Source organism: Pelophylax lessonae (genome assembly GCF_965119305.1).
Source record: "Pelophylax lessonae genome assembly, chromosome: 8".
NCBI lineage: Eukaryota > Metazoa > Chordata > Amphibia > Anura > Ranidae > Pelophylax > Pelophylax lessonae.
The window spans coordinates 214,606,383-214,678,471 of record NC_138775.1 but is presented as its reverse complement, the minus strand read 5'-3'; the positions used below and the strand labels follow the sequence as shown (position 1 = coordinate 214,678,471).

The window sequence follows — 72,089 nt, the reverse complement described above, 5'->3', positions numbered from 1 at the left end:
GGAAGTGGCATCATTTTAAACCTGTCATTGTTTAAACTAGGATAAGACTGTATGATACAATAAAAACTGTTCTGTAAGCAATACCCTATTTTCTGGCAGTGCCCCTCCTAGAATAGACTAGACTCTGGATCCGCCCCTGCCCACACCAGATTTTAAAGGGGCCTGGTGGCAATGGCACTGGTGTGGCTAGAGATCAGGAACACTGTTACTGGCTTACACTCGTCTGGTGACACTGGAACTGGTGTAGTGTGAAAATAATATAGTGCCTGTGGTTACTTGGAGAAATAATGACCTGTACTGTAGCTGGTGTCAGTAAATCATGATCCAAAGTGGAACAGTAATCCATTGTTGGTGTCAGTGGGAGGCATAGTGCCTCAAAGGTCAGTAAAAGGCAAGCAAAGGCCACTTTGGACCCTTATGCTGCAGTTCGGGGATCACTGCCCTAGACAAAAAGGGTATTTAACCCTTACAGTGTGAAGGTGGCCTCACTACAAGTGTAACTTTTCCTTCCTGCTTTAAAGCATCAAAGCTTGATATTTGCATAGAAGATACACAAGAGGATGATATGAAATATTAGTTTCATTTTTATTGAATCTGGTAATAACAATTTATTACTGAACTAACATATATTAACATATATGTTAATGGTTTATATTAAACATTTTAAATAGATTTTTTTCCCTAGTGGGGCACCTCTAAAGCTTTACCCTACAGTGGTGAAGTCCCAAGTTTATGGATATAGAGACTGGTGTAAATTCTAAGAAAAAATAATAATTACCAGGTAAATGTAATATGTAAATGAGGACAATAAAAGGGGCAACAACTGACAGCAGCCTAGACATTTTTTTCTTCAATTTCAATTTTAACCACTGGAAGGCATAGTTGTACTGTCAGTTGGCACCTAGCTCCCTCTTTACAGAGCCAGATAATTCAATTGCAATACTGATTAACTGCCACTAGAGGTCACTGTTATGCACATGTTAGGTTTCTATAATAAAAATTAGGTTTTTTTTTTCTATTTCTGCCACAAAATATTTTCTATTTTGCAGTTTATGTACACTGGTCTTAAAATATTTCAAAATAATTTGAAATGTTTCATGATAAACATGTTATGATCTGGAATTAGGATATATAATAGGCAAAGGCAGAACTGATCAAGAGGAGAGCCCTGTTACCTTTATAGGTTTCCCTGTCCATCCATTTGCACATTGATTCTAAAGCTAAAGAAAAATACTTTTTATGTTAATAAAAATGAAGTTATAATAATATAAATAAATATATATATAAATAATAAAAAAAAAAATATTTTATTTTTTAGCTATAGAAGAACAAAAGGAGAACAACTTATAAAGAAACTCCAAGCAAAAAAAATACAAAAATAAACACTGCTACTGCCAATTCAGTTTACCATAATATACTGTAAGTCTATATAATTTATTACAGTCAGATGTAACAAGCCTTCCACACTCATTATGACAAGGACTGCTGCACAGAATTACATCACATAGTGCTCAAATCCTGGAAACCTTCAGACATAAGGGGTCATTATCATGAGGGGTCATAATGAGTGAGGACTACAAGCCACCCAACCTGTCCCTTGGTCGCGCTGCCCGACTTCAGGTATTCTTTATATACATCTTGGGAGCCACTGTCAATCATCGCTGCAGGAGAAGAGAGGCGTGGCTTTGGTTCTCTTGCGCTGCCTGTGTGCGCAGTGCTGGGATTGACTGAATGTAAGCTTGGAGTTTAGAATGGAAATGCATACAAAGTGGAGACTCTGGTGAGATTCCATAGGGTCTTGTCAGGCACAGGGGGCAGCCACATACCTTACGTCAGACAGCGCATCCAGGGGACAGTATGAGAAGCACAGAGAAAAATTAAAGAAAAAAAAAACCACACACAAGAGCATAAAATTTCTGCTATCAGTATCTCATTTTACAAAAATAAATTGTCTTTAAAGAGGTAGTAAACTGCAGCATTTAAAGGAAAAAAATACCCTGCAAGGCAATAGCATATTGTGCTACTTTGCATCATATACTAGCATATAATGATATACTTACTTTAGAACAAAGCCCTCCAGCGGTGTGCTGTCACCGCTGGCAGGGCTTCCATCTTTACCTGCTCTTCCTTTCAGGTTCGCGGACTCCAGCTGTATGAGTTGCCAGAGCTGCAGTGATGTCAATCGCGCGCGGAGGCCCTCGACTCGGCACAGATCTCTGAAGGTCCAGCATGGTATAGCAGACCTTCAGAGCTCATGCCCCGACGTCACCGGCTGTATCCAGTGTGAATATCTCCTAAACACCACAAATTTAGGAGATATTTACTGTACCTACAAGTAAGCCTTATTAAATGCTTACCTGTAGGTACAAGTACAAAAAATTAGCTTACTACCCCTTTAACCACTTCCCGCCCGCCCTATTACAGATTGACGGCGGGAATGTGGTTGTGTTATCCTGACCGGACGTCATATGACGGCGGCTGGATAACACAGCTCTGGGCGCCCCCCGGGGGCGCGCAGAGCGGCGATCGGTGATGCGAGGTGTCAGCCTGACATCCTGCATCTCCGATCTCGGTAAAGAGCCTCTGACGGAGGCTCTTTACCATGTGATCAGCCGTGTCCAATCACGGCTGGTCACATAGTAAACAGGAACAACCATTGATCGGCTTTCCTTAGTTCGTGCCTGACAGGCACAAGTAAAGGAGCGCCGATCGGCGGCTCCCCTGACAGGGGGGGGTCGGCACTGGTAATCAGATCATTGATTACCAGTGCAGACCCTCAGGGGGGGGGATGCCACTAGATCCACCAGGGATGCCCACTATGACCCCAGGGATGCCCACTATGACCCCAGGGATGCCCACTATGGCCACCAGGGATGGCAATCAGGGCTCAGGGAGCCCCCCATTGCCCTCCCCATCAGTGCTGCCCACCAGTGCCCTCCCTATCAGTGCTGCCCACAAGTGCCCACCATTGCCATCCTTTAGTGTCGCCCACCAGTGCCCATTATTGCCCACCGGTGCCGCCTATCAGTGCCCATTAGTGCCCATCAGTGCCGCCCATGAGTGCCGATCAGTGCCGCCCATCAGTGCCCATCAGTGCCCACCAGTGCCGCCTATCAGTGCCCATTAGTGCCCGTCAGTGCCACCTATCAGTGCCTGTCAGTGCCACCTATCAGTGTCCATCAATGCCGCCTATCAGTGCCCAGCAGTGCCGCCTATCAGTGCCCAATAATGCTGCATATCAGTGCTACCTATCAGTGGCACATATCAGTGCCTATCAGTGCCGCATATCAGTGCCGCCTATCAGTGCCGCCTATCAGTGCCACCCCATCAGTGCCACCCCATCAGTGCCACCCCATCAGTGCCTCCTCATCAGTGCCTGTCAGTGCAGTCTCATCAGTGCTCATCAGTGCAGGAAAAAACTTATTTATTTACAAAATTGTATAACATAAACAAAAAAACTTTTTTTTTTTTTCAAACTTTTCGGTCTTTTTTTATTTGTTTAGCAAAAAGTAAAAATCGCACAGGTGATTAAATACCACCAAAAGAAAGCTCTATTTGTGGGGGGAAAATGACATAAATTTGGTTTAGGTACAGTGTTGCATGACCACGCAATTGTCATTCAAAATGCAACAGCGCTAAAAGGGGAAAATTGGCTTGGGCGGGAAGGGAGGGAAGTGCCCTGTATTAAAGTGGTTAATATCACTTTAAAGTCCATTAAAAATCTATGTTCATTTAAGAATACCTTGTACACAGGTGACAGTGCACTGCAGAATGAACATTTTTCAAGGGGTTTATTATGATAATTCTCTTTTTTTCTCACCAATAACCCTGATGCAGGGCTCCTCTGCCTGCTTTTTCCAACAGTCTCCAGTTGGGGCTACATGAGCACACCCTACAACTTGTAAGGTCAGCTGCTGTGACCAAGAATGAATATGTAGTAATATGTGAAGGCACACTACTGGGATTTGAACACTTATTTGTACAGAGCAGTGAAAGGAAAGTAATCATTCAGAGAGATCACTGGCTCTGGTTTAGCAGCTCACATTGAACAGGGCAACCCTCCAGTGGGTCCCCAGGTCACTTAAAACAAAGAAACAAAGAAGGAACACCAGACCAAACAGAAATCAGCATGGCTTTAAAGGTCCACACCTAAAACAGCCAACACATTCTGGGGACCAAAACACTCCCCCTTCATCATGGCTTAGGATCTAGCCAGAACGTGGACTCAATGCTAGAGATTTATACTCTATATATCTGTATGGTTAACCACTTGCCGACCGCCGCCCGACTATATACGGCGGCGGTCAGCCCCTCCCAGGCAAAGGGATGTACCGGTACGTCACTAGCCTGGGAGCAAATAGGGGGCAAACGCGCGCCGCTGGAGGCGCGCTCCCACCCCCGCTTGTACCCGACTAAGCCGGCGCGTGTGAATGGCGGACCCGATGTCCGCCGGTCACTCGCGATCGTCGGGTAGAGAGGGAGAAAGGCAGGCGGCTAATGTAAACAAAGCCGCCTGTCATTCTCCCCTGTGTAAAAGCACAGATCACTCGGTCCTGCTATGTAAGACCGTTGATCTGTGCTGTTACACACACAGCCACATCCAATGACAGTAAGAAACACGCCCCTAGGGACACACTTAACCCCTCCCTCTCCAATAAAGTTAACCCCTTCACTGCCAGTGTAATTTTTACAGTAACAGTGCATATGTATAGCACTGATTACTGTAGTAATGTCACTGGTACCCCCAAAAGTGTCAAAAATGTCAGTCAAGGGTCCGATCTGTCCGCCGCAATGTCGCAGTACTGCAAAAAAAATCGCAGATCACCGCCATTACAAAAATGACAAAAATCTTTCCCTAAGTTAGTAAACGCAATAACTTTAGTGCAAACCAAACAAAATACGCTTATTGTGATTTTTTTACCAAACATATGTAGCAGAAAACAAATTGGTCAAAAATGTAAAAAAATTTTGATTTTTACATTTTTTTGGGGGGGAATTTCATATAAAAAATGTGAAAAATATTGTTATTTTTGCAAAATTGTCTCTCTTTTTTTATTTTTTTATCTTTGTTTATAGCGCATGATCAAAAAAATCGCACAGGTGATCAAATACCACCAAAAGAAAGCTCTGTTTGTGAGAAAAAAAGGACGTCAAATTAATTTGGGTACAGTGTCGCACGACCGCGCAATTGTCCGTTAAAGTCACGCAGTGCCGAATCGCAAAATACCCCCTGGTCAGGAAGGGGGTAAAATCTTCCGGGGGGTTAAGTGGTTAAGGTTAAGCTGTATGGAGCTAACTGAATAAGTCATCAATAGTGATCGTGCTACTCCAATAATGTAGTCATCACGTGAGCCATCACCATTGTAAGAAAAGCACTCTTACTAGACTGAAATGACCCCCACTACGCAGTCTGATTGACCTGTTATAAGTACTTTCACCAGGAGCATGCTGTTCGCACCCATTGGTTCCATTAAGTCAGGCTGGCTTTCTCTCCAAGATTAGTAAGGAAAATGGTGGCCATACGTATAATCGAATATCCACATGGAATCAAAGCAAGGAAAGCCAAATGGTGTAATCGCCAAAACATGATACACATTCTACTCACATGATAAAAAGTCACAATTTCAAGCTTTACAGCAAATGTTCAAACTCCAAAGAAGCGTGGCAGTGTCGCGTGCAAAGGTTTCGCCCAACGAGCATTTTATCCCATAGGACATCATCTGGGGCATCCGAACCTTGCATTCTCCCACGCTTATTTATAATCTATTCAACAAGGGATTTCAACCTACGCACGGGACACTGCCACGCTTCCTTGAAGTTGGAATCTTTGCTGTACAGCTTGAAATTGTGACTTTTTATGCACTTAACCTTTTTTATCATGTGAGTAGAATGTGTATCATATGTTTACATTAAAGTTTTAAGGCATTTTACACTATGTGGCTTTCCTTGCTTTGATTCCATGTGGATATTCGATTATACATATGGTCACCATTGTCCTTCCTAATCCTGGAGAGAAAGCCAGCTTGACTTATTGGAACCAAAGGGTGTGAAATGAATGCTCCCGGCGGAAGTATTTATAACAGGTGAATCAGACTCTATATAGTAGTGAGGTCATTTCAGTCTAATAGGAGTGCATCTCTCACACATGGTGAAGGCTCACGTAGTGACTACATTAATGGAGTAGCATGATCTCTGCACAATATCAGTGATTTTTTCTTCAAGACATACATTTGGATTGGATTTGGATTATTTCATACATTCTATTTACCTTTGCTAAATTCCATTTTAATATTGACTTTTGTTTTTAGCAATTTATTTTCACTATGTTAGCGTGGGGTGGCAACATTTATGATACATATGTTTATTTAGTTTGTAATACTATTGGTTGCCTGCAGCTGTGTATATTATCACTAGTTACACCAGCGGGTTTTCTATTTTTGTTTGTTTTAGTCATCAGTAGTGTCTCTGCAGGAAGTAATATCCTTTACTTTTTAGTCTGACACTCCTTCTGTGGTTCTGTGGTTGACCATTGGCAGGCCAACAGCAAACAAGTGTCTAAGAAAAAAAAGGCAGAAATCCTCATTGATATACTTGTTCTAAGCCAATCACTCAAAGTATTGAGACCAAAGAATCATTAGGACAACCAAGCAGCAGTTTTTTTTTTTTTTTCAGAAAGAAGGATCAGTAATGGCAGACTAAATATGTTTCCCATAACAGCCATATAAGAGACATATACAGTATTGTGTGCCGTTGCTGGACTCCTTTTTAAAAACCTAGTTACCTGACTATGCCTTTCTTCAGTAATTAAGTCACAGTCCCATGCATATCTTTCTAGTAATCTCTATTGTTCATAATATGGAAGGGAGTTAGGGTCCTTTCACACGTTGCGCTGCTGACGAGGTCCGTGCTCTGCTCAGCGGGGGATGGATCCGCCGATCCCCGCTGAGCAGATGGATGACAGCTCCGTCTCCGCTCACTGTGTGGAGAGGGAGGTGTCAGATCCCCGCTGTTCTCTATGGGGGAATCGGATGAGAATAGACCGCCTGTCCGTTCTCATCCGATCCCATCCGATCCCCTGGACGGATGGGAAATAGTGTTTCAATCCGTCTGGATTTCACAGACAGGATCGGAATCGGATAGCAGCGGGTATCAGTGGAGATGTCACCTCTGACATCCGCTGCTCCATAGGGATGCATGGAGCATCCAATCAGGTCCGCCTAAAAAGCTAACAGGCGGATCTTATCGGATCGTTCGTGTGAAAGGGGCCTAAAGCCTCGTACCCACGCAACGAATTTCCGCCGACCGGTCGTCCGTCTTTTGTCCAGAGTCGTGTCTGTTGGTTGGAATGTGCTCTAGACTGCACACGAATTTTCCCGTACGACAGAATTCTACTTCAGAAGTGATGTCATGTGTTGGATTGCTTTCTTTGTGTTCTTTCATCTCTGAGCAGTCTGCCTAGTCTTGCTCATAAGATTTTTCCCCATCGAAATCTGTACTAATGAGACGAAAATCGGACGTGTTTTGATGGTCGACAAAAATTATATAGCCTGCACACCAGGATTTTTTCAGCCGAAAAGTCGGAGTCGGGTTGTCAGAAGCATCATACTAACAAGCCGAAAATCGGCAGATCGGTCGTCGGACGAAAATTCCCGGCTGAATTTAGACTCGTGTGTACGGGGCTTAAGACAGCGAACACCATTTGTACTTCCAGTCCTAATGGTGTCTAGTGGAAATTAGAGAATCTTTCTGGAATCCTAATTAGCAGTCAGGCAGGTAATGAAATGATGTGCCTCCCATTTCTCAACTGCCCTAAATATGAACACTTTGCTGATCCCAGCACCCACCTGGCCCACATTTAGTATAAAGGGGACCCTAATGCTGGCCATACACTATACGAAAAATCATTCAAACTCATTATCGAAAAAACAAACACTCGGCCATGGGAGCAGACATTCGTCTCATCGTGTTATGACCGAATTTTGATCGATAAATCGTTCAATGGACATAAATGAATCAGTTTTTTGTTAATTTTGTCACATATGCCTAATGCAAACAGTTCGGGCGAGAAACACATTATCTTTTCATTTTATCGTTCCTTCTACAGAATTTTCCAAACTGTTCCTTCGATTTTTCAGCTCTCAAAAGTTAAAACTGATTTTCTTTTTGTGTCCATTAACTGTACGAAAAACGAACAAACGGACAAAATGACAGATTTTTGAACAATTTTTTGGCTAGTGTATGGTCAGCATAAGTTCCAGGGTGCTTGTAAAACTGCACAAAAAAAAAAAAGTTTTTCCTTTAGTTAATGTAGAACTATAGGCAAAACTTCTCTATTACTTTTCTGGGGACAACCCAAATTTTTTTCTTTTTCTATTTACTTTCACTTTCAATGACAAATAGAGAGGGTGAATCTTAAAGAGGAAGTAAACTCTTTTTTTTTCCTCTGCAAAGTAAATGCATAATGTGGTAGTATGCATCGCATACTAGCACATTATGCGACACTTACCTGCAACGAAGCCCGCGTTGTCCCTGCTGCCAGCCGCATCTATCTTCACCAGGTCTGCGGACTCCAGCTGTATTACTGGCCAGGGCCCCGTGACGTCACTCCTGCACATATGTGCGGGAGCCCCCAGTCACGGCACAGGGCTCTGAAGAAACGGCACGGGTGTAAATATCTCCTAAACGGTGCACGTTTAGGAGATATTTACGGCACCCATAGGTAAGCCTTACTATAGGCTTACCTATAGGTGCTGTAAATGCAGGTTTACCTATAGGTAAAGTCATCAAAGTGGTTTAAAACCACTTTAACAAGGACACAGGCAGAAATAAAAACTGATGTGTTCTAATTTATCTCCCCTCTATCCAAAACTAAAAAAAAAGTTTTTTCTTAAGTTATACATTAGGATATCAATAGCTTAGTTTTACTTTATATATAAATAGCTTTGAATAAATCAGCTGAATGAAAATCATAAGGATTTTATTATTTTATTTTATTATTATCCAGTTGCCGACTGCGCTATAGTCGAATGACGGCTACAGTGCGGTTGTCCAGTTCTTGTCATCATATAACTGCCTCCTGTGATCTCGCCCGTCGTGCACCCGCTGCTGGGTGCGAGCGGCGTGCTCTATCTTAACAGTATGCTCTGGAAACTGTCGAACACAGATTGAGGTAAAAAGCCAATCAGCGGCTCTTTACCTTGTGATCATCTGTATCCAATCACAGCTGATCACAATTGTGACGGAACCGACCCACATTGTGCTTGAATGCTTCCGTCAGTACACCGCTTCCTCCAGTCTTTAACATAGATATCAGAAATTATAGCCACATAACATACAAGACTAACCGAAAAATAGCTTGTATGAGATCTAGAACTGTTTATTGAATAAACTCACACAGAATATATACCCCACCAGGTCAGGTGCCTGATTACATTATCGTATGCAATTGAAATTGTGTACAAAAATATAATTAACATGTCCAAACAACAACCAACAAAAACAGTATACTACTTCCCCACTAGCAACTAATAGCTGACAGTGATTTAATTAACTTGAGCTAATTAACTAGTCACTGCCCCACCCAAAGTGACTCCTGTCACATTGATGTCAACAGAAGCTGGTGCCCGATTCACTGCTTCACCGCACTTCTCACGCTGTCAGCCTGTGGAGAAGAGGAGAACAGAGCCGATAAACAGCTTCTGCCAATCTGTGCCCACCGTTGCCAATCAGTGCCCTCCACTGCAGACAATCAGTGACCACCACTGCTGCCAATCAGTGCCCACTACTGCTGCCAATCAGTGCCCACCACTGCTGCCAATCAGTGCCCACCAGTGTCTCCTCTTCAATGTCACCTATCAGTGCCGCCTACTAGTGCCCATCAGTGCTGCCTGCTCTGCCCATCAGTGTCACCTACCAGTGCCCATCAGTGTCACCTGCCAGTGACCATCAGTCCCACCTATCAGTGCTGCCTATCAATGCCACCCCATCAGTGCCACCTATCAGTGCAGTCTCATCAGTGCCTCTTCATCAGTGCTCACCAGTGCCGCCTCATCAGTGCCCATCAGTGCAGCCTATCAGTGCCCATCAATGCTGCCTCATCAGTGAAGGAGAAAAATTACTTGTTTACAAAAGTGTATAACAAACTATGAAAAGGCCTTTTTTTTTTCGGTCTTTGTTTATTTAGCAAAAAAATAAAAAAGCCATCAGTGATTAAATACCACCAAAATAAAAAAATGACAAATCACAAATATACAAACTGATCTCAAATAGGAAAATGTTTGCTGTTGTCTGATTACCACCAGGTCTGGTTACTGACAATGTTACTTGCATCACATCAAATTGATTTCTCCACTTTGATTTTAGATTTAATAATTCTATTTCAATTTTTTTTAATTATTGACCCCCACCATTTGGTTCCCATATCACCTCAGAGTATGGATACCCCCAATAACCAACCTCAGGGGTAGAACGTCTACCTTCAAGGACAGCCCTGTAGTTTGGTACGTTCTATTGGATTATTGGATGCTGAGAAATTAACACTGGCAGATTTTGGCATGAGGTTTCAGCATAATTAGCAAGCTAAAAAGACATTTCTGCACATGTCCTGATTACAAGCCTTAAGGGGCATGTAAACCCTAACAATGAACTTCTGATTTTTGCTCCCATTTGGTCTGGTAAATATAACATTGAAAGCATTTTGTTATATCTGGCCTATAGGGGCAACAAAAATACCTACTGGTTCTGCCATAAATCTAGGGAGCTGTTAACTATTTGTGCACTTAAACATGCCTACCAATTCCTGAAGCATGTACTGGTCTGTATGAGGTTTAAGACCATGTACCTGCACCAGGTACTGAAAGGGAAGGTCTAAATGGGGTGTAATGTTCTGGTACCTCTGGTACCCTTGTTTCCATATTTCTCCTCTGCTAACTGCGTCCCATCTTGTGTAACAAGAGACGCATATACCTTTAAGACCGGATGACATCATTGCCGAGCGCCGCTATGAGCGGCTATTTCAATCGCCGGCTTGCTCTCACTCATGGCTCGTTCAACCGCCATGGTTGGAGCGTCCCGCTCTCTGAAGTCAGCATACCAGATCTACACGTTCCTGTATCTCGCTACCTGAACCTGTTTTCGGATCCTGTGTCTCGCCACTCGATCACCCCTGGCATGCTGTTTTCACCTTCACCACATGTTCACCGCACCTACTCCTGTGAAGTCGGAGCTGCTGACATTTTCCCTTGATGAACTGAAGCCGGAACCTCGCTGGTGATCCGTATCTCGCTACGGGATCACCTCTCTCTAATGGACACTGTTACTACTAACCTATCTAAGTGATAAGTACCCCGCAGGGGATTCTTAATAACCAATCTCCTACTGTCATCTACTGCAATTACCAAGACTATCTGTATCTATCTATTCACTATCATCTGCATAGACTGTTAGCTCTTGGGACTACCTTCAACTATCCTTGCACTAGGTTACTCTGTCTAAGTATACTCCATCTGTGTCCTCTTACCATCTGCACTATACTTGACATCAGAACCTATCTGCTTTACCATCACCTGCAACTCTCCTAATACTACTTCTAGTGCTCACCATACAATAGCCTGTCACTCATCTATACATCCTCATATATTCTATCCCTCCATTAAACATCTAATTAAGTATATATATGGTATAACAGGCTGTGCACGGTGATGAAGTCCTGAGAGTTGGATATGTTTGTTCAACAGAATCTCTACAAGGCTACTGAGTGTAATAATTCTGCAGCTGTAAATCCATCCACTAACAAAAACGCATGAACGTTACATGGGGTAATTTCTGGAAGGGGGAATGAGCTGAGATCTAAAAGGGTAATATGTGATAGCCATACTCCTGACTGATAAATTGCCACCCTAGTGTATTTCAATAAGGTTGACTCAGATGGAGAGTATATGTAACAGAAGAGTTTTTTAAAAAAAATGTGTCCTGAGGTTTATGCATGTCTGTAAGACCCCAGTTTATGGCATAGTAATCATAAAATATTTTGTGGGTACAAGGACAGAGGCAAATGTGCAGTATATTATGTAGGTGAGCTCAGACTGTAATCACACCCCTTTGGGCCCCTTTCACCCTTGTGCGACTTGTGTGATTTTGCCGCAATTATTTTACGCAGTTTTGCTGCTGGACTTGAAGCAATGCTTATGTCTATGGACCTCAAAACGCATCAAAGTCAGACCAAAGTAGTGCAGGGACTACTTCGAAGTTGTTGCAACTTAAAGTCGCACAGATATGAACGGTATTCATTGAAATCATGGAGTATGACTTGTCATGCAACTTTGCAGTCCCAAGTTGCAGGAAAAGTGGCACAAGTGTGAAAGGGGCCTTAGGCTATAACCAATATTCACAGCTATGTATCCCCACCCATGTATAGCTGTGCACGCCACACATCATGGCAATCAATTTTGTGTCCCACACATCATGGCAATCAATGTTGTATCCCACACATCATGGCAATCAATGTTGTATCCCACGCATCATGGCAATCAATGTTGTATCCCACACATCATGGCAATCAATGTTGTATCCCACACATCATGCCAATCAATGTTGTGTCCCACATAGCATGGCAATCATTGTTGTATCCCACACACCAAGGCAATCAATGTTGTGTCCCACACACCATGGCAATCAATGTTGTATGCCACACATCATGGCAATCAATGTTGTGTCTCACACAGCATGGCAATCATTGTTGTATCCCACACACCAAGGCAATCAATGTTGTGTCCCACACACCATAGCAATCAATGTTGTGTCCCACACATCATGGCAATCAATGTTGTATTCCGCACATCATGGCAATCAATGTTGTGTCCCACACATCATGGCAATCAATGTTGTGTCCCACACATCATGGCAATCAATGTTGTGTCCCACACACCATAGCAATCAATGTTGTGTCCCATACATCATGGCAAACAATGTTGTGTCCCACACACCATGGCAATCAATGTTGTGCCCCACACATCATGGCAATCAATGTTGTGTCCCACACACCATGGCAATCAATGTTGTGTCCCATACATCATGGCAATCAATGTTGTGTCCCACACACCATGGCAATCAATGTTGTGTCCCATACATCATGGCAATCAATGTTGTGTCCCACACATCATGGCAATCAATGTTGTGTCCCACACATCATGGCAATCAGTGTTGTGTCCCACACATCATGGCAATCAATGTTGTGTCTCACACCTTATGGCAATCAGTGTTGTGTCCCACACATCATGGCAATCAATGTTGTGTCTCACACCTTATGGCAATCAGTGTTGTGTCCCACACATCATGGCAATCAATGTTGTGTCTCACACATCATGGCAATCAATGTTGTGTCCCACACATCATGGCAATCAATGTTGTGTCTCACACATCATGGCAATCAATGTTGTGTCTCACACATCATGGCAATCAAAAAGGTTAAAATAAGCTCCCAGCTGAGTTCACATGAGCTTGTTTTGATTTTTTTCAGCATTCTGCAAGGCAGGGCGTGTCTTCATTATTGTGAATTTACTTAGAAGCAGGTGTGTCTGTTTATTTCATGTTGCAATGCCCTTGATGATGACTGGCAAGTTACTGTAAATCACACAGGGAGTGAATCAAACAATATAACGTTTGGAACAGATTTCTGCTGTCCTACATCTAATTCAAATAAAGTCCTACATCAAATTCAAATAAGCTGTGCAGCATTTTCATTCTCTGTTCAGTTGTGTGTCAAATTCACAAAGTTCTTATTTGTGACACTTTACTGATTTGTTGCTATGACTGTTCACTAAAAAAATACAGCCAAATTAGCCTGAACATGCTATATTATAGGACTGCCTCCCCTTACTGACATTGGATGGAGCCTGATGGATAATTCTATGAAACCAGTTCCCCATCAGGTCCACCTTCCTTGTGACTGACAACGGATCACAGTAGGCAGAAACCACACCTGCTAGAGGATTTATGAGGTCAGATTTTAACAAGCAGATGTCTGCACCATAGCAACCAATGTCGCTGTGCGGCCCAGCCACCTGAGTCCTAGCAACCAACGATGCTTAACCACACAGAGTGATTGGTTGCGAGAGTGCTGGTGGACGGGCCAAAGCCTCATTGCTTGTCCAGCCACCTGCATCCTAGCATCTAATGATGCTGTGTGGACCAGCCATTTGCAACCTAGCAACCAAAGATGCATAGCTACAAAGTGTGATTGGTTGCAAGGGTGGTGCGGGCCATGCTGTATCAGAATTCTAGCAACTAAAGGGGGGAAAGTGAAAAAGGAATGGGTACAGCCTCTGGCATTTGTACTGCCTTTTGAATGTTTGGGAGGGAAGGCGGCAAAAACAGGTGGCAATTAACCTGGGCATGCTCTTGCCAGATGGCCAGGATTATGTGGGTACATGGCACTGAAAGGTATCACAGATTCAAGAAATTGAAGTCAGCACACTCATAACTAGGAGAAGCCTTGAGCTGAATCACATGTTTGCGCTACAATAATGCGTATTACCACAATGCTCATTAAATTTGTTAAGGCATTGCTATTGCCATTTTTTTTTAAAAGCAGTTGTAAACCACTGGGTGCTTTTTTTTTAAAATTTTTTAATTTTTTTTAGACCTACAAGGTAAAGGCATAATGTGCTAGTATGCTTCGCAGACAAAGACAAAGCATTTCAGCGATGCAATGTCTTTGCTGGAGGCCGCTTCCATCTTCATCCATCTGACTTCTGGGTCCACTGATTCTGGCTGTGTGACTGGCCAGAGCCGCAATTACGTCACTCCAGAACATGCGTGGGGGAGTAGTCATTTATAGCACATGATTCTGAAGGAATGGCTTGGGTGGCTGTTCCTTCAGAGCGCATATACGCTAATGACATCCTTGGCTGCATACTGTATATAGTAAATATCTCCTAAACGGATAAGGGCAAGGATAATGGCATGCACTGTGGTCTCAAAGCATCTTTCATCTATGTTTAATCATACAGTTTATATTTGTTTTATATGTTATATAACTAATTATGGCTATCTATATTGCAGCATTTGATGTCAATTTTTGCTCTCTCTATGTGCGCTATAAGCTCCTGAAGAAGCGGTGAAATTGTTTCCCGTAAAACATGTTGAGCGTCCAGCTTTCAAATGATATCAACCATCAGATATGACTTTGAGGTCTTTTTTTTTTTTTCTTTATTTGCACGACGAGAGTGTGTGGGTCTTCGGGCCCTGCCTTAAGTCTTGGGAGGGGGTGGATATGGCCTTTTGGCTTAGTTCGCCCTCTCCTATGGGGTCTCCCTTCGGGGGAGCCCTACTTAGTACTCGGTGGGGGCTGTTTCGGCAGTCCCCCTGAAGAACGGGGTCTGTCTGGTTTCGGCCAGATAGACCATGAGTACCTTGTGTCCCTGTCAGGAGTCTTGCGCCCCGGGGGACTGAGGTTTCGGGTCCTACCTCTTCGGAGGGAAGACCATTCGATTTCGCACACCCTGTGCTTTTTTGTGTTCTCACTTTGTGTGTGTGCACTTTTTTATGCACCGGGTGGAGTCTTTTGAGTGTGTTGCACACGCTACGGGCTTTAAAAAAAAAAAAAAAAAAAAAAATATGACTTTGAGGTCATCCTATATTATAATTTATACTGAGCAAATAAGACACAAAAAATGTTCTTCCTGCTGTTTTTTGCTGATGTTTTAGAATTTAATATATTTTGAATAAAAACCCTTTTTAAAGAAAGCATGTGTAAAGCTCTTATACGGTACCATAAAAGTCCATCCACGCCGCGTCCCCCCCCCCCCCCCCCACCAATTTAACACAACTAGAGGATGTTTAAATGAAATGGAATCAGTATACAGAGGTTTACTTTTTCTGAGAGATAATAAAGGAACACTCTAACCACCATGACCACTTCATTGATTTGAAGTGGTCATGGTGGTAGGAGTCAAACACTGCACATGCTGGGATACATACAATTATGCTTTACTGCTAACTGGCACTGCTGGAGGTTACTGCTGATGGTTACTGCTGGCTGGTACTGCTGGCGGGTACTGTTGGCAGGTATTGCTGGTGGGTATTTGGCACTGCAATTGCACGGTCATGCAACTCTGTAGTTAACCACTTGCCTACAGGGCACTTAAACCCCTCTCCTGCCCAGACCAATTTTTGAATGACAATTGTGCGGTCATGCAACACTGTATCCAAATGAAATTTTTATAATTTTTTTAAAAAGAAATAGAGCTTTCTTTTGGTGGTATTTAATCACTACTGGGTTTGTTTTTATTTTTTGCTGAACAAACAAAAAAAGGCTGAACATTTTGAAAAAAACAAAAAACTGTTTTATAGTTTGTTATAAAATTTTGCAAACAGGTGATTTTTCTCCTTCATTTATGTGCGCTGATGAGGCGGTACTGATGGGCCCTGATAGGCACTGGTAGGCTGCACTGATGGGCACTGATGGGCTGCATTGTTGGGCATTGATAGGCTGCACTGGTGGGCACTGATAGGCGACACTGATAGGCACTGATAAGGTGGCACTGGTGGGCACTAATAAGGTGACACCGATGGGCACTGATGGGCGGCACTGAAGGGCACTGGTACTTGGTGTTGAAGGGCACTAATAGGCAGCACTCATGGGCACTGATTGGTACTAATAGGTGGCACTAATGGGAAATGATAGGCACTGATAGGTGACACTTATGATGGGGCACTGATAGGTGGCACTGGTGAGGACTGATAGGTGGCACTAGTGGGCACTGGCAGATGGCACTGATGGGCACTGGTAGGTGGCACTGGTGGACACTGGTAGGTGGCACTGGTGAGCAGTGGTGGGTGACACTGGTGGGCACTGGTAGGTGACACTTATGATGGGGCACTGATAGGTGGCACTGGTGAGCACTGATAGGTGGCACTGGTAGGTGGCACTAGTGGGCACTGGTAGGTGGCGCTGGTGGACACTGGTAGGTGGCACTGGTGGGCACTGGTGGGTGGCACTGGTAGGTGCCACTGGGGACACAAATAATCCCTCTCTACTTCAGGACCGATGTCCCTTTGACAGCAGCCGGCGATCGTTTTTTTTTCTCCTCACACTGATAGTTTGAGGAGAAAAAAACAGCTGATCGCCGACTGCTGTTTACTTTACATGATCAGCTGTCATTGGCTGCAGCTGATCATGTGGTAAGGGGGCGGGATCACCCCCTTACTCTGATCTGTGATCAGACGAGTCTCATGGACTCGCCAATCACAGAGTGAGTCGTGCTCTGCAGGTAGCGCACAGGCCGCTCGTTGCGAAGAGGACATAAATGTATGCCCTCCGGTAATTTAGGTCCGCACTGTAGCAGTCATTCGGCTATAGTGCGGGCATCAACTAGTTAAACTAAATTGATATCTTTTTTTTTTTTACACACAGGTTCTGAGGCTGATATATTGAGCTACATGAGTTTAATTGCCACCTTAATCAGCCACAGAACCTGTGTAATTAATGTGTGTCTTGGTTTAAAGGGATGAAGCGGCAACCCTAGGTTAGACCAGCCTTTTTCAACCAGGGTGCCCAGGCACCCTGGTGTACCTTGAAATTTACTTAAAGGGTGCCTTGGCAAAATTCCTAAAAATTGCCCAAAAATGTATACAAGTCAGCAGGTGGATCAAGCCCGCCTTTTAGGTACACAAAGCTACAGGTTTTTATTGTGCCCCATTTCAACCTTTCAGCCACCAGCGTCCTTACAACCAGTGATGTCATCAGTGTTGATAAGAAGGGTGTTCATTGCCTGAAAGGCATCCTTGTTTGACCCTCCCCTGCCCCTCTCACTCAACTCTAGGGTCATATTAGCTAACTGGTGCAGAGAAACTGAGGGAGACGAAAAACACTGGGATACTAGTCTGTACTAGTGGGCAAAAGTGTATTTGCTTTGGAAGAATAAATCACCTCTAATGTTGGGTGTCCTATGGGTGTCGATGCTGCCGCATTATGAGAAAATATTAGAACAGTATTTTACATTTTAGAAAGGGGTGCCTTGAGACTGTCCATAATTCTAAAGGTGCCTTGAGACTGTCCATAATTCTAAAGGTGCCTTGAGACTGTCCATAATTCTAAAGGTGCCTTGAGACTGTCCATAATTCTAAAGGTGCCTTGAGACTGTCCATAATTCTAAAGGATGCCTTGAGACTGTCCATAATTCTAAAGGTGCCTTGAGACTGTCCATAATTCTAAAGGTGCCTTGAGACTGTCCATAATTCTAAAGGATGCCTTGAGACTGTCCATATCTCTAAAGGTGCCTTGAGACTGTCCATAATTCTAAAGGTGCCTTGAGACTGTCCATATCTCTAAAGGTGCCTTGAGACTGTCCATAATTCTAAAGGTCTCTTGAGACTGTCCATATCTCTAAAGGTGCCTTGAGACTGTCCATAATTCTAAAGGTGCCTTGAGACTGTCCATAATTCTAAAGGTGCCTTGAGACTGTCCATAATTCTAAAGGTGCCTTGAGACTGTCCATAATTCTAAAGGATGCCTTGAGACTGTCCATATCTCTAAAGGTGCCTTGAGACTGTCCATATCTCTAAAGGTGCCTTGAGACTGTCCATAATTCTAAAGGTGCCTTGAGACTGTCCATAATTCTAAAGGTGCCTTGAGACTGTCCATAATTCTAAAGGTGCCTTGAGGCTGTCCATAATTCTAAAGGATGCCTTGAGACTGTCCATATCTCTAAAGGTGCCTTGAGACTGTCCATATCTCTAAAGGTGCCTTGAGACTGTCCATAATTCTAAAGGTGCCTTGAGACTGTCCATATCTCTAAAGGTGCCTTGAGACTGTCCATAATTCTAAAGGTCTCTTGAGACTGTCCATATCTCTAAAGGTGCCTTGAGACTGTCCATAATTCTAAAGGTGCCTTGAGACTGTCCATAATTCTAAAGGTGCCTTGAGACTGTCCATATCTCTAAAGGTGCCTTGAGACTGTCCATATCTTTAAAGGTGCCTTGAGACTGTCCATATCTCTAAAGGTGCCTTGAGACTGTCCATATCTTTAAAGGTGCCTTGAGACTGTCCATATCTCTAAAGGTGCCTTGAGACTGTCCATATCTCTAAAGGTGCCTTGAGACTGTCCATATCTCTAAAGGTGCCTTGAGACTGTCCATATCTCTAAAGGTGCCTTGAGACTGTCCATAATTCTAAAGGTGCCTTGAGACTGTCCATAATTCTAAAGGTGCCTTGAGACTGTCCATAATTCTAAAGGTGCCTTGAGACTGTCCATAATTCTAAAGGTGCCTTGAGACTGTCCATATCTCTAAAGGTGCCTTGAGACTGTCCATAATTCTAAAGGTCTCTTGAGACTGTCCATATCTCTAAAGGTGCCTTGAGACTGTCCATAATTCTAAAGGTGCCTTGAGACTGTCCATAATTCTAAAGGATGCCTTGAGACTGTCCATATCTCTAAAGGTGCCTTGAGACTGTCCATAATTCTAAAGGTGCCTTGACTGAAAAAAAGTTGAGAAACACTGGGTTAGACCACCTCACAGTCACTTCTCCTCTGTATAGCAGGGTCAGTTCCTCCCATCAACTCCCTTCTTGTTCTGCTCAGTTTCTGGACACAGCTCTATATGGTATATTCCCCCCCCCCCCCCCCCAGTCCCCAGATAAGCCTAGCTGGGACCTCAGTGTCCTCAAAGACTCTTCAAGCTTCCTCTCTGTTCCAGGGGAAGAAACTCTGCACAGGGGTCTCCTCCTGTAGGACTGCACCCAGGAACTCTGCCCTCAGAATATTTATGAGCTATCCCTCCACCTCCTGGGCACATTTCCTCAGGGATTGGCCGGAGTCCTTTACCTATTCAGGATGCCTGTCCTGCTCTTCCTCCCACTATATTTCTAGAAGTCTCTGGAAGACGGGGATGTAGCAGAACATCCGCCTGTGAGACACTGAGCGGTCCTAAGTAACCAACCCCTGCTCCACTGTTTACAGAGGAGATAACTCAATTTATCTAGCGGCCTACTCTGAGCTAGGAGGGTTCTACAGGTATAATATGTAGCATGATTCTATTCTTCTGGCTCCTTCTGACATCCATACAGAGGTACGGAGCTAAGCCAAGCTGTGAATGTCTATGGACACACACAGCCCAGCTCATGGCTTACTATGGTGGCGCACCCAGGAGGAAGGAGCAGACAGCTCTGGCGCCAGCCCCTAGGAGGTGAGGGACCGCACTGTGCAATATCCTTACACAGAGCAGAGAAGTATAACCTTATTTTTTATTTTGGAGCAAAAAATTCCTGTAGTATCACTTTCCATCTAGATATCACCCTTTTGGGAGAGAAGAAAACCCCATGTCATGTCTTATACACTCATTGAAACGTCCACATCAGCTGCATGTAAGGTGCTCTGGGCTGAGGAGTGACGTAACCGGGGGCTTGGCTGAGGCTGGTCCTATCACGTGACCAGCCTTGTCCTCTCACTGGTCAGGATTCAGAAGTGCGCAGGCGTAGTACGCACAGGGAGCGGCGCGAACGCGCAGAGCGCACGGATACGCCACATACAATCCCTCCTGACAGCTGGAATGTAGCTCCACCCTGCCATGTGACTCGTGACGTCAACTCCTGACCCGCCCCTCTGCTAAATAACTCCATTCTAGCATCTCGTCCACGTCACACACGGACATGCAACCCGGCTTCTCTGGAGACAGCACAGCACAGGTACAGTGAAGGGAGGGGGGAGAGATATGTGATCATTATACTAATACATAGACTGGGGTACATGTCACTTCACACACTGTACAATCTTATACTGATCATACACCATACAATGTCTGTACAATCTCTATTATATCCTATACTGATCATACACCATACAATGTCTGTACAATCTCCATTATATCCTATGCTGATCATACACCATACAATGTCTGTACAATATTATACCGATCATACACCATACAATGTCTGTACAATCTCCATTATATCCTATGCTGATCATACACCATACAATGTCTGTACAATGTCCTTTATATCCTATGCTGATCATACACCATACAATGTCTGTACAATATTATACCGATCATACACCATACAATGTCTGTACAATCTCCATTACATCCTATGCCAATCATACAATGTATGTACAATCTCTATTATATCCTATGCTGATCATACACTATACAATGTCTGTACAATCTCCATTATATCCTATGCTGATCATACACTATACAATGTCTGTACAATCTCCATTATATCCTATGCTGATCATACACCATACAATGTCTGTACAATCTCCTTTAGATCTTCTAACACCTATGTAGTACACCAGACCATAAACAATGCAATCTGACAGTATTATCTTTGTACAATCACTTTTAGATTTATGAAAACAGCAAAACCTATGAGTACCGACCTCTCTCATCCACCTCTGCAGTCACTTTGTATCAGGCAGGCCATTGCACAGCATAGTTGCTGCTAGATCTAAAGTAGATTATACAATCAGATTGTGATGTTTGTGGCAATCTTAAAGCAGATTAAACAATCACATTTCATTGTGTATGGGCAAGTACATGGTGGCTGTACAATTGTATCATCCCATAGATGTGTGATTTTATCAGTCTGATTGAATACTCCAGTTAGATTGGATTTGATCAAACAGATTTGGTTGGCCAGGGAGGAAAATAACAATCGTTTGCCAGTGACTGGCATTACTGACATGCTTTGGTTATGAGGTTTGATCGTATTTTCATCACTCAGATTATGAATTGTATAATGGGCACAGAGATCTGATCAATAACTTACCAATGTGTTGATCAAAACCGCTTCCCTGTGTGTTATCATGATTGGCTGTATTGTATTACAATTCATTATTCTTAGTGGGAGAGATCGATTGAAAATAAAGAAATCGATCATTTATTGAAGTGTGCATGATCAGCTTCAAATTCATACTGATGCAATGTAGACGGTATAATATGTCTGTAGTAAACATAAAGCTGCTACACGTGATCTTTCTTTCGGTGTGTGAGTGTGTGTGTGTATATATATATATATATATATATATATATATATATATATATATATATATATATATATATATGTGTGTGACATACCAGATGACCTGTAGTGCCCCCATACAGACACGGGGGAGAGGAGATATTGCTGGCCAACATTTCGGGGTGACCCCCCCCCCCCTTCCTCAAGGGGGGTGTGTGTTTTTTTTTTTTTTTTTTTACCTTAGGGCAGCCATAGATTTTGCAATCTTTTTCCTTCCATCGTGGGCTGAAGAAAGGAAAATCGCTCAATTGCCCCATCAACACAGTCGGTGTTGGGGAAATCCCTCCCACTGAGCTCCTTGTATTCTGACAGTAGGGGGTCTTCCCAGCCATCAGAATACAATGATCACTGCCAGCAGCTATAACCACTGACAGCGATCGAATGATAAAACTTGACAGGCTAGTTGTACTCCTTAGATGGATTGAAATTCAGCCGGATCCTGCTTAACCAGCAGAAATTCGATCCCTCAATGACTAGCCTTAGGGTCCTTTCACACAGGCTTTCCGCCCAGCGGACTCCGTTTTGCTCAGAGAGGATCGATCCGCTGATCCCCAGCTACGCAGGCGGATGACAGGTCCATCTCCGCGCACTGTGCTGAGACAGAGCTGTCAGATCCCCGCTCTCCTCTATGGGAGATTGGATAAAAATGGACCTTCTGTCTGTTTTCATCCGATCCTCCAGACGGATGGAAAATTTGGGTTTCTATCTGTCTGGATTTCACAGATAGGATGGGATCGGAGAGCAGCGGGTGTCGGTGGAGATGTCACCACTGACATCCGCCGCTTCATAGAGCTGAATGGAGCATCCAATCAGGTCTGCCTGAAAATCTGACAAGTGGACCTGATCATAAAGCCGTGTGAAAGGGGCCGAAGGCTGGAAGTTACATTTAGGCTGGGTTCACACTGATGCAGTGCGGGAACCACAGCAATTCCTGTGCAGGTTCCCACACTGCGTCTGACTCGCAGGCAGTTCTCATTGCACTCTGCGAACTGCTGGGGGTGTCCAATATAAAGTTAATGACACCCCCAGATCAGTTTGCAGTGCAAACTGTGGAATCGGATCACATGGGTCTAAACACCCATGTGATCTGATTCCAGTGCAGACCAAAAAAAAGGATCCTGCCCCATTTTGGTCCAACTGTGATGCGATTTCAGGCATGCAAACTGTATGGCTGAATTCATACCGCACAGACATTACATGTGATATCTGCAATCGCATCAGTGTGAACCCAGCCTTGTACTAATAGTAGAAGAGGCTTCTCACCCTGTGGCCTCCCCATGTTACTGCCCCCCCCCCCCCCATTGTACCCAGCCAGCTGATGCCAACGTTTTTATTGATGCAATTGTGGCACATCTGGAGAAGGGGTCGATATGGTGGTTGTGTGATTGGGAGAAGGGGTTGTGTGATATGGGGGTTGTGTGATTTGGAGAAGGGGTGGATATGGGGGTTGTGTGATTTGGAGAAGGGGTGGATATGGGGGTTGTGTGATTTGGAGAAGGGGTTGTGTGATATGGGGGTTGTGTGATTTGGAGAAGGGGTTGTGTGATTTGGAGAAGGGGTTGTGTGATATGGGGGTTGTGTGATTTGGAGAAGGGGTTGTGTGATATGGGGGTTGTGGGATTGGGAGAAGGGGTTGTGTGATATGGGGGTTGTGTGATTTGGAGAAGGGGTTGTGTGATATGGGGGTTGTGTGATTTGGAGAAGGGGTGGATATGGGGGTTGTGGGATTGGGAGAAGGGGTTGTGTGATATGGGGGTTGTGTGATTGGGAGAAGGGGTGGATATGGGGGTTGTGGGATTGGGAGAAGGGGTGGATATGGGGGTTGTGGGATTGGGAGAAGGGGTTGTGTGATATGGGGGTTGTGTGATTGGGAGAAGGGGTGGATATGGGGGTTGTGTGATTGGGAGAAGGGGTGGATATGGGGGTTGTGGGATTGGGAGAAGGGGTGGATATGGGGGTTGTGGGATTGGGAGAAGGGGTTGTGTGATATGGGGGTTGTGTGATTTGGAGAAGGGGTCGATATGGGGGTTGTGTGATTTGGAGAAGGGGTGGATATGGGGGTTGTGTGATTTGGAGAAGGGGGTCGATATGGGGCTTGTGTGATTGGAAGGAAACCTGTCAAGATGTGGGGGGTCAGTGCTGACCTCTTTCTGGGAATGCGTGTTGCCTGGCTGTGGCGGTGATGATTTAGTACCTTGGGGCTCATTCAGCTGTGTTGTCCCAACACAAGGACAAGGCACTGCGCCCTGATTCCTATGGTGTGCATAGTGATGGCAAACAGTCCATGGAAAGGAGGGTTTTAAAAATACATTGAAGTCTAAGTATGTGTTCCATAATTTAAAGTAAAAATGTTGCCACTTGCTGTGCCCTTCCTGAGTCCTGTACCCGTCTGCAGGTCTACTGTCCTCACTCTGCTCTCACAAGCTTAGCTGAGAGCAGCGGGAGCCATTGGCTGTCAATCAAATCCTGTGAGCAGAGAATGGGGCCGGCTTGAATGGACTCACAGCTCAGCTCAGGAGTGAGCCCAAATGTCTGCCCCCATAGCAAGCTCCTAGTTATGGAGGAAGACAGGAGAGGAGGAGCCAAGGTCACTGATAGAGGAGGATCGGGGCTGCTCTGTGCAGCAGGTAAGTATAATATATTTATTATTCAAATTGCCTTTAAAACTGCTTTAAAGTAGAGGGAAAGGCAATACAGTCACCCACCTTTTAAGCATTGCCTCCCCACTGCTCTATTATTTCCTGTATACAGTTACTAATCTCAATGCAAATGTACACCAATATCAGCCACCTACCTAATATTGAGCAGCCCCACTTGTACCACCAAAACAACCCCGACCCATCAAGGCATGGACTCCACTAGACCTCTGAAGTTATGTCGGGGTGTCCGGCACCAAGCCGTCAGTAGCAGATCCTTTAAAGCGGAGTTCCAGCCTGGGGGCAAAAATTACTGTAGCTGCTGGCTTTTAAAATAAGGACACTTACCTGTCCAGGGATTATGTGAATAAAGCCGTCACACAAAAAGTCTTCTTCCAAGTAAAATACTTTATTCCAACATGACAAATCTGACGCGTTTCGGCTTTACGCCTTCCTCATAGCATTATTTACTATCGTAAAGCTGAAATGCGTCAGCATTTGTCATGTTGTCCCCGCTATCCATGTTGGAATAAAGTATTTTACTTGGAAGAAGACTTTTCATGTGCTGGCTTTATTCACATAACATTTGGTTTGGACGTTCAGCCTGAGCACCGACACTCTTCCCACAGTGCAGTGGAGTTAGGGTGAGTTACTGTTTATATCTGTCCAGGGAGCCCGCTATGTCAGCACCCAAAGCTGACCCATGCATCAGCTCCGGGTACAGGCACTGGCATCCTTACTAAGGGAAACAGATAGTGAAGCCTTGCGGTTTCACAGCCTGTTTCCTACTGCCCATCGCACTGCGCTTTCTGAATGGCCCCCTGACTACTGGGACCAGTGTGTGTCTCCCAGAAGGCAGCGGGGGGAAGGAGTAGGGGCCGCAAATGACGTGGGTCGCCGCGGCACCCCTACACTGAAATAGAAGCGGGTACCTGTTTTTTGACAGGTATCAGCTCCCCCCCTTTCCCCGCTGAAAGGTGCCAAATGTGGCACCGGAGGGGGGGAGGAAGCAGTAAGGGGAGCTTCCACTTTTGGGTGGAACTCCGCTTTAAGTCCTGAAAATTGTGAAGAGGGTCATCCATGGATTGGATTTGTTTTTCCAGCGCATCCCACAGATGCTCGATTAGATTGAGATCTGGAAAATTTGGAGGCCAAATCAACACCTTAACCACTTTACCACTAGAGCATTTTGCTGTCTTACGTCCAGGCCACTTTTTGCGATTCGGCGCTGTGCGAATTTAACTGACAATTGCGCGGTCGTGCAACGCCGTACCCAAACGAAATTTACGTCCTTTTTTTCCCACAAACAGAGCTTTCTTTTGGTGGTATTTGATCACCTCTGCGATTTTTACTTTTTGCGCTATAAACAAAAAAATAGCGTTTATTTTGAAAAAATAACAAAATTTTTAACTTTTTTTTTTTTTTTTTTTTTTTTTTTATGAAATTCCCCCCAAAAAAGATGTAAAAACCAATTTTTTTTAAAATTTTTGGCCAATTTGTTTTCTGCTACCTATGTTTGGTAAAAAAAAAATCGCAATAAGCGTATTTTGATTGGTTTGCGCAAAAGTTATTGCGTTTACTAACTAAGGGAAAGATTTCTGTCATTTTTGGTGTGTGTTTTTTTTTTTTTTTTTTTTGCGGGACTGCGACATTGCGGCGGACAGATCGGACCCTTGACTGACATTTTTGACACTTTTGGGGGTACCAGTGACATTACTGCAGTAATCAGTGCTATATATATGCACTGTTACTGTAAAAATGACACTGGCAGGGAAGGGGTTAATTTATGCCTGGTGCTTACTGACATGTGGGGGGGGGGAGGTGACTGAGTGAGCCAGGGACAGATCGGAGTGTCCAGCTATGCTGAACACTCCGATCTGTCACTCCCTGTCACTTAGGAGATCCGCCCGCTCTGTTTACACAGGCGGGCGGATCTCCAAACTCGATTCCCCGACGATCGGGGCAGAGCAGCGGCGATCGCCGCCGCTCCTCCCCTGGCCTGACTCCCGCTGTGAATGAAAACAGCGGGAGCGCGCCTCCGGCGGCGCGTGAGCTCCGCCTACAGGGGAGGAGTCTAGCGATGTAGGTCTACGTCGCTAGACGATAACGAGCCACTGTGCCGCAGTAGCAGCACAGTGGCTAGAGGTAAAGCGGTTAAAGACACTTTCTTCCATGGTTCACATGCCCATTGTAGATACTTTTGGCTTTGGACACGGGTCAGTATAGGCACCCTGACCAGTCTGTGGCTATGTAGCCCTATACATAACAAACTGCAATGCCTTTTTTTTCTTTGCTTTCAACACATCAACTTCAGGGACAACATGTTCACTGGCTGCCTCATCTATCCCACCCACCTAACTTTTGGATGCCATTGTACCACCAAGATAATCAATGTTATTTACTTAACCTGTCAGTGATTATAAAGGTGTGTGTGTGTGTGTGTGTATGTATGTATGTATGTATGTGTGTGTGTGTGTGTATATATATATATATATATATATATATATATATATATATAATTACAGTATCTCACAAAAGTGAGTACACCCCTCACATTTTTGTAAATATTTTATTATATCTTTTCATGTGACAACACTGAAGAAATGACACTTTACTACAATGTAAAGTAGTGAGTGTACAGCTTGTATAACAGTGTAAATTTGCTGTCCCCTCAAAATAACTCAACACACAGGCATTAATGTCTAAACCGCTAGCAACAAAAGTGAGTACTCCCCTAAGTGAAAATGTCCAAATTGGGCCTAATTAGTCATTTTCCCTCCCCGGTGTCATGTGACTCGTTAGTGTTACAAGGTCTCAGGTGTGAATAGGGAGCAGGTGTGTTAAATCACTCTCTAATACTGGTCACTGGAATTTCAACATGGCACCTCATGGCAAAGAACTCTCTGAGGATCTGAAAAAAAAAAATTTTTGCTCTACATAAAGATGGCCTAGGCTATAAGAAGATTGGCAGGACCCTGAAACTGAGCTGCAGCACGGCGGCCAAGACCATACAGCGGTTTAACAGGACAGGTTCCACTCAGAACAGGCCTCGCCATGGTTGACCAAAGGAGTTGAGTGCACGTGCTCAGCGCCATATCCAGAGGTTGTCGAGTGGTGCCAGCATTGCTGCAGAGGTTGAAGGGGTGGGGGGTCAGCCTGTCAGTACTCAGACCATACACCGCACATTGCAACAAATTGGACTGTATGGCTGTCGTCCCAGAAGGAAGCCTCTTCTAAAGATGATGCACAAGAAAGCCTGCAAACAGTTTGCTAACGACATGGATTACTGGAACCATGTCCTGTGGTCTGATGAGACCAAGATAAACTTAAGCCCCGTACACACACGCAGATCGTCGTCATACAAACGTCGGCGGACGAAAGATCTGCCGATTGTATGCGTGTTAGTATGGTGCCTCCGACAGATGTCTGCACACAATCCGCGGACAAGAGTCTTTCTTGCAAACATGAAAATTTTTGTCTGCAGACACCAGAACGGACGATTGTTCGCCTGTCAGTACAGAAATCAGCCGACAGACCGCAGATTTGCAAGACTGGGCATGCTCAGAAAATAAAAAACACAGGGAAAGTTAACCATTACATGACATCACTTCTGCAGTCAGCTGAAGTCTGCGGACAAAATTCTTGTGCTGTCCTTGTGCTGTCTTTGCACTTTTCAACAGACACCGACATCCCGGGGAGAAAAGACGAACATTTGTATGACGACGATCTGTGCGTGTGTACGGGGCTTAATTTGGTTAAGATGGTGTGAAGCGTGTGTGTCGGCAACCAGGTGAGGAGTACAAAGACAAGTGTGTCTTACCTACAGTGAAGCATGGTGGTGGGAGTGTCATGGTCTTGGGCTGCCAGCACTGGGGAGCTACAGTTCATTGAGGGAACCATGAATGCCAATATGTACTTTGACATACTGAAAAAGAGCATGATCCCCTCCCTTCAGAGACTGGGCCACAGGGCGGTATACCAACATAACCACCCGAAACACACCTTCAAGCCTCCAAGATGACCACTGCCTCGCTAAAGAAGCTGAGGGTAAAGGTGATTGACTGGCCAAGCATCTCTCCAGACCTAAACCCTATTGAGCATCTGTGGGGCATCCTCAAACGGAAGATGGAGGAGCGCAAGGTCTCTAACATCCACCAGCTCCGTGATGTCATCATGGAGGAGTGGAAGAAGACCCAGTGGCAATCTGTGAAGCTCTGGTGAACTCCATGCTCAAGAGGGCTAATGCAGTGCTGGAAAATAATGGTGGCCACACAAAATATTAACACTTTGGGCCCAATGTGGACATTTTCATTTAGGGGTGTACTCACTTTTGTTGCAAACGGTTTAGACATTAATGGCTGTGTGTTGAGTTATTTTGAGGGGACAGCAAATTTGCACTGTTAGGCAAGCTGTACACTCTCTACTTTACATTGTAGCAAAGTGTCATTTCTTCAGTGTTGTCACACGAAAAGTTATAAAAAAATATTTACAAAAATGTGAGGGGTGTACTCACTTTTGTGAGATACTGTGTATGTGTGTGTGTGTATGTATGTATGTATGTATATATATATATATATATATAATGTGTGTCTTCTAGGTGGTTATGTGACCACAAAGATCCGTTGTGTCTGCTGGGTGTGAACTCTTTCTGGTAAATCTCAATGTAAATAACTTGCTTGGGGAAATGAAGATTTAGTATAGTAGTACCAGTGTGTAGGAAATATCAGATCTATGGGGATGCAGCATGTAAAAGAAGAGTATTGCCTTTCCCTCTATCCTAAACAGCCATGCCAACGCACAATGTACACACTAACACAAGTGGTGCTGCAGATGGTGAGTCACTGACACAGGATAAGTGTAGATGGGACAGTAACATCCAAAGAACACGATTCCAAATCTGTTAGGGTTGTGTTAGAGCTGTAAAGTATGAAATGATTCTAATGTCTCCCTCCCTGCAGACACTAGGGATCTGAAGGATGGATATGGACACGTTACATCAGCGTGCGTCTGAGGCCGGCCAGAGCCATGTGTTGCAGTTTTGGGATGAGCTGTCAGAAGTTCAGCGATCTCACTTGTTGGAAGAGTTAAAGGACTTAGACTTTTTGGAATTAAATGGATTTTTCCATAAAGCTATGGATGCCTTTTCTGCTTCATCTTCGCAAGAAAAAGTAGATGCCAGGATGGAGGCTGTGCCTCAAGAGGTGCTTGGCAGTGTTACCAGAGACCAGCAGCATCTTCAGCAATGGGAAGCTCAAGGTAAATGCTTCATAGCGGCTAGGGGATTGCCTTTTTGTAATGATTAGTAGATTGCCTGTTCACAGTGGTTCCTGAGTTGTTGCCCTTGTTCCCGCTGGAAAGATTAACCTTTCTTTTTCTACACAGACTTAATGGGAGATCCAAAATTTTGCAGCTCTTAGTGGATCAGGAGGTGAGGGGGTACTCTTCCAATGGGGACACATCGATCACTGACCACTACACTGTATTGGGACGCCTGCCTTTACACACAAATTAACTTTAATGACACCCAGTCTTAGTCCGTAGGGTTCAATATTGAGTTGGCCCACCCTTTGCAGCTATAACAGCTTCAACTCTTCTGGGAAGGCTGTCCCCAAGGTTTAGGAGTGTCTATGGAAATGTTTGACCATTCTACCAGAAATGTATTTGTGACGTTTGGCACTGATGTTGTCTTTATGTGCCTTGCTTTGTGCGCAGTCTTGTTGGAACAGGAAAGGGCCACTTCCAAACTGTTCCCACAAAGTTGGGAGCATGAAATTGTCCAAAATGTGTCGGTATGCTGACATCTAAAGATTTCCCTTCACTGGAACTTAGGGGCCAAGCCCAACCCGAAAAACAACCCCACACCATAATCTCCCCTCCACCAAATGATTTAGACAAGTGCGCAAAGCAAGGTCCATAAAGACATGGATGAGCGGGATTTGGCATAGAGGAACCTGACTGACCTGACCTCAACCTGATAGAACACCTTTTTTTTGGGATGAATTAGAGCCGCGACTGCAAGCCAGATCTTCTCATCCAGCATCAGTGCCTGACCTCACAAATGCGCTTCTGGTCAAGCATTCCCATAGACGCACTCCTAAACCTTGTGGACAGCCTTCCCAGAAGAGGTGAAGCTGTTATAGCTGCAAAGGGTGGGCCAAATTAATATTGAACCCTACGGACTAAGACTTGGATGCCATTAAAGTTCATGTGTGTGTAAAGGCAGGTGTCCTAATACTTTGACAATATAGCACATCTATGACAGGGTTCCCCTCCACACAGACATCCAAGTTCCTCTACATTGGGAAAAAAACACATGAACATGCATTGGTGGCACTTCAGTACATAATTACCATAGCCTGCAAAATAGGTGGACCTCCTATCAAAACGGGTCTAACTACACTACAAATGACATAATACATGTTAGGCACTCTAAACATTTCTCTCGACTGTTGTGGTGCATTAAAATGGTTTGTAAACCTCAGACCTGAAATATGAACAAAGCAAATTCCTCTATAGTGTGTACTTGTCTCATCCAAAGCACTGTCATTTCTGTCCATTCCTCTGCTATAAGAATGAGTCACTTCTGACAGGTTTTCCTGACATCAAGAGAAAAAATGGTGACGGGAAGGAACTAATTGACAGCCTAAAGCGCTGTTCCTGTGTGAAGTTGGGGTGGGGGGGGGGGTTGGGGGTTGTCCCCTTCCCCCCTCCCCTTCAATCAGTTCTCAGAGCTCTCCTCACTGATGTAACTTCAGATCTCCATCCCCTGCTTTTCAGAGCTGAAAGATCCTGTGTAAATTTTGCACTTTGAATGGATGTAGGCGGAAGACAAGTGTAGATAAACAGGCACAACTTATGGAGAAGAATTTTTCATCTCTGCACATCACCTGAGGCCTGTCACTTCACTGGGTATATGTAAAGGTTTACAACCACTTTAAGTTTTCAAAATGATGTTGGAGGTTCTTCCAAATGGTGAAAGGTACAAACTTTGACCCAAAATAAAGTTTTCCCATGCAGTAGGGCTGTGCGCACACTGCATGGGTAACTGCTTTTATTGCTTAGGGGCAAACAGAATGTTTACTCATCTGATCCAGCGGCAAACTGCTCTCCCCCCAAGATCCAGTGGTGGACTGTTCCTGATGTTCTCATGTCCAGAGCAGGTCTATGGGCTTGATGACGTCAGGAACAGTCCACCGCACAAGACCATGGGGGGATTCAGGAGCCGCAGAGATTGGTTGTGTATGGGGACGATTGGTTAAGTATATCTCCATTCAGAGCTGCAGTTCTTGCAATGTTACCAATTTGCTATTTTTTTCCCCCAAAAAGTTATCAAAAACGCCCAGCAAGTAGACTTTTTAGTTTTAAAAACTTAATGTTGATCAGTATATGAATGAACACTGAAATGACTGATCAGAAAGGCCAATAATATAAATGTAGTGATGCATCTAACTAACACTTCAACATGTACCATCTAAGGGTAGTTGTGTTTTTTTTTTTTTTTTTTTCCCTTCAGGTTTTCACCAGATTGCGGATGGTAAAGTGGCTGTTCTGCTGCTAGCTGGTGGGCAGGGAACACGCCTTGGTGTGTCATACCCAAAGGGTATGTATGATGTCGGACTGCCCTCTCACAAAAGTCTCTTCCAAATACAAGCCGAGCGAATCTTACAGCTGCAGAAATTGGCAAAGGAACGACATGGGAAGGGCTGTGTTATTCCTTGGTAAGACTGGGATAATAAGTTTGCTTAATATATAATGGGACAAAAATAATTACAATATTTATCGGTGTATAACACGCACTTTTTCCCTCTGAAAATAGGGGGCAAATCGTGTGTGTGTGTGTGTGTGTGTGTGTGTGTGTGTGTGTGTGTGTGTGTGTGTGTGAGATGCGCCGATATTGTACCTGGCTGCCTCAGTGGGGAGGGGGGGGGGGGGTGAGCACCATCGCATTACACAAAGCCGGGATCTCCAGGGTACTCGTCACTCGCAGTCATACACAGTCCCGCCTCCTGGACCGGCTCTTAGGACCTCACATGTCCCGGCATTGGACCAGTGTTCGGTCTATCATAAGAGCCGGCCAAGGTGGCGGGACTGTGTGTGACTGCGAGCACCAAGTACACAGGAGATCTCTCTCTGTAATCTGGCACAGATGAGGCTGCATTGATGGGCAATGGTGAGGCTGCAGATGGGCACTGATAAGGCTGCATTGGTGGGCACTGACCCTTATTTTGCTTCAAAGTTCTTTATTTAAAATATAAAGTGTGTTTTTTTTTTTTTTTCCCCCCTTGAAACCTCCCTCATGAAATTAGTGTGTGTGTGTGTGTGTGTGTGTGTGTGTGTTATACGCTGATAAATACAATCTATGGTGTAAAGATTTTGTTAAAGTGGAATTTAAAGGGAGCTTTACTTACTTTTCATAAAATGGTCCTCCTCCCATGCTGGTGCCTGCATCTTCTACTGGGTGCATCTTCATTGGCCGGCACAGGATGACATCACTCCAGCGTAGGAGCCAGTCATCCTGGTACAGAGGGATCGGGCTGGCACTGTAAGTTGAGAAGCTCAGTTTATTTGCTGGAGAACGCTGAGAGCAGGCAGGTAGTTGGATTTTATTGCACAAGACACCTTGCATGTCTCTTCTGCGATAAAATGCCTGCTCACAGTGAGTAACGGCGGAACTTTAGCTCTGCTTAAAAAGTAGAACTAAGGGCAAAACTTTTTTTTTTTTTTTTTTTTTTTTTTTTTGTGTTCAGGGTATTTCTTTTATTGACAACCCAAAATTTGGGATTTTCTTTCACTTTTCATTCTCAGTAAAAACAGTAAATGGGACAAATAAGAGGGTGAATCTTCCTATTAGGCACAGGCAGCAAGAAAAAACTTGACGCGTGTTCTAATTCCTCTTCACTCTATCCTAAATGAATGCTTCGTACACACGCAACGATTATCGGCCGATCGATCATCCGACTTTTGTCCAGAGTGGTGTTTTGTTGGTTGGAATGTGCCTAGACTGCACACAAATTTTCTCGGCCAACAAAAATCTACTTCAGAAGTGATGTCATGTTCTGGTTTACTTTCCGTGTGTTTTTTCTTCTCTGAGCATGCCCAGTCTTGCTCATCAGATTTTTGTCTGCCGAAATCTGTACTGACTGACGGAAAATCGGCCGTTGTGTTGACGGCCAACAAAAATTTTATAGCCTGCACACCAGATTTTATTCGGCCGAAAAGTCGGAGTCGGTTGTCGAATGCATCATACTAACAAGCCGAAAATTCCCGGCCAATAATCGATGCGTGTGTACAAGGCATTAGGCTATGTTCACACTATGTAAGTATCCTGGTGGCCACGTTTGCATAGAAGACCATTCCTTTGAATGGGCTGCTTTTCCTAATGGAAAATGCAGGAAAAAGGTCCCTGCATCTTTTCCAAAATCTCAGCCACAAAGGAAACCGATATGCGGTGTCCAGCACGGGAAAAGGAGCTGCTGTTTCAAGTGTGTGGGAGTTCCATTAAAGTGGGAGTAACTCCCATACATGAATGTTACCTATAGGTAAGCCTTATTATACATGCAGCAGCTGACATCACCAGCGCATGCGCTTTGAAAAGAACGGCCACTCACACAGCCGGAGTTAACGACCCCGGAAGGAAGATGGGTAAAGATGGAAGCCCTGCCATTGGTGACACATAATCCAAAAGGCTGATAGCCAGGATGGATTTTTGCTTGAAGTGGTGGAAGACATGGAGTCGGACCTGGATTTTTTCACCTGATTATGCTTTCATACACAGGTGAAGGGCGATGCACCGTTTTTAAACTTTCTCTCAGTGCTCATACTGCTTCAGAATTATCTATATAGGCACTGCTTGTCTCAGTCTAGGTTCACATCTGTTTGGGTAGTTCCAGCTGCGAGTCTACATCTGTTACTGCAGCCGCAACCACCCGCACAGAAAAATGTGCTGGATGCGTGCAGAGGCCATTAATCTTAATTGCACGCACTGGAAATCGCACCGCAGTGGGAACCGCACTGCACTTGCAGTTCCCTTGCAGGCTGCCATTCCAGAAATGGTGCAAAGGATGTTTTCCCTGCATTTCAGGAGGCATGGAAGCCTATTCAAATAGGCTGCAGTGGCTGCGCAAAGCGTGGCTTGCAGAGCTGCATCGATGTGAACCTAGCGTAAAGCAGACTATTCATAACATGAAAGCTTGGATAGATTTTTTTTTTTTTTTTCTAATGGTAAATTTTATAGGTGTATGATTCCAATCTGTTTGATTGTGTAAATTTGTAATTCATTTAAAAATTCTTCAACCCTAAATGAAATTACTTTTATATTTCCCAGGTATATCATGACCAGTGGGCGTACCATGGAATCCACCCGTGATTTCTTTCGGAAGCATCAATATTTTGGCCTAGAAGAAGAAAACCTTATCCTTTTCCAGCAGGGGATGCTGCCGGCGATGAGTTTTGAGGGGAAGGTCCTTATGGAGGAGAAGGGCAAACTCTCCATGGCTCCAGGTTTGGTCACCTTCCACTAATAACTCCAATATAACTTCTGTAGGAGTGATGTTTGATGGACATCTTCCAATCTAATTTGCAGATGGCAATGGAGGTCTGTATAGAGCCTTGGGTGCACACGGAGTGCTGAAGGACATGGAAAAGAGAGGAATTGAGTACATTCATGTATACTGTGTGGATAACATCTTGGTGAAGGTGGCTGATCCAGTTTTTATTGGATTTTGTGTGAGCAAGGAGGCGGATTGTGGAGCCAAGGTAAGGAGCCATAAATAACTGCACCATCATTTTTGATTCAGGTACTAGGAGTACAGGAGAAAGAACAAGTGTTAGGAAATTACCAATGTGCATCATTGGAGAGTTTTAATAATTAAATAAAACATTTACTGTAAATGTAATTTAGGAAATTCACAGCCGTAACAGAAGATTGGCATTTCTTTAGATAAGTGATTACAGTAAACCCCCCTCCATTGCGGGGGTTACGTTCCGGACCCAGCCGCGAAAAGTGAAATTCCGTGAAATAGAAAAACCCTATTAAAATGCATTGTAGGCGTGTTGTTTTTTTTTTTTTTTTTTCTGTCACTGTACGTGTAAAAGCATTTTAAAGTCTTTAAACACACTTTTAAAACAATAGAAACTCATTTAAATACATAAAAGATACTGAGAGACCTAGCAAGAGCTATGGAAAACGCAAAAATATTTCATTTTTAATGATTTATAAAGTAAAATAACATTACAAAAAAAAAACGCAATATACCGGGACCGCAAAAACTGAACCGCGATGGAGCGGGGGTTTACTGTATTGCATCTAAATTACCGTAATCTTTCTATTTTTCTTTACTACGAGACAAAATGCATGTAGTCCCATGTTGCTAAATGCTTCTATCCCAAGCTATCAGGTTCAAACAGTTTCCCCGCCACAGCCGACCCAACGACTGCTAGAAAGGTGAGGGGTGCTTCATAATATTAGCTTGTTTTGGTTCTGAGAACTTTTTCGAGACCAGAAACTGCAACAGGAACCCAGAGTGGTGGGGGGGGGGGGGGGGGGTCAATCTGTGCATTTCTCTTACGTTGTCTGTCATGGGAAAGTGCTCGGAGCCGAGACAAGCTACCCTTATAAATCCTCTGTCTCCTTCCTAGCTGTTGTCGGATTAGCTTCGGCAGGAGGGAAGTAAGTCGGCTCTCATAGCTAGGGATAGGAAGCGCCTAGACAAAGTACCACATGTATTGGGGGGGGTAATCATGGCTTTATTGGAAAATTTATAGCATGCATTAGAATTAGCCAACTGAATAATTAGTACAGATAAACTGTAAGAGTTTATGGTTTCTCAAGGCTAATCTGGCCAAATACTGACAGTTCATATATAGAAAACTGGTGGCATCTTTAAAGTGATTGTAAAGTCTCGTTATTTTTATATTAAAAAACTGTTGTACTTACCTTCTCTGTGAAGTGGTTTTGCACAGAGCAGCATGGATCCTACTCTTCTTGGGTCCCACTTCAGCTCTCCTGACCCCTCCCTCCTGTTAAGTGCCTCCACAGCAAGCAGTTTGCTATGGGGGCACCTGAGCTGAGCCGCAGCTCCATGTATCCATTAGGACACAGAGCCGCAGCCTGGCCCTGCCCCCCCCTCCCCCTTTCTCCTGATTTGACTGGCTGTCTTTGACAGCAGTGGGAGTCAATGGCCCCTCCTCCAACACACAGAAGGTGACTGACAGTCTCTGCTGTGCGTTTCCTTATTATCCTGTGTAGAGGGGGGGGGGAGTGACCTTTCCCAACACTCCACAGATCCCCCCTCCCCACCTTCTGCCTGCTGGAGCTGAGAAAAATCCTTTGATCTGGGTTTGTTTTTTTTTAAGGCTGTACAGGAGAAACAGGAAACGATAAACAGGTACAACTTACTGTATGTAGGAGGATTTGTTTTAGTTTCTGTGAATCACTTCTAGGCTAGTTCCTTCACTAGGTAAATGTAAGGTTTTACAATCACTTTAGGTGATCAATATGTTGGCCCTTAGTTTGCCTGCTAGTTACCTCTGCAGAGTGCCAAAAGATCCCTATAATCTGGTGAGCTCTATTATGCTAATTCTGACTGCTCCTCATATGGTAATGCTCTGCCCCCGAAGCTATTTACAGACCAGTAGATTTGCTTGGCAAATTTAGCTCCCATTCGGGTAGAAGCATAGGTCAGAATGTGACTGCAAGCTTTTGGTTCCAGTTTACATGATGGAGGCTGCTAGGTTTTCTCTGGCAGCAGGCTGATGCTAAATGAAATCTATACCAATGACCTAAACACTGTGAGTTGGATCATATATTTGTTTTGCTTCAGGACTGAGAAGGGTTCCTTCTGTTTTTTCCTAGGTGGTGGAGAAGATGAATCCCACTGAGCCTGTTGGTGTAGTTTGCCGTGTAGATGGTGTGTACCAGGTTGTGGAATACAGTGAGATCACTCTGGCTACAGCACAGAAAAGGAGTAATGATGGAAGACTCCTGTATAATGCTGGCAACATCGCCAACCACTTCTTCACAAGACGGTTCCTGCAGCAAGTAGTGGAGTAAGTGATGAGAATGTTAGGAAGTAAAAGGAATAACTTAAGGAAACCTTAACTTTTTATACTAGTGACTGGTAGTAAAGGCTATCCTCTCAAAATTGCCAATGTATTATAGGGTTCATGAGCCTCAGCTACAGCACCATGTTGCAGTGAAGAAAATACCTCATGTGGACACACAGGGTGTGCTAATTCACCCGGATAAACCCAACGGAATAAAGATGGAGAAGTTTGTCTTCGACATTTTCCAGTTTGCAAAGTGAGTACCCATGGGTGTAGGGACACCATTGGGGGGGGGGACGACAGCTCATACACATGTAGGGGGCCTGGGTGTCTCGAGGGGCCCAGCCGCCCAGGCCACGACCCATAAAATGGAGTTGTTGCTGCTGGCTGTAGTAATGCCCCGTACACACGCATCGATTATTGGCTGTCCGATCGGCTGATTTTTGGCTTGTTAGTATGATGCTTTCGACAACCGACTCCGACTTTTCGGCCGAAAAAAATCTGGTGTGCATGCTATAAAATTTTTGTTGGCCGTCAACACAACGGCCGATTTTCCGTCATTCAGTACAGATTTCGGCAGACAAAAATCTGATGATCAAGACTGGGCATGCTCAGAGAAGAAAAAACACACGGAAATTAAACCAGCACATGACCTCACTTCTGAAGTAGATTTTTGTTGGCCAAGAAAATTTGTGTGCAGTCTAGAGCACATTTCAACCAACACAACAACACTGGACAAAAGTCGGACGATCGGTCGGTCGATAATCGTTGCGTGTGTACGAGGCATTACTAGCAATTGCTAAAGCAGGGTGGTCGCAGAGTAAGCCGATGCAGCCGAAGGGATGTCTCTTTGCTGGATAGGATTAATTTTCAAATATTAAGTTGTAAGCGTGTTAAAATAAAAATTGGTGCACTGAAGGACTCGTTGGGATAGCCAGTGGGGGGCCGAGGCCTAATGCTGTGTAATTTTCTGATGGGTGAAATGCCTCTAGGACCTTGTATTATGCATTTTGGCCTGCAGTAGTAGTGTGGGAGCTTCTTACGTTTCCCTTGGGTAACATGCAAAGATGTTGGGGTAAACTGCAAGAACCGTATACTATATACAGCATGTCTGTCTTTTTATACAGGAAATTTGTGGTATTTGAAGTTTTACGTGAAGAAGAGTTCTCTCCTTTGAAAAATGCAGATAGCCAAAATGGAAAGGATAACCCCAGTACTGCCCGCCATGCACTTATGTCCCTGCATCATTGCTGGGTCCTCAATGCTGGTGGACACTTTGTGGATGAAAATGGCACCCGAATCCCTGCAATTCCACTGTAAGTACCCAGCTCTGCCATGATCACTGTTTAGATGTGCCGTTAATATGTAGGTGAATAGATCTATAGGCAAAAATAATTTACAATATGAAAAGATCAAACTGATTTCTCGGGGTGTTTTTTTTTTTTTTTTTTTTTTTTTTTTTTAAACTGCGGTTATTGTCCTTGAGAGAGATTCTCCATTTTAGTGTTTTAGTGGGAGAAAACTATCTACTTGGGGATCCCCCCCCCCTCCCCATTTTGGGAAGATTTCCTCTTTACAGCTATTTAAGAATGTCACTGATGTTCTGTTACATGTGTTGCATCATAGTTCTATGAACTGCATGTGCCCTACAAAGACCATGACCCATGAGGCGGGTGTGTGAACTGTGGTTTTCTTACAGGAATGGTATTGGTATGGTATCAGCTGCAACATTTTGGCAATGGTGGATGGAACTTTCCCATGCAGACTTTTTTTTTTTTTTTTTTTTTTTTTTTGCGCTATGGCTTTCTTTAATTCGCCAATAGAGGACAATATTCTCTTTTAGCACGTGTTGCTGTTTAAGCTTTTTTTTTTTTCAGCAGCTTTTATTTTATTTCTTTATTTATTTTTTTGTAAGGGATTAAAGGTTAGGGGCTAATTTTATTTTATTTATTTATTTTTTTATGTATTTACTTATTTAGGGGTTAATATTAAGACCCCGTTCACACTGGGGCGATCCGACTTGCCGGGGCGACCTCACAGGTCGCGGTGCGCAGGTCGCACCGCGACCTCGGAGCAGCCGGCACGGACTTCATATCATTGAAGTCAATGCAGGTCGCTCCGGGTCGCCCCAAACAAGCTCCGGACCCTTTTTGTAAGTCGGAGCGACTTGTGTCGCTCCTATTAGAACGGGTCCACAGCTTCTCTATGGCAGGCGACCAGGTCGCCTGACAGGTCGCCCCAGTGTGAACGGGGTCTTAGGGTTGGGAATTGGGGATAAGGGTTGAGATTTTTCTTCATTTACATTAAATTTTTGCATTTTAGCAGAAAAACACGCTCAAAAAACGTGCAACAGAAAGCACTAAAACGCTCGAACTCTCAAATCAAGCGTTTCCATGCATTTCTATGGAACAAAAAATGCTTTTAAAAAAAGACACCAATCTGCCCGATTTTGAGCTACAAAAAAGCTCCAGAACCTTGTTTAGTTTCAGGTGACGTGTAGTGGAGATGTAAACCATCTCCATAGAGAATAACTGATTTTTCTTGCGTTTTTGGAATTTCAAGCTTTAAGCTACAAAACGTATAACAGGCACCTCAAGGCTAGGTTCACCTACTTCTGCAATCTGATTTTTGATCCGACTTTCAGTGTGATTTGTGCATGTAGTACTACTTGGATGCTTCTCAAATGCTGCTGGGATAAGGTCTCCATGTTCTATGGGGCCAAAATTGCACTGCAATTGCACCAGAATAGCACGGGAACCTTTTCCCAAAATCTCTCCCTGCTGAGTCGCATTGATGTGAATGGACACCATTGAAAATGGGGATTTCCTTTGTCATGCAATTCTGTGCACTAGTGTGAACCAGGCCCTAGAATTAGAAATGCCCCCTGCTCATGGGAGTTTTCAGCTTTTGTTTATTCACACAAACTTTGGATTTTCATTTTTGATACATAAATGGTAAATCATTACTAGAGGTATGGATTGCAACTACCAGATCTGTTGACTGAAATAAATTAAAATAACTTGGTGAGTTGTCCCATATTAATTATGCATTGCCAGACCAAGATCACAACTCAAGACACGTGAGTTTGATTGTAGTTTCCCTTTTTGGATCCATCTGCTACGCAGTGCTTGAGCCTTTTAGTTTTGGTAAACCCAAGTATGGGTGGTCGGTTTGTAATGTGTATGGGGAGCTTGTCATTTCTTACAGGAGGTGGTTGAGGTTGCTGACCAAACATGACAGATATGGATGATGTTGGAGTGGTGGCAACCTACACAATTCGAGCAACAAGGGATCCTTTCAGGGGCTGTATACTTGTGCCAAATATAGCTCTTAATTAAATTATAACTAAAGGCAATTTTTTTTTTTTTCAAAGATAGAGTGGAGAAGGATTAGACCATGAGTCAGGTTTATAGTGGGGCCTGTGTTCCCATTGGGAAAGCTTAACCCCCACTATTAGTCCTGGTGGCCATTCTTATTAGAAGTAGAAGCGAAAGACAAAAATGAAATGTTGAGTGGTCACTAGAAGAGGAATAGAGGGAAAACCTTCAAATGGAGACACTAGTTCTGGTAACTACTAGAACCTCTCTTCCTGTTATGGCTATGGGTCTGGAAATGAAGGGAAATCTCCCCAATAGGACACGAGGCAAAAAAAAAAAAGACCTGATGAGGGGTATAACCTATTGGAAAAAAAAAATGCTTTACTTTCAGCTCTATTTTTGAAGTGGGAGTAAACGCTCCTAACGTTTTCAGCCAAGGAAGCTGCCATCCTAGCCTCGGTTTAATCTTGAACTGCCATGATGCTGCACATGTGATCAGTTATGACACCAGCCATTGGATGGTTTGGTTGAGAGCACAACCAATGTTGACAGTTGGCTGGGAATGTAATTGTTTTTTGAAGCTTTTAAATTGATGGGTTTACTTTTGCTTTAAAATCTGGCATTGCATCCTGGTTGTTTAGTACCTAATATGTCTTCCTTAAAAATCTGTAGTGGCCAATTGAAAACCATGTAACCTACTTTCTATGAGTTTTTGGATGCAGAAAAAAAGCACTGGAATGCATGTGGTGTGAAGGAGCTCTTACACAGACTGATTTATTGACAAAGATTATGACCTCTGTAGATAATCAGTATGTGTATTGGCAATGTTCATGATCCTGCCTTACAATATCAGATGTTTGACAGATGGGCTCCATTTGATTATTGTATACAAAGCTGGGTACAGAGGATGTAGAGCAGTCTTTTCACCGCCTGTTTATCTTTAAAACAGCCAATCCAGAAAAGAGAATGGAATCGCGCAGGACAAGACTGAGACCACGTAATTATGGGTGCATGGTGCAGGGTCTCTACTAACCGGAGTCTCTGCTTCATGGTGGAGGGAATTCATACTTTAAAAAGGCCTCCTGTCTTTTTCCTATAACTCTTCACAAAGGCGTTTACATACACAGAACTCTGATTACTTCTGCATGTCCTACAAATAGTAATAAAGATTTTATGACTTCCTCCTGTTAGATGTTGGGGATTGCGTACAAAGGTGACTTGTAAAATTTATTATAATATATAGCTGGGAACGATCTTGGGATTATTTATTAAAGCAAAGAGCACTTTGTGCCGAAACCACTGCCTGTAAAATAGCATTTCATTTAATGGAACCGACATCCAGCAAAGACTGTGGGGCCACTGCGGACTCTCCCACACATGGTACAGAAAAGATGGAGATGCGGTAATTGGCAGGCACATTGGATTGTGTATGCAGTTCTTAAACCTCTCTGCTGTGTCCTTCACAATTTTTTTTAGGCAGTTGGCTTCTGCCTGACCTTGACTTGACTTCCCATATCTGTCAGATTTGCCCATCACAATGAATGGTGTAATCTGTTGTATGGTTTGTAGATCAAGTTTAAAATGTGGTTCTTATTGCATAATCGCTCTTTGCTTTCTTAAATAAGCTAAAAAATCTTAGCGCTCATGATGATTTAATTAGTCTTTTGGGGTTTTAAACCACTACTATATTTTTCATTCTTCTTTTGCAGTATTTGATGTAGCATTTTAAAGTAAACCTTTCATAAGAGAAATGCATGGGCTGCCATTGATCATCTCTAGTGCTAATTGCCGGACTGACCCACTCCTAATACTTGAAAGAAGTATGCAGATCGGGGAGGGCAGAGATGTTTGCATATTTCTTGGTTAGTACCATAAACGTATTCCCAGTTGGTCAGCCAATGTCACAATCAGCATTGGCAGCCTTCATGTTTTTCTGATGAAAGGTTCCCTTTTAAAGGCTAGTGGTACCTTTTTTTTTTTTTACACTAAATCCTCCATATGGCCCCTTACCCTAGTGACCCCTGTCCTGCTATTTTTTACCCCCTTCCAGGTGTCGCCAGCCTATGAAGCAATGCACGTAAAGGCACCCAGACATAGACTATTTGCTCAGGGAAGGGGTTGATAAGGAGAATTTTAGTTGTAGCCAGATCTATTTTATTGAACTTTTTATGCAAATTTATTGCAGGCTCTTCTCCCCTCCACAAACAGATTAGAACAGTCTATTAACTGAGGTGACAGTTCCTTTGAAGCTTCACTGATGGAACCAGTGCAGATCCAGAGAGTCCGAGTGACTGCTTTGATGACTATTACAAATTTGAATTGCTTCCTAATTGGAAGTCTGATTGATATGTTCTGTTTTTATTCTGCAGGCTTCTCTCAGTGAAAAATTTGGTTACTAATCTGCAGATCTGCATGATCTTTACTCTTCTTTGCCTGGTTATCTCTTCTCGTTCTGTGTACTGTTTACCTTGGCCAAGGAACAGACTTTATCTGTCGGCTATTATTGTCCTCACAATGTAAAGGTGTACTACCTGTTCATATGCCTTTTTCTTTCTATTTCAGCATGCAGGATGCTGGGGATGTGCCCATTCAGTGTGAGATTTCTCCACTTGTTTCTTATTCTGGAGAGGTAAGTTCTAAAACTCGGCCTCGAATAAGGCTGGTCATACATGTTCAATTTTCTTGTACAATTTTCTGTTAGATTTACCAAAAAACATATAATAGGAGGTCAAAACTAAACAACACTTTTCAATTGTATCCAATAAGGCAGGCCTTTGTACTACAAAGTTGAAGGTAAATTTAAAGAAAATTGTACTGAAAATTGTATAATGTATGGCCAGCCTAAGGCTACCCTATGACATACACAATGCACTTGTGTAAGATCTTCCAGACCGATATTATGGTAAACCTTAATTTAACTAAAGAAAGTATTTGTTTGCTGAGCATGCATGCAGGGATGTCACATGTGACTGAAACATTGCTTTTGGGTACAGTGGGTTTGATTATCTACAAATGGAATGACAGGCCTACAGAAAGGTTTGACTTTATCCTGTTCAGCCCACATACTGATTGGTTTTCTTTCAATCAATTGCCCCATCTACGCTAACACCAGCCATAGACAGACCGAAATTCAACTATCCATCCATTTATGTGCAGGCTGCTTGTGCTGAAGTCTATCAAGCCTGTTGATCTTGATCTTCTTTCTTTCCTTCTTCCTCCTTTCTTTCTTTCTTTCCTTCTTCCTCCTTTCTTTCTTTCTTTCCTTCTTCCTCCTTTCTTTCTTTCTTTCCTTCTTCCTCCTTTCTTTCTTTCTTTCCTTCTTCCTCCTTTCTTTCTTTCTTTCCTTCTTCCTCCTTTCTTTCTTTCTTTCCTTCTTCCTCCTTTCTTTCTTTCCTTCTTCCTCCTTTCCTTCTTTCTTTCCTTCTTCCTCCTTTCTTTCTTTCTTTCCTTCTTCCTCCTTTCTTTCTTTCTTTCTTTCCTTCTTCCTCCTTTCCTTCTTTCTTTCTTTCCTTCTTTCCTTCTTTCTTTCTTTCCTTCTTTCCTTCTTTCTTTCTTTCTCTGGTGGCGGCTGTAGCTGCCAGCAACGATCATTGTACTATAGATAACTTTTTAAAGTTTGCGCAAAGGCCTCACTTACCCAGCGTAACATATACTGTGAGTAGAAATTATCATTATAGCTGGGTAGGTGCAGTGCTGGGCATGAACAAGACTGCTCTGACTTATTGGCTACCTGTACATGAAAGCAGATTATATTATAGGGGCCCCAAAAAAATTCTGTGTGGCTGCCTTATGCCTGCACAGTACTACGTCTAGCTGGCATGGGCAAACGGCTGTGAACAAAGCAGGGGGGTTTTGGTTACCACAGGATGAGCTCTGTCCTCAGTCCCCCTGCATATCTACTTTCACTGAGTATTCGGTGAGAGCAGGGGTACTGAATTAGAATTCAGAGGTCCTTTTTCTTCCTGCAGAGGTCCGAATCGCATGTTTGTGTGATTTACTCAGGTCTTTGCTATCACAGCCTCCCTCCTTTTTTATTTCACAATTCCATTCTTGCATCAGTGTCCTCATCAGTCCCCCTGCGTATCCTAATCCCCCCCCCCCCCTCAAAGCAGTATTCTGAACCTCTCTTCAGTGGTGCCCTCTGCTCTCCCCATTCACATCAGTTACTTCCACAGCAGTATTCTGAACCCCCCCCCCCCTTAACAGAGATGTCCTCTGCCCCCCCCCTTCCCCCGCAGCTAGCACATCACAGCTCTGCCCTTTCTACTTTACTTGGGCGTACAGATCAGCACCGTAGGGAGGGCGGGAGCTGCCATAATTACCTTTTCAGATTAAAAAGCTGGTGATTGCTAGCATGTTTAATAAGACAAGTTAGTTCCGGCAGCTCCCACCCCTGCCCTTCATCCACTCCTGCTGGGCCTCACTCTCTGTATGCTGAACTGTTCTGCCTCCCACTCTTCTGTGATGGTGACTGCAGTGGAGGCAGGGAGAAAGAATTGGATAGAGCAAAAGAGTGTTATAACACTCGTCAGACTTTTTTTTTTTTTTTTTTGCCATTTGTGTCCCATTGCAGAGATTTTTCTCCACTTCCCGTTCCATAGCCAAACAGGAAGTGAGAGGAAATCCCTACAGATTAAGGACATTTCTTGGCACCCCCGGTCCCTGTTGGGTCCCTAGTTGGGATTTCCCCTCTATTACTTTTCTGGGGACACCCCAAAATTTGGGATTTTGTTTTACTTTCATTGATAATGGTAAACAGGAGTAATAGAGGATGAATCTCTCTCCCTCCTTCTCCCACCTCCACTATATCCAAAACGTAAACTTTTTTTTTTTTTTTTGGCGTTTTTAGTTCTACTTTAATTTAATTTTCTAATTTAATAATTCTCCTGTACAGTTTATTTCTTCCATGTGCGCTCCTCCTAGTCTGCACTCATCTGTCTAGCTATGATGTGTAAAGATTTCAACTCCCACAAATCTCTGGAAACTGCTCCCTAAACCTTGGTAACCAGCAATACCAACAAATATTACCCAATCCCTGGTTTCCAATGAATGAATGATTGTGTGATGACGACTGAACTATGTTTTGATATTACTGATACTTGAGGCTGAACTCTTGATGAGTCAGTGATTGCTGTTGTCAGATCTTTTTTTAAAGGGAAGGGAAATATTGAGAAACACAGGAGGGCCATGTGACTCATTCTGTGTGAAAAGCAAGCGTAATCCTTTTCTATGGGTACACTCGTTGTTAGGCAGCTTCTAATGTATTTTATATCTATTTTGTAATCTACCTTGGTGTTCTTCTTTATACCTTCTTGTATTTGGGGGTTGCGGATAATCCTGTTTAGTATTTGTTTTCTTGCTAGCTGTAGACCCGGTGAATATCTAGGTTATTCTGTTATTTTAACCCTTCCTTTGTAGTAGGTGTGGCGTAAGGGTTAATCTGCCATCTTTTGGCTCGATTTTGAAGCCTAAAGCCGGCCATACATGGGTCTAATTCCGAAAGCCTCTTTTGAAAATCAAAACTAAGAAATTTCAAATTTCGCACCATTAGTGAGCCGCACCAACGACCGAGTTTCATGCGGCCAGCGAATTTGAGTGATCGGGTATGTTGGGAATTTCGAATCCAATGATGGGAAAATCGTGCGAGAAATATAATTGAAAAACAAATGCGCATGAGATGTGACCTGGAAAGAAAAGATTTCCTGACCATGAAAATTTTCTGTAGCAAAGAAATGAAATTGAAGGCTTGGCTGGTTGAATTTTGAAATCAATGGGGCACCTTCGGATCACAAAATTTCTGATTTTTGAAGGAAAATTTTTTGACATTCGTCCCATGTATGGCCTGCATAAGACCCCTTTCATATGGACGGACTGATTGGGTCCCCATGTCGGTTTTCTTAGGCAGACCCAATCAGACCATTTATTGCCCTCTGTGGAGCGGCGGGTGTCAACGGACATCCAACTCTATCCACCAATAATCAGACAGATGGGGGATTGGTTCTCCGACAGGTGGTCCGTTTTTACATCAGACCGCCCATAGAGGACAGCAGGCTGTGTCTGTCTGCTCTGCATAAGCTGAGTGGACATGCCATCCGTGGACGGATTCCCCTCTGAGCAGGTGGACTCCTGGCGTAGTCCGTCCCATGTGGAAGACTCCTTTATTATACAGCCAGCTTAGCGCATATTGGAAACTTTTTTGTATGATGTTGTCTAGGGCTGCACAATATTGGGGGGAAAAAGAACATTGCGATATTTCGTTTTCAACGATGTATATCGTGATATTTCTCTGGGTGGAATGCAGAAGACGGATTAGGCAGAGTCGGGACTCACAGTTGTGGTAGGAGGTAGAAAAACACAGCCCGACATGACATCTGTCCCACACGTTCCCTCTGCCGCCCTGGAGCTAGCTCTCTTGACGGAGCGGTGAGCGCGGCACAGCAAACCAATCACGTGAATAGTGGCACAGGGAACCAATCAGATGTGCAGGCACGCGTGATTGGTTAGCTGTGCAGCTGCTCACGGCGCGCTGCTCACCGCTGAATGTGGGACGGCTGCCAGCACTGTGAGTCCTCCTCCCCCCGAGTCCCGACCTCTCCCTGCCTAATGGTAAATATCGTGTCTTCGGCGATATGAATATCGCCCACACCCGCAGAACGATAGTCGATATCATATCGACTATCGTTCAGCCCTAATGTTGTCTAACTTGCAGTCCTGTCTGGAAAGTAAGATGTCTCTGGGGACATCAAAAAACCTTCCTTGGAGTGGTTTAGGTTAAATACTTTCTTTTTACTTACCTGATCCCTGCTCCCACACCAATCGGCTTTCTCCTCCTCCTCTTTTTTACACTCTGGCTTGTGGACTGTCACTTGGCATCCTCACATCCAATGCAAGGCTATGGGTCTTGTTTTGTACTTGCTGACATCAGAGGACATGTGACTGCTTCATTGTAAGGGCAATAGGCTGTGGGTGCTGGTCTTACAGCCTGGAAGGAGGCTGCTGGGGATCAGGTAAGGGTGAGTGCTTCCTCCAGTACCATAGACATATAAATGAGCATTAAACCCCCTGTAGTGTTGGGGTAGCACTACTGCAAGGGAGGATTTTTGCTTTTCTCAGAAATTTCTCAGTACCAGTCTGATGGTAGGTCTATTCATCTCAGATTTGATCACTGAACAGTTCTGATTTTATTAATTTTATTTTTTATCATATTAATTTTATTTTTTATCAATCAGGGATTGGAGCCTTATGTGAAGAACAAGGAGTTCCATGCACCTCTTACAATAGATGAAAGCGGTATTCACCATCTGGTGAGGAATGGCCTCTAGGAGCCCCAGAAATGTTCCAGTTCTACATATTTATGGTTGGGGGACTATGAAGGAAAATTATCGGTACTTGAAAAATGATACTTTTGGGTCTTTCTGCTCAGTCTGACATTACAGAACATTTTAGCTTACATTTTAATGCCAAATCTTGGGAGATGATGGACTTATTTATAGCAGGCTTAGTGTGAAAGGAAAATTATTTTTTTAAACTTGTACATAGCACGCTCTTGTACATTTACAACTTATTTTAATGGTACTGTGATCTTTTTATGCTTTTTTTTTTTTTTTTTTTTTTTTTTGTGTATCTAATTTTTGTGAACAGAAGTTTCTTTAAAGATAAAATAAAACTTTTTAATGTCCATTCTTTTGTATTTTTTAATCAGGATTATACAAGGAGAATACTTGACTACTATATAGCCCAGCTGGGATCGGTGTACTGTTAACTATTTTTTTTTATAGTCTTGCCTCCATTTTGTTTCTGTTACAGTATTTGCGCAAGGTGTCTGAATACGGCTGCACAGTCAAATGGGTACCAGAGCTGGACCTAGTGCACTCCGTAATCAGCATTAACTAATGGTCTGACACACCCCTCTGTTCCTCTGCAATACAAGTCTGTGTAAGGACTCTTGTGCTGAAGGCTGTCACTGTTACTCAACTATGCCAGTTCAGAAATACTGGAGAGAAGGTGTTGTAAAGGCTTTCCAAGCAAAAATCAGTCCTAATTCATATTATGCAAGGGTTCAGGACTATAGGGAAAAGATAGGGAAATTTCCTTAGGCTTTAAAGAAAAACTTGAGAAAAATATAGCTTACACCATTTAAGAATAGTAGCTGTCTTGTCCTTAACTGCTTCATTACCGGACACTTTCACCCCCTTCCTGCCCAGGCCAATTTTCAGCTTTCAGCGCTGTCATACTTTGATTAGCTACTGCGCAGTCATGCAATACTGTACCCAAATGAACGTGTTGGCATTTTTTTTTTTTTTTTTTCCAAACAAATATAGCTTTCTTTTTGGTGGTATTTAATCATTGCTAAATAAACAAAAAAAAAAAAGACAGGAAGGGAAAAAAAATAAAATTTAGGCCAAAATGTATGCTGCTACATTTGGTGAAAATAACCCAAATTCGTGTATATTTATTTAGTGTGTAGGAAAGTTGAATTCCACAAACTATGGTATATATGTATGAAAAACAATCAATCCTAATGTACTGATGGCCTATAATTTTTGAGGCCTGAAAATACCAGGACAGTACGAACATCCCCCAAATGACCCCTTTTTGTAAAGTAGACAGTCCAAGGTATATATAGTAAAAGGCATAGCGAGTTTTTTTGAAAATTTGTCACAATATTTTGGAGAATTGTGGAAACAAATTTACAAATGAGACACGTGTGTGTGTGTGTGTGTGTGTGTGTGTGTGTGTGTGTGTGTGTGTGTGTGCGTGCGTATATATAAATATATTATATACCTTTTTTTTTTTTTTTTTTTTTTTTTTTCATACTGTCACCTGTGCAGTACAGTGTAATCATATAACTGGTGTGGTGGTGATCATTGACTGGTGACAGTATGGGGGGGGGGGGATGCACTCTCGTTCGTTCATTGCCTGACACAGCTCCTGATTCTTCTTAACTATTGGTTATACTGTCCCCTACAGGAGTAGGACACTAGGCAGGAAAAAGCTTGACTACACCTATGGGCAGTCCCAGAGGGGTATACACCCACTCTCAGCTATATGCACTCAGTTTTTTTTTTTTTCCTGCCTAGTCAGGGAGTAAAGACCTAGTTCCTTGCTGGGATCTCTGGTCCTGGCGATTTTTTTCTTTTTTTCCCCTCCTTTTTTAAATGGATTTTTTTCCTGTCTTTGTTTATTTTGTTTCTGTGAGGTTGGATTCTGAACCTTCAGGAGTCTGCTTTTGGTTCTGTCCACCAAAATTGAAAATTGGACTATCTGGGTCTGACTCTGGACTCGGCCTCAGCCAGCGTGTTTCGTCGTCTGGAAAAACTCCAGACATTGCAGGAGGAAATTCAGCTTCTGTTGTTCAGCAGATGGTCATTCCTCCGGGCTTGTATGCGGCTGCTGGGCCTGATGTTGTCCACCCTTGAGGTGGTCTGTTTGCACAGTTCCACACGAGATCTCTGCTAAAGAGATTCTGGGGAAATGGGACAAAGACCCACGGTCTCTAGAGGTGGCTTCGTTCCCTGGCACTTGGACAGGGAAAATCCTTTCTCCCCCCTGTACTGGACAGTTGTCACCAAGGATGCCAGCCTGTCTGGGTGGGGAGGTGTCTTCAGCACAGAAGTGCTCAGGGGGTCTGGACTCAGGCAGAGTCCGGACTGCCGATTTAATGTTCTGAAAGTTTGGGCAATCAGTCCTTGGCTCATTGGACTAGTCATGTTTAGTGGTGTTGGGTACAAATTAATTTGAACAATGCCACGGCCGTGGTCTTTCAATCACCAAGGGGGCACAAGTAGTGTCCTGGTGGCTCGATAGGTAGCTGGCATTCTAAGGTGGGCTGACTGATTAGTTCCAGCCCTCTCACATTTCTGCCATGACTCCTGTGCAAGATCAAAGCAGAAGGGATTCCGTTCAGACTGACCTCGCTGGTCTTGGTACGCTGATCGGATACGGTTGGTCACTGATGCTTCTTGGGGACTTCCTCTCAGGGAGGATCTGCTATCCCTAGGATCTATCTTTCATCCTGCTTTACAGTCTCTGCCTTGGACGGCATGGCTGTTGAACGCCAGGTGCTGAAGGATGAAGGTCGAGTCGGCGATTTCTACGCTGTTGAAAGCTAGAAAATCTACTTCTAGGAAGATCTACCATCGTACATGGAAGATGTACATTGCGTGTTGTGAGTCTCTCTTGGGGTTCATTCTTACTCCTTCTCAATGGATCAGATCTTAACCTTCCCTCAACGGGGGGTTGAACAGAAATTGGCCTTGAGTACCATGAAGGGCCAGGTATCAGCTTTGGCGGTCTTTTTCTAAAGACCTTTGGCCTCATACTCCCTGGTGGGTACCTTTCTTCAGGGTGTCTGACATTTTGGTTCCTTCAGTGTGGGCTCCGTTGCCGCCCTGGGATCTTAATGTGGTGCTTTCAGATGTACAGCAGCCTCCCTTTTGAAAATATTCAGGTTTCCCTGCTTGCGCTGCCCCAGAAGGTGGCCTTTATTGGTGGCTATCACCTCTACGCGCAGGGTGTCGGAACTGGCGGCGTTATCCTGTCCACCTTATTGGTGATTCACAGGGATAAGGTAGTGCTTCGCCCCTGTCCATCATTCCTTCCTAAGGTGGTCTCTCACTGTCATTTGAATGAAGACCTTATGTTGTCTTCCCTGTCTTCCAAAGAAAATTGCCTTGCATGCCTTGGATGTGGTCTGGGTGATTAGGGTGTACCTATCAGCTACGGACTCTTTAGGAAGTCAGACTCTCTATTTTTGTGCTCACAAACGGACCTCACAAAGGGTTGTCTGCTTCTTCTGCGACCATTTCCAGATGGATCAGACAGACGTTGGTTCAGGCCTATTGCATCAGGGGTGAGGTTCCTCCTTTCCCTGTCAAGGAGAACTCTACTAAGGGGCTTAGTGTCTCATGGGCTTCTGTCATCAAGCGTCAGTGACGCAGGTTTGCAAGGCGTCCATCTGGTCATCGGTGCACGCGTTTACAATGTTTTTATGAAGTGGATGCTTCTTTTGGCCGCAAGGTTTTGCTGACTGCTGCTTAGAGGACCTGGTCATTTTCAGGTGAGCTCCAGTTGTTTATAGTTGAGCTCCATGTGGGATTTTTTTTTTTTTTTTCCTCCACCCCTCATGTTTAACACTGCTTTAGGACATCCCAATAGTTAAAAAGAATCAGGAGCTGTGTCCATCAATGAACGAAAGAGAAAATGGGATTTTTGACTTACTGTAAAATCTGTTTCTCTGATGTTCATTGATGGACACAGCACCCACCCCTCTGTGGAGTTGGATTTCTTCTGACACTGCTTGTAACAAAACTGAGTACCTATAGCTGAGAATGGGTGTATACCCCCTGGGACTGCCCATAGGCGTAGTCAAGCTTTTTCCAGTGTCCTACTCCTGTAAGTGGATAGTATAACCAATAGTTAAGAGGAATCAGGAGCTGTGTCCGTCGATGAACATCAGAGAAAATGTTTTTTCACGTGACTATGCTTTCTGCAAGGCATCAGAAGTGTGAACTACCGTAGGACTTACTGACTGCATCACCATGTGAGAATAGAGAAGAAAAAAAATGCATACAAATTATGTAGGAATTGGTAAACCACAATGTATCATTTTATTTCTTGTGTTTAATATCGCTTTAAAGTATTTAAGAGAGAAGCCCTACCTATAGTGGAAATGTATATTTCTCAATCGTTTGCTCTACATGCCCTCCATACGAGAGTATAATGTAGATCATCCATTTGTGGTTTTCCTTCAGACTACAATACTACCCCTCCCCCTATATAATCAGGAACATATGTGATTAAAATGCTCTTACACAGGCCCCATCTGAAAGACCTTTACCCTACTTTCTGTGTCGCTCACTATGATTCAGAATGAATCTGCAGGACTGCATTCTATGACATGTTTTCTTTTGGCAATTACAGTTTTACAAAACACATACCCCCGTGCAATTTAAAGGGAACATTGAACCATGTAATAAAGATCAGGTTTGATCAGTTCTTTAGCATGAATACGGAGAATACTGTAGCAATGCAGGACCCATTAAAGAAGAGTGCAGTGCTAGTCCCAGCTTGGAAATCATCATCTATATAGCCTCTTATTGCACCAATGCAAGCATTATGATGAGTTTACAGGCTTGAAGTTGGTCATGCTTTCAAATTTGTCTTTGCAATTTATCTGCAATAGTAATTGGTAATTTTAACAAAATGGAAATGAATGGAATGGAAAGGAATTGTAAAGCTCAATCACGTTCTCCATTGACTAGACCCAAGTTTATAGAAATTCTTAAGCCCATTCTACTGGGAACCTCCACATCTGGTTCCCACGCCGATAATGTGTACCTCGCCTTTAACAGTTCAGCCCAGGGTACAGGAGATGGGGACACAAACTCAGGAGTTTGGTGAGAGCTGGCACTTACTGTGGTTCTGGAAAACCTAACCGAGTCTAGAGACACCAATGGGGAGATCACCTAAAATGGACCTTCACTTAAAACTGATACTTCTTGCATATGGAAGTTTGGGCTACCCCCCACCTCCCCACCTGCAACCTCTTGGAACATGTCCCCAGAGGCTCTAGGACCAGTTTCCAAATCAAAACATGCTCTCATGCATGTGCAGTGGGTATCCAGCTGTGAAACAGCAGGAAGTCACAGCTGGCTCCCACAGCCAAGATGGTGGTACCAGGTGAGCCAAAGATCAATGAAGTGCTGGACTGGTTGGAAAACCGGTTTCTTAAAAAGGCAGCAGCTACAGTATTTGTACCTGCTTCTTTAACAGGTTTAGTTCTTCTTTAAAGCAGAGCTTTACCCATAACAATTTGATAAAAATAATTTCCTTTAGCATGGAACATACATTAATAATTATGCTACCAAAATGAGTGTGTGCTGTAAATTGCATCCAGCATTGATCCGGTTTCCTCTTGCTGGAGGCTGCCATTTTGCTGAAGCCCAGAGCTCCTGAACGGCAGTAAATCTTTAGGCTGTCACCAGATCGGCCTCTAAAAATTCAGTGCAACTGAGCATGTGCAGAGCAGGGTGTATTACTGGATTTCTAACAGTATAAACCCTTATTTTTAATGTCTCTACATAGCTATACCTGCAAAAATGGACTAATCTAGCATGATTCAAATTTCTGACTAAAGTTCCACTTTAAACCCTTCCCGCCTTGACAAATCCGAGGTCACCATGGCAACTAGAAATTGCATCCTGGACCCTTGGATTTTGTTAGCTGTCCTCATTCACCTCCTACATGCCGACTGCGCCATAGCTGGAAAAACGGCTACAGCGCAGTCGTCCAGTTCTGGAGGGCGTCTATTGACATCCTTCCAGAACCCTGCATGCCCTTGGTGCGCGCTCCGTGATTGCTGTGTCCTTCTGACACAGCTGATCACAGAGAGGGCCAATCCTGGTGGCCCTTTACCATGTCATCAGCTGTGTCTGCGCCCCCCCCCCCCCCCCCCCGGCAGAAGTATGGGGAGAAGTTACCCATTCTAGCTGTCACTTTTTAAAGTCTGTGTGGCCGTGCCGGGCTCCACCCACGCGGCTACGTCATTCATTCACACAGCTCCACGTGTAAATGAACTACCAGCCCTGACATCCTTTTCGGCTTGTAGTTATCAAGGAATTACCATGGCACTGTGGGGCGCCTTGGAAGTTAATTCATTCTTCCTGTCAGATTGTATCTGCCTTTCCGTACGGGATGTATGGCACACAAATATACTGACAGATCTGAATGAGATCTTCTGATTGCTGGTGCAATATTTTACAGGCTCCAAAACAAGAAAAAACAATGTGCATTTAATATTTTTTTTTTTTTTTGTCCAAAAAGTGAACTTATCCTTTAATCAATAATCAAGGTCAAACATACTTTTGCCCCCTGGGGCTATACTCCAGCTGGCTCCTGGTTCCCAGTAGCAGTCATAAGGCACCAACACATAAACTAGAGCATCTGTTCAGCCTCTTCCACTCTGTGCCATGTTCTGCTCATAGTATAAAAGTAAACCACCTTCTCAAACACTGCCCAGTGCTGTCATCAAATGTGCTGACTTGACTCCGTTCCTATACGTGTTACGCCTCTAAAGGCTTCCTCAGTAGGACCTGAGTAATTATGACGTATGGAGAGCACTATTGGTTTTATTCCTTTTACAGAAGTACATTTTTCACGGAGCGGAGGCTGGACAGAAGCTCCGGTCCATGATTCGGTGCCTTATGACTGTTACTGGGAACCAGCTAGAGTAAAGCCCCAGGGTGGGCAAAAGTGCTTTTGACCTTTGATTATTGATTAAGATCCAATCCAGGAGGTGAGCGCAGATCACTGGGTGTTATGCATGTGACATGTGGGTGATTGGTTGAACTGAAGATTTTGACATTTTGGATTTCACTGGTGATTGGCCAAATTTTCATATTTTATGAACTTTTTTTTTTTTTTTAGCATTTGGGACTTCTTTATTTAAGAGACACTGTTTAATTGCTCTCCATCACTATTCATATTATATTTTGGAGGGGTGGAGTGAAAAACGGTGGTCCTGGGCAGCAAGTAAGAATTCACAGATTGTGAGCAGGTTTATTTGCTAGTGATGTATGTGTATTAGTTTTCATAGGTTATAGATCGCTTATGGCATTTTGCACTAATACTGACTGCCTTTCACTTTTTATGCTTTGGGTGATGGTTCTGCCATTCACTTGAATGTTAGTCCACACATACTGTACCACCTCCCTTCACATTGTTGCTGACCAAATACAACCCCTTCATGGAAAGGGTATTCCCTGATGGCAGTGGCCTCTTTCAGTAGGATATTGTGCCCTGCCACACTGTAGGAATGGTTTGAGGAACACAACAATGAGTTTGAGGTGTTGACTTGGCCTCCGAATTCTTCAGATCTTAATCCAATTGAGTATCTGTGGGACATGCTGGAAAAACAAGTTTAATCCATGGAGTCCTCGCCTCACAACTTACAGGAGTTAAAGGATGTGCTGCTGATGGCTTGATGCTAGATAACCGCATGCCTTGAGAGGTTTAGTGGCGTCCATGCCGCAATAGATCAGGGCTGGTTTGGTGGCGAAAGGGGGACCCACTCAATATTTTGTGGGTGATCATAAAGTTATGGCTGGTGTGAATTCCAATGCACATTATAAAGAAAAATTGATGATTTGGATCTTCTTGTTGTGGCCAACACTCATTAATCAGTGTCCTTTTTGTGACATTATTCGTCCCCTAAAGTAATATTCTAGGAAGTGAGAAACTCTAATGATGTCATGTCAGACGGAATGAATGTCCTCGGGGAAGTCCGCCCTGTACAGTGCTTGGAAAGATTTGTGTAACCATTAATCATTGGGCGATACCAGACAGAATGTTCCTTATTTCTGAGCAGTCAGTACTTAGAATAATGTCCGTATTCAGCATGACCTAGAGGAGAAGATAATGTTCCCAGGACAGCAGTAATGTCTGTACAATGTAATAAAGGGAACCCGTCACCGGGCCATTCATATCAACAACTATCTTTGTAGAAGATTTGTGCATTTTACATTTTAGGCATCTTATAACCTCCATTATGTCCGTATCCAAAAGACCCGAGACTGCTGGTGGGGGGGTCACATTGGATGTTGTTAGCAGCCTAAAGTTCAAGTGAATAAAAAAAAAAGGTTTACGTAAAAGGTAAGCTCTTCCAATCAATTTACAACACCAAGGCTGCGTTCATACTAGTGCAACTTGTCATGAGACTTTAGACACAGTCGCAGCCCCTTGATTTCAATGGCACCTGTTTCAGTCTATGCGACCTAAAGTTGCAGCAACTTTGAAAACGTTCTTGCACTATTTGATGTGACTTGAGTGCCAGAGGGTGTAAAGTCACATCCGAACTCACGCCAGTGTGAACAGAGCCTATATATATATAGACAGCAGTGTGCCAAGGTGGTTGCCATGAGTTCCTGCACTTGCTCACAGTCCTGTGTGTTATCGAATGAATCACTTCAGGATTTGGTTAAAGAATTTATAGTATTACATGTTTTCTTTAATATTCTTAGAACAAATGTGTGACTTCAAGGTAATCCCTGTACTACTTTGGTCTCATTTTGATGCGACTTGAGGGCCATAGATTACACAGGTATTGTTTCAAGTCGCGCAACTTTCAGGTCGTACAAGTGTGAAAGGGGCCTAAAGCAGAACTAAACCAATCGATTAACCAGTTTAAAAAAACAGTCACATTCCCGACACGTCTGGAATGTAACAGTCCCATTTGCTTGCGCTCTCAACCAAACCGTCACACCATCTAATGGCTGGTATCATAACTGGTCACACGTGCAGCACCATGGCAGTTGTAGATTAACCGCTTCCGGAACCGCACTACGCATATATACTGAGGCAGGGCGGTCGTTCAGTGCGAAATCACGTACCGGTACATGTTTCGTTTCCTGGGTCTGGGGCACACGCCCCCGGCGACCAGCTCCCACTGGGGTTGGACACGTTGGGAGCGAATCAGCGGGTCTGGCAGAGCCAATGTCCCCTGGGACCTGCCGATCGTTCCCGAGGCAGACAGAACAGCGCTCTTCCTATGTAAACAAGGCAGATCGCCGTTCTGTGACAGGACAGTTTCTTCTAAGCAGGAGCACAGATCTCTGTCTTGTTACAGTACAAGCACCTCCCCCACAGTTAGAAAGCACTCCCAGAGAACACATTTAAGCCTTTGATTGCCCCTGTTAACCCTGGCAGTGTCATTAGTACAGTTACACTGCATATTATTTAGCACTGATCACTGTATTAGTGTTCCCAAAAAAGTGTCACTTAAGCCCCGTACACACGTAGCGATTGTCGGCCATAAATATTCGGCCACCGACCGATCGGCCGATTGTAGGCTTGTTAGTATGATGCTTCCGACAGCGCATTTTCGGCCGAACAGAATCGGGTGTGCAGGCATTAAAATTTTTGTTGGCCACCACTAGAACGGCCGATTGTTCGCCAGTCAGTACAGAATTCGGCCGACAAACAGCCGATTAGCAAGACTGGGCATGCTCAGAAAAGAAAAAACACAGGGAAAGTTAACCATCACATGACATCACTTCTGCAGTCGGCTGTTGTTGGCCGACAAAATTCATGTGCAGTCTTTTGCAGTTTTCAGCTGACAGGACAGCACCGGACAAAAGACGGCCGATCGTTCAGCCGACATTCGGTACGTGTGTACGGGGCTTTAGTGTCCGTTTTGTCTGCCGCAATCACACTATAAGTCGCTGATAGCCGCCATTACTAGTAAAAAAAAAAAAAATCCATAAAAATATCCCATAGTTTGTAGATGCGATAACTTTTGCGAAAACCAATCAATATACACTTATTGGGGTTTTATGTTTACCAAAAATATGTAGCAGAATACATATTAGTGTTTTATAGCAGAAAGTAAAACATTTTTTGAAAAAAAAAAAATTGTCGCTCTTTTTTTGTTTATAGCGCATAGTCATGAAAAACCTGGAAAAGTCATGAGATTTTATATTGTCACTTTCCAGGCCTGGAAAAGTGTTGGAAAATGAACTTAACACAAAAGTTTTGGAAAAGTCATGGAAATTATTTGTTGCATATGCAGAAAAGAGAGAAAGGCACCACTCAGTGGAGCATGTACATAATTTTATTGACACATATTATAATTAAGAAAATACATGGAGGTGTAAGCGTCTATCATAGCTCGGCATCCTTCCGGGTCCGCGGTGTTTCCGTCCCAGGCTGGCCAGCAGCCGGGAGAGGGGAGAACCAATCAGGGGACTTGGTGTAATCGAGGCAGCGGTAAAGCGCATACCTCACTGGAGGGCCGCACGAACGTGATGACGCGGGGGTGGGTGGGTAACCAGTTTCAGAGCATGCGTGAACCGCTCCTTGAAGAAGCAGTTCACGCATGCTCCGAAAACCGGTTACCGCCCCCGCGTCATCACTTTTGTGCGGCCCTCCGGTGAGGTGTGTGTTTCACCACTGCCTCGATCACACTGAGTCCCATGATTGGTTCTCCCGGCTGCTGGCCAGCCTGGGATAGAAACACCACGGACCCGGAAGGACGCTGAGCTATGATAGACGTTTACACTTCCATGTAATTTCTTAATAATAATATGTGTCAATAAAATTATTTACATGCTCCACTGAGTGGCGCATTTCTCTCTTTTCTGCCTGTTCGTGGGACTGTTGTTTCGGCCTAAAAGAGCTGCCCTCGATGTAAGCACCGCGTTTGTGCATCTGTGCCATCCATACCAGTCCGGCTACACCTTATCCATCATGACTACCTGGATTGAAGCTTTTTCCCCAAGGAGGAGCGCCCATCAAATCTTTTTCTTTCTTCAGTATATTTGAATATAGTTGATATTGGTTAAATTACAATAGTTAACTAAATATTTAATCGGGATTCCGATTCCATATGAGAAGAATCTCCTCTTTGGAGAATTCGGGTATGAGACTGGGCAAACTGTACTGCCTCTTAAGGAGGCGACCATCAATCCCAGCCAGTTGACGGACAGCAACATCCGAATCATTGACGGAATCTTCTGGAGTTTCTCCGCCTGGAGAAACACTCTTGCCAAGGATGTATCCAAAATTAGGCCCAGATAGTTCAGTCTCCTGGTGGGAACCAGGGATGATCTTTGGGAAAAGCAAAGAAAACGCTGATGTCCTGCGAAGATGGGGATATGAAGATAGGCATCCTATATGTCTATGGACGCCAGGAAATCCCCCTGATGCAGGGAGGCCACCACTGTATGGATGGACTCCATCTCTTCCAAGACTTGAATTGGACGCACCTAGCCCTTTTTCCTGGGCATTGTGAACAGGTTCGACTAGAACTCCTCCAAGGAATGGGAACTACCACTGCTTGTTGCATCAAGCTGTTCCCCGCAAAGCTTTTTAAGCGACCCGGGGGTGTCGAATATTGGAAGGGAAGAATCGCACCGGTGGAAGTGATCGAAACTCGATCTTGTATCCCGACCATATGACCTTGCGAACCCCTTTATCCGGGATTCTGGAAAGCCCTGGATCCGGAAACCGGTGAAGACGTCCCCCCACCCTAGAGATGGGTGGGGCCCATTCTGTCAATCCAACGAGATAACAGTGGCTTTATTTAGTCTGGAAATCGGTGAGTCCACTATTGGTGGTGCCGTCCATCTTTGTAATGAGGGATTCCTCAAAATGATAGCGCCTAGCAATGCGTTTGGAAATAGCAGGGGCTCGTTTACGGAAGACCCCATTTGGGCAAGGGAAACCCTTCACCATTTTGGTAGGCTTGCTAGTACCAAAAAAGGAATATGAGTCTCAGCTACCTCTGCCGGTGTAACCTCAAGATTTAAGGTTTCCCAGCAATGACAAGCTCAGAATCCGTATCTGAAGTATCAGATGACATAGGGGTAGGCGGGGGTCGCTCTTCTTGACCCCCGTCCCTGACAGGCTACCTCCACCCGGGATACCAAAGACTCCAAAACTGCTGATAATGCATTATCACAAGTGGGGTACTGGAGGGTCCTGCGGCCACCCCAAGGGGATCAGGTGGGGATACATGAGTGGCAGGGTTCATGTAACAAGACACTTGCCAGCAAACAAAAAAATTAATTGCAAGAAAAAAACATTTTTTTTTTTTTTTTTTTAACTTAGTCCCCCAGCGCAGTAGCGCCCCTCAGTCTACCTGCTTGGACCCCTCAGATAGAGAGAGAGAGACCCCAAGGCTCACCTGATGCACAGAAGTTTCTTATCAAACTGCTTCCAGCACTGTCTGTTACAGACAGGAAGTCTTTGGCTTGCTTTCCCTGGGCCAAGGAGGCGGCTCCGCCCCTTTACACGCCTTCCGGCGCCTCCCAATTACTCCACGAGGTGTTTGGTCACCTCAAACATGGCCGCCCCCATGCTGGAGACACGAGGCTATGCCAATATGGCGGCCTCGTGCGATCTGCAGGAAAATGGCAGCGGCCTGTGTAGGATAGCGGCGGCTTGCAAGCTAGCAGCGGCCTGCGGGATGTGTGCATTCAGCCTGTGCGGCCTGCGGAAGTGCCTCGGCCTGCGGGAGGTGTCCTCGGCCTGCGGGAGGCTGTGCGGCTTGTGGAAGTGACCGGCTTTCTGGAGGGATGGCGATCTGTGGCTGCAGTAACTCAGGCATAGGCATCGGCCTGTGTACACACTAGACAGGTAGGATACCTCTATACCTCAATAGTAATGCCTCTTAGTAGTCTGCCACTGACTTCAGTCACCCTTACAGTCATATAGTGACTTTTAGATAGTCAGCTCCCAAACCAAGCCTCCTGGTTTCTATTCACAAAAATCACACTCAAATTGGGGGATCTGTGACCTGTTATAGGATAAGAGGGGAGACCCAGAAAACCGAGTGTCCGACCATCCCAGAGGGGCCCGCGTCCACCAACAAACCCGACAGGGGGAACATTCTACTCACCATACCGTAACCAGGCGGGCACCAACTCCTGACAGAACCCCTCTCCACCGGGGTGGGGGGGCTGTCGACCAATATGGACGCCGTGACTCTGTTGGTCATTGGCGTCCAGGCGAGACGTTTAACTCGCAGGGTCAGTCCCCGTCCAGTGGGACTATGTCGCGGCCGACCCAGCGCGGAGCTATGGCCTGCACGCGCTCGTAGGCTGAACTGGGGTGACCACTGGATCTCAACATCCAGCCCGTCGCCCAGTTTCAGCGTACTTGCTTGAAGATCTCACAGGAACACTGGAGAAAAAAAGCTGTCTAAAAAAGTATTTCTAAAAAAAAATCTTGCCAGGACCGAAGATCCTAGCAAGGAATCTAGGTCCTTACTCCTAACTAGACAGAAAAAAACTGATTTGCTGTAGCAGGAAGTGAGAGGATATACCCTCTGGGACTGCCCCTAGGGTGTGGCCAGAACGTTTTCTTTCCTGTCTAGTCCTACTCCTGTAGAGGGCAGTATAACCAGAGTTGATATTAATCAAGGAGGACTACGTCTGTCAATGAGCGACAGAGAAAAATATGTTCGGTGTGACTTGGATTTTCTTCTTATTTAACATGTATACATACATTTCATGAAACATTAGGTCATTTACTTGAAGTCCTGGAAAAGTCATGGAATTTTATTTGTAAAAATGTGTATGAACCCTGTTCAAACGTCAGAATTCATTGTTACAATGTCCACTGTCCTTGATAGAATGACGGCTGACGCGTTTCGAGGCTCCGCCTCTTCCTCAGAGGGCTCTAGTCAGTCAGTACCAGTTTTCAAAAGTGTATTTGTTTTGGAAGAATAAATCAGCTCTAATGTTGGGTGTCCTTCTTGTGTGGTTGTTGCTGCATTATGCAAAACTATTAAAATAATTTTTACATTTTAGAATGTGGGTGCATCGAGACGGTCGATAATTTTTAAAGGGTGCCTTAACTGAAAAAAGGTTGAGAGACTCTGGGTTAAGGTAATACTAGGGGAAGGGGAGGAGAAACTCTGGGTTAAGGTAATACTAGGGGAAGGGGAGGAAAGGGAGGTGGTGTTCTTGGGGGGGCGGGGGGAGATGATTTTTTTATTTATTTCTTGTTTATAAAACTGATGTGAAAATAATAAAAATTATAATAAAAAAAGAAAAATATGTAAGATAAGTATTTCTTGTTGTTTATAAAACTGATGTGAAAATTAATAAAAATTATAATATTAATTTAAAAAAAAATACGCTTGAACAGGAAAATTAAATGATATTGAAACATTTAAAGTGGAGTAGAGAAGAGAATACACAAGTATTTTACAAATAATAAAACAGACCATCAGCTTTTGCAAAGGTTTTATTGTGCAGTGTATGTATGAAAGATTATAAAGTACAACTTTGCTATAAAATATAAATAGAGTATATACTCTCTCTAGTTTAAAATCAGTAGATAAATGGTAATACATAGTAACTTTGATAAAAAAAAGGATAAAATATATTTGTACAATGATAGATTACCCTTCAATAATCACAGTTTTCCACATCTCTTATCACATGGTCCCGCCAATGTGCAATGCAGAGCGCTAGAGATAAAATGAACGCTAGTGACGGGGGGAAACAGGCACAATGGAGGAGTAAAATATAAAATAGATTACCGAATTTCCACTCTTTATAAAAATATGGAAGACATGATCTGCAAAGTTAGAACCGTATACATCATACAAACATACTGCAAGTAAAGCACAGTCTTCTAAGTGTACACAAATCTTCATGGCTGTATGAAATGTGAAATGAGTGTACTGAAATCCATACCCCCCTCATTTAGTGTTCTCACTGCACAAAGTCATATCCCAAAACTACAAACTTCATTTTGGTTGGCTGCGATCACATGTGTATGCCAAGATCTGCTCATCCCATGCAATGCAATGACAGGCAGACAGTGGCCCGGCTATCCTACCTACCTATAATGGGTAGGTTCACACGGAATGCGGGTTTGAAATTGTGCAGGATCAGCTGAACTCGCGCGATTTCAAACCAGCATTTCAGTGCAAGTTCAAGGGTTCATGAAAGACATCTGGATGGGTTCATGCATAGATGTATTGAAATCACCCCCGAAGTCGCCAAAAGTTGCGCAGGAACTACCATTGGAAATCGGTGCGGCGTTGCAAAGTCGGCGTCGCACCAATTGGGACAGCGCCATTGTTGTCATTAGGCTGCGATTTCACATGTCATATCGCGCTAATGTTTAGCTTCTAACTTCAGCTTGTTTACCCACTTAAGCCCTGTACACACGTTCAGATAATCGGACGACTTATCATTCACATACTGTTGCATGATACTAATATCAAACAATGCGTACTAACCGTATGATTTTTGTCGTATGATTCTGGAAAAGCTTCCTGGTTGCGTAGCTACGTATCAGATGGTGCAAAACAAAAACAATGGCAGCCAGGCTTTTTCCGTGCTATTTTAGTGTTTCTGATCAAGCGTGGTCTTTTTCGATCAATTTTTAGCGGACGCATAGTGTACTGATGAAACTTCTGTCGTTCGTGGGGCTGTCGTATGACAGAGGTTTTCCTGTTTGTCCCTTCAGACTTTGTTGGATGTATACTAACGATCAGATTATCGTGCGATCAGGTCGAAAGCGAGTTTTATCGTACGATTATCGGAACGTGTGTGAGGCATTACCCTCCAGAAGATTTTACCTCCTTCGTGACCAGGCCATTTCTTGCTATTTGGCACTGCACTAATTTAACTGACAATTGCACGGTCATGCAACACTATATGCAAATCCAATTTTTATCATTTTTTCACATAAATAAAGTTGTGTTTTGGTCACCACTGTTTTTTTTTTTTTTCTATTAAACAAAAAAAGACCAAACATTTTGAAAAAAAAAACAAAAAAAAAACACTACTATTTTATACTTGCTCCTATAAAACATATCCAATAAATAAAAATATCAAATATCTTCATGAATTTAGGCCAAAATGTTTTCAGCTACATATAAAAAAAGTTATAGTGCCTACAAACTATGGTACATATACTGGACTTTTTATACTGGTAATAGTGTGGGGGACAGCCTGACGCTAACTGACGCTGGTTGGGAGGTGCACTAACTGACATCAATAGTGACACTGAGGCTGGGTTCACATATTTGTGAATTTGATGCATTTTCCAATTTGCATAACATGTGAATGTGTCTGGCTTTCAATGCAGCCAGTTCACACACGTCCGGGGCAGTCCCAGTGCGGTTTTGGGTCTGGTTCAGGTGTGAATTCAGGGAAAAATGTGCACCTGAAACGCTGAACAGAAGCGCACAAGAACCTGGACTGCAAACCACAGCTGGACATGTGTGAACCCAGCCTAAAGCTCACACTTGTACGACCTGAAAGTCCCAAGACTTTGACGCATCTTGAAGCAATGCCTGTGTAATCTTGAGGTCTATGGACCTCAAGTCGCATCAAAGTCGGACCAAAGTAGTGCAGGGACTACTTTGAAGTCGCAGATATGAATGGTACTCCTTGGAAATCACCGGGTGCGACTTTGCAGTCCCAAGTCACACAAATTTGAAAGGGGCCTTTTACAGTGATCAGTTCTAATGCCATACACTGTCACTGTACTGACACTGGCTGGGAAGGGGTTAACATCTAGGGGCAATCAAGGGGTTAACCGTGTGCCTAATCATGTGTAATATGCGCTGATTTTACTGAGCGATTTTGTTTTGTTCTCTGCAAAGAATAGAAAAAAAAACAGCAAGATCGCCTGTCAGCGTACAGAGCTCTGTGTTGTTTACCAACACAGAGCTCTCTTCCATGAATCACGGAGCCGATCAGCCGGTCCCAGTCGCAGCCAGGACCTGCTAATCAGCTTGTGCTGTAACAAATCACAGAGCGGACGCATGCGCCTTCTATCTGAAAGCACTGATTATGTACCAGATGGGTGATCCAGTGCACAGCGTCCGCCCAGCCGCAGTAGATGTACGGGGGGGGGGGGGGGGGGAGTCGCTAAGCAGGTTCCTGGTAGCTGATTGGTTTTCATGAAGAACTGAACCAGGATTTTGCACTCTCCAGTTTTAGTAATTCCAACCCACTGAGTCCAGCCGCGATCACTGCAGGTAATCACTGAGTGCCGGTTCACACATATGCGATGTCAGACATTGCATGTGATTCGGAGCGCACTGCTCTGCAAATCACATGTGATGTCTGTGCATTGCGAATTCAGCAATACAGATTGAATGGCTGAATTTGCATTGCATTCAGACCAAAGTGGCACAGGACCTTTTTTTGGTCTGCACCAGAATCAGATTGCATGGGTGTTCACACCTACGCGATCCGATTCATGTCCGAACTGACAGTTCGCACTGCGATATGCGAACAAATCTGGGTGTCATTAACTTCATATTGACACCCCCAGCAATTTGCATATGGCAGTGTGAACTGCCTGCAAGTCGAGAGCGATGCGGGAACCCACAGTGGATTCACAGGGTTCCTGCATCGCATATGCGTGAACCGGCAATAAGTGTGTGAACAGTCATGCATAGCCGCCTTTCGCACACAATTGTCACTTCAGCTGCAGGAAACCACTGGGGGGTGCTTAGCACTGTAAGGGTCCTTTCACACTACTCTGCAGCAAAATTGTGGTAAAAAACACATACTTGCTGTGTTTCCTGTGCGTTTATGGTACGTTTTTGGGTTGCCTGCACCTGTGAAAAATGGACGCGACTCAAAAACATACCAAAAATGCAAATTGCGGTGGATTTTTGCCACAATTTCCATTAATTTCGAAAGAAAGCTGCGCTTTTGGTGCGGTTTTCAACACTGCACCATGCAGGACTTTTCAAAGCGCACCGCACCCACAGCGCAGTGACGTGAAAAGTCCCATAGGATTTGAAGGGTAAACGTTTTTCTTGCATTTTTCTTGCAGAGTAAAAATGCAGAAAATAAACTATCAGTGTGAAAAGGGACTAATGGGCGCAACCTGTCCAAAAATTCCTCCACTAATTTCCCCTCCTCGCTGTTAGTGCCGATGCCAATTCCATGTTAAGTAGCAACAGTGTCTATAGTGAGGGGATGATGAGAGGTTTCCTCTCAGTTTGTTAGTGCTTGTAAGATATACAATACAACATATATTACACATATCTAGAGTTCCTTCATACTATTTATTTCTAAAAAAAAAAAAAAAAAAATTATATATAATAATAAAATATGTGTAGCGCTAAATATTTCATTAATATTTTATTATTATTGTCTTGGGATTTTTTCTATGAATCGCATGTGTGCTGCTTTCACGTTGATCAAAATGTATTTGCTCTCACAATTAGCGCGGAAATTTTCCCACTTATACATATATATATATATATATATATATATATATATATATATATATATATATATATACACACACACACACACACACTGTGTATATATTTTGTCAGTATAAAAATAAAGTTAAAAAAATCTAATTTTTTAGATGCTCAAAAAAAAAAAAAAAAAAAAAAAAAAAACGCTCATGAGGAATTATATATATATATATATATATATATATATATATATATATATATATATAATATTCCTCATGAGCGTTTTTTTTTTGAGCATCTAAAAAATTTGATTTTTTAACTATATATATATATATATATATATATATATATATATATATATATATATATATATATATATATATATGTGTGTGTGTATGTATGATTTTACTGAAATCATAAGAGATTCCTAAATCTTAGATTTGGCAGAAGCTGTTCAATCTAAACTGGACAAATTGAAGATAAAGTTAAACTCCAGTAAATGAATCAGTAGAATATCCTATGTCCATCTGCTATTTACTCACATAATAATTTTCCATTCAGTGATGCCGGATGCTATACACACTGTGATCTTCTGGTGCTGCAAGTATGAGCGACAGCGGCTGTGACGGCAAAAGATCCTGCCATTTGTCCTCCCTTTCATCTCCTCTCAGCCATTCACGAAAAGTCTAGCATTATATTTTACAGATTGCAAGATTCCGACTTTCATCTACCCTTCCTCGTCCATTGTCCATTCACAGAATGCCTTGAGAAAATACAAGCCTTCTGGTGAATGGATGAGGGTAGAGAAGTGCCAATGACAGGGTCCTTCATTGTTGTAGCCGCTGCCTTCCATCCCTGCAGCACCAGAAGATTAGCAAAGGCAGGATTTGTATAATAAACAGGAGATACGCTTCATTAGAGGTAAATCATTTGATTGGTGATGTATCCAATTGTTTTTTTTTTCTTTTTATTTACTAGAGGTGAGTTTTAGGCCCCTTTCACACTTATGCAACCTAAAAGCCGCAATTTTTTTTGCCGCGATTTTGACTGGACTTGAAGCAATGTCTATGGACCTCAAAACGCATTAAATCGTCCCAAAGTAGTGCAGGGACTACTTTGAAGTTGTTGCGACTTGAAGTCGCATAGATATGAATGGTACTTCATTGGAAATCATGGGGTATGACTTGTCATGCGACTTTGCAGTCCCAAGTCGCACAAGTGTTAAAGGGGCCTTAAAGGCGCCCTGCCACCACAGAAACACTTTAAAATCAAGGTCTAGCTATATATAAGCTAAAAGAGGACAGTACATACTTATCTTTCCTGCTGCCAAAGATGGAAAGGAAACCAACACTTCTGGGAGTGTCGATCTTCTGGGTCCCCCCACCCTAGGCTGTGACTGATTACTCCCTCTGATCTTCACATCACTACTGTATCCTGTAATGGGGGGAGGTCAAAGAAAGGAAGGAACCAGCGAGTGCTTCGGGAGACCCAAATGTCAGTTTCCCTTTGGACATCGGCAGACGGTGTCTAAGCACTGTGTTCCGGGGTGCAGGCAGCAGGAAAAGTATGTGCTGTCTTCTTTACCAGGCATGACTTGCTTTAAAGGCTTCTTTTACATTAGTGAGTCTCCAAAGTTGCAGGATTTCCAGTGCGACTTTGATCTGACTTTACATTCTCTGAACTAAAACTGCATCAAAAGTCGGACAAAAGTGCTGCAGAAACCTTTTCTGAAGTCGCAGAGACTTCTGTAGCGTCAGTAGTAAACCTCTCTCATAGAAATACATTGAATTCCACATGTTCTGTGACTTGGGGTCTCACGAGCCGAATCCCAAGCTGCACAAGTGTGAAAAGGAGCCTAAAAGTATTTTTTAGCAACTGCAACAGAATCACTTTAAAAACAATCAACAGGTAAAAAATGCCATTAAAATATTAAAAAAAAAAGCACAACCAATAAGATCATCAGACGAACGATCAGCCAGTTTTTTTTTTTTTTGCATGCTAATCTCCATATAGAAAAGGAATAGGTTACTGAAATACGAAAATTCTCTAACGGCAGAATGAAAATTTGGAAGCGATGTTAGTATTTGTATTGTATTTTCAGATGAAAACTGTACTGATTAAACAAAAATCGTACAATCTGCTATTGCGCGAGAAACATTTTTTGCGTTTGTCCCTTCTGAAAATTTTGGAGGAAAGCTGTGTACTATCGATCAGATTCTTGTACGAACGCTTAGAAAGCGGTATTTTTTGTACGATATTTTGATTGTTTATAGAGGGCTTAAAACACGGTCATTAAAATACATTTTTAATCATTTAGATATTCTAGCAGTGTCATTATCCAAGCCGAATGTGGCAGTAGAAATAATGCTGGCCATACACAAAGACATTTTCAAACAAACATTCAACTTGATAGATGTCGTAACTAAATGGCAAACAAATTTTAAAAGCACTTTTGAATGAATGGACTTTTATATTAACATTCAATTTTGGAATAAATGGATTTTCCAGAATAAAATCCATGCACGCTGCGAAAAAATTTCCTTCCAGCTCCTTTGAATTGTCTTGTCTACATTTATGAAAATAAATTTCAATTTTACCCCAGTGACCATTAGAAAGTTGAACAATTTGAACTGTAATAATTCTAGTACGTGATCTGACAATTCCAAATCTAGGGTGCGCTGACGGCAACCTGCTCCCGCTGTGATTGGACACAGCGGGAGCCAATCAGCAGGTCCAGTGGACTTGATGTCCACCGGGATCTGCTGATCATTCGGGAGAGAAACAGAACGGTGTAAACAAGGCAGACCGTCGTTCTGTTAGGGAAGAAACACGGATCTCTGCCTTCCCATAGCACAAGCAACTCCCCCACAGTACCCAAGCACATTTTAGGCACACATTCAGCCCTTTGATTGCCCTTGATATTAACCCCTTCCCAGCCAACGTCATTCGTACAGTAATCACTGGTGTCACTGGTCCCCAAAAAAGTGTCACTTAGTGTCCGATATGTCCGCTGCAATGTCACAGTCCCGCTATAAGTCACTGACCGCCGCCATTACCAGTAAAAAAAAAAAAAAACAAAAAAAATTCCAGAAAAATATCCCCTAGTTGGTAGACGCTATAACTTGTGTGCAAACCAACCAATATACACTTATTGGAATTTTTTTTTTTTTTTACCAAAAATATGTAGCAGAATACATATTGGTCTAAATTTATAAAGAAATTTGATGTTTTACATTTTTTTTAATCTGATATGTTTTATAGCAAAAAGTAAAAAAACAATTTTTTTAAAAAATATTGGGTCTTTTTTTGTTTATAGCGCAAAAAATAAAAACTCCAGAGGTGATCAAATGCCACCAAAAGAAAGCTCTATTTGCGGGGAAAAAGGACATAAATTTTATTTGGGTACAGGATCGCAAGACCACGCAATTGTCAGTTAATGTAATGCAGTGCCGTATTGCAAAAAAATAGCCTGGTCATGAAGGGGGTAAACCTTCCGAAGCTGTGGAGTGGAGAGGGATTAGAAGGCTTGGAAGTTTTATTGCTGTCTGTGTCCCCGTTAAAGAGATTCACCCTCTCTGTTTGTCCTGTTTACTTTTATTATTGAAAGTGAAAGTAGAAGAAAAATCCCAAATTTTGGGTTGTCCTCAGAAAAGTAATAGAGGGGACATTTTCCAATGCGGACACTAGTTATGGTGACCTGGAGAACCCAAGGAATTCCCCTAATTTTCAAGGATTTACTCTCCCTCCCCGTTTGGGTATGGGACAGGAAGTGAAGGGAAATCTCCACAATGGGACACAGATGGCGAAAAAAATATGACGGGGATTATAATCCTCCCTAGCTCAATTCAAAATGTTGTTAAGGGTTCCTTGAGCTGTGACTGACTGACGTTCCTATACGTTCCATATTTTATTTCAAGGCCAAGTGGAAAGAAGTCACAATTTTGTGGTTCTATCAGAACAGAGGGCAAAGTAAAATCTTCTCATAGGAAAAAGGGGAATTTCCCAAACTTTTGTGGATATTTTCTTTCATTTCCTGTTGTATATTCGGAACAGGAAGTTAAGGGAATTCTCTACAACAGGACACAGACCGCTAAAAATAAGTGGTCAGGGCTTTTACCCCTCCCCACTCTATCTAAAACTAAAAATAATGCTTTGGCTGCACATACACATAACTTCTCAAATTAGATTTTAATCTCCCCAGGAATGCATTGTTTTTGGCTCACATCATGAGAAGGTCATACATTCTAAAATTTCAATATCCTCAGTGAACTGAAAATGGCTTTTTACCTCCATATGAAAGTCAAACACTGATCCCATCAGGCATGCAGCATTTTGGTTAGAAGATGCTCCCATATGATAAGAGCAGACGTCACCCCGTCCTCAGACAGCATGAACATTAGCAAAAATAACTAGAAACTTAAAAGCCAGTTTGGCAGGTTAACCAGGACTTGGTTATATTTCACAGCTTGTGGGAGGTCTTATTCTTGGAGAACATACAACATGATCTGTCAGTCATTACACAGAATGAATAAAAGGGTTGATATAGTTACATTGGAATGACGTGATAGAACACATATCACACATTTGCAATATTACACATATGGCCTGGACAAATTTGATTAAAAAAATAAAAGCATGACATAAAAAGGTAATTTGAAAATCGAGTTCCAGCACATTCGTCCCTTTCAGGCAGTGTGGACTCTGATTAGATCAGCAGGGGATCTGTCCGCTGACCCCCTTCTGATCAGAGTAGAGCAGGCTGATGACAGGTCCGTGCCTGCTCAGTTTCTGCAGAGTGGACACGGACACAGCCTGCTCTGCTATATGGACAGTCGGGTGTAAGGGGACTCCATTGCCCGTTTACATCAGACTGCCCTCTGATCAGATCGACCTAGACTGAAGAGGACGGATCCCCTTCTGTATTTTTTATTTTTTTTAAATGGACCAGGTTGGACTGGAAGTAGGCAGTGGAAACGGACAGAAGTCCGTTTCCACCTGCAAGTCTACTATAGGGCTAAATAGGGGGCTTGTTTGGATCCGCATAAACAACTGACAGGCGAACCTGATTGGACCCATCATTAAAGCCCAACTCCTGGTAAAGTAAAAAAAAAATCTGCTCTTGTAGTGGGTCCCCCCACATTGCAATGGTTAAAAGCTTGTTATATCTACAGGATTATATAGCAGCTTCTCATTTGCCTGATTCCTCACTCCAGCCAGCTCTGGCAGTCTTCTGGCCCTCCACTCCAAGCTCCAGTCTGTGGGCAAAGCCTTGGCATCATCACTTACCATACAAAACATTAAGCTTGTATGGTACACTAAAGAAAGGATTTAAAGCTCTATCAGGCTATTATATGTTGTCAATGTGCCACTGGGGAAATCAATCT

General features: G+C 43.5%; 1 protein-coding gene across 2 annotated transcripts; it reads left to right on the top strand.

The window, feature by feature from the left end:
- The first annotated feature begins 20,578 nt into the window (after positions 1-20,578).
- Positions 20,579-48,644, top strand: UAP1 (UDP-N-acetylglucosamine pyrophosphorylase 1). Of its 2 annotated transcripts, XM_082266137.1 has the most exons (11): positions 20,579-20,683; positions 29,613-29,910; positions 32,168-32,372; positions 34,979-35,154; positions 35,237-35,409; positions 37,508-37,701; positions 37,814-37,954; positions 38,826-39,014; positions 41,965-42,012; positions 43,578-43,644; positions 48,245-48,644. In XM_082266137.1, the coding sequence occupies exons 2-11, from the start codon at positions 29,631-29,633 to the stop codon at positions 48,335-48,337; spliced, it is 1,566 nt and encodes a 521-aa protein (XP_082122263.1). In that variant the 5' UTR covers positions 20,579-20,683; positions 29,613-29,630; the 3' UTR covers positions 48,338-48,644. The 2 variants fall into 2 exon arrangements, with proteins under 2 accessions (XP_082122263.1, XP_082122264.1); XM_082266138.1 differs by lacking the exon at positions 41,965-42,012.
- Positions 48,645-72,089: the final 23,445 nt, after the last annotated feature.

What these genes read in the sequence shown, in the direction of transcription:
- UAP1 (XM_082266137.1), top strand. Translation starts at nt 29,631, where the DNA reads ATGGATATGGACACGTTACATCAGCGTGCGTCTGAGGCCGGCCAGAGC. An exon ending in TCAGCAATGGGAAGCTCAAG is followed by an intron (nt 29,911 to 32,167) that starts GTAAATGCTTCA and finishes TTTTCCCTTCAG; the next exon opens with GTTTTCACCAGATTGCGGAT. An exon ending in AAGGGCTGTGTTATTCCTTG is followed by an intron (nt 32,373 to 34,978) that starts GTAAGACTGGGA and finishes TATATTTCCCAG; the next exon opens with GTATATCATGACCAGTGGGC.